This window comes from Eleginops maclovinus, chromosome 11 (genome assembly GCF_036324505.1).
Source record: "Eleginops maclovinus isolate JMC-PN-2008 ecotype Puerto Natales chromosome 11, JC_Emac_rtc_rv5, whole genome shotgun sequence".
Taxonomy (NCBI): Eukaryota; Metazoa; Chordata; class Actinopteri; order Perciformes; family Eleginopidae; genus Eleginops; species Eleginops maclovinus.
In genome coordinates this window covers 21,958,243-22,027,170 of record NC_086359.1, presented here as the reverse complement: position 1 = coordinate 22,027,170, position 68,928 = coordinate 21,958,243, and the positions used below count along the sequence as shown (strand labels likewise).

Here is a 68,928-nt window from a genome sequence, read left to right as displayed (position 1 = left end):
ACTCCCTCCTCCCTTCATGACCTCAGCTGTCCAGAGTGGAAGAGGTGGTGTGCAAGTGCACGCTTCTTTTTTCTTATTTTTTTCTTTTTAGTGTATAGGTGATAAGGTCCAGCATCATCTTGGGCACATGTGGCGTCACCGTCTCTCACAGCGTCTCTTGTTCGGCAGGGGAGTGGTGGGAGTGGGGGTGCTGGTGGAGGGGAGGGAGCAGGGACTGCAGGGGAGACTGGGGGGTGGTAGGCGGAGACTGCTGCAGAGGGCTGAAATGTGCAGCGTTGTGGGGCGGAGACGAACGGTAACAGGAGTAGGCAGAGCTGAGGGTGGTGGTGGGGGAGGCGGGGAGACCCGCGAGGCCTGTGGGGGAGTCGAGGAGGGGCTGGTTGTAGAAGAAGAATGCACACTGGTGGATGAAGATCTCGATGATTGTCTGGTAGGTGCGCGTGGCCGTCAGGGCGTCCATAGTGGTGAAGTCCGGCCGCATGAGGGTGGGCCAGAAGCAGATGGACAAGTTCTCACTGGTCATCAGGTTCAGCCGGTGCAGCTGGCTCACCCTGAGGAGAAAACAAACACACCACAAGTGACTCATCATATACTGAAAAAAACAAGACAACACATCCATCAGTGATTTAAACAGTGGTCTTACTTGTGCAAGTGGCTCACTACATATTTGAAGACATCATAATTCTCCCTGGGGAACCTCCTCAGGACATCCTTCATGGTGTAGAGCCTCTGCTCCCGGTCATTGATTTCTGCACACAGAGGGAAGCTGCCATTAATACTCCTTGTTGCCCACAGCCATTTGAATGTCTCTGTACTACCATGAATATTATTTTGTGAACACTAAGCAAAACAGATCCTCCAAAACTTTCCCAGCACCCCCCACCCTCCCTCCTAAAGAAATAATCTTTTTTTTATGTTCTTGTGAAGACCCTCCCTGCTCAGCAGTGTTTGCTTACTGAAAGCATCCAGTAGGTCCTGCTGCAGAGGACAAGGCACCAGGGGGTCCGGCAGCTCAGAGAAGAAGCTTTTGAGGCCTCCAGCCACAGTGTTTATGGCATAGTCTTTCTCCACCAGGTCCAATCCGTGGTCTGTACGAGGAGAAAGAGAGCGTTAGAGGGAGCATAGAAAACATACAGCCATCAGGAGCAACATTCAGCTGCATGTCACTTCCCTTTAGCAACTCTCTCTTTATGTTTTGAGGAGGCAGACACATAATTACACGTCAAACAAGTCTGATGATGGGCTCACCCTGCTCAAACTGCCTCTGCATGCCTTCCATCTCTGACTTGTTGCCGCTTACTCGGTACAACCCCTCAGTATTCAGCCCTGAGGAAAAGAGAGTGCATCATAGAGAAAATAGGGATGACATGGGGTGGGGGGCCCAGTGGGAAGCAAGCAAAGCACAAACACTCTGAAATAGAGTGCTAGCAGCGTCTCCGGGATAACTTCACTGAATAAATCCACGTATTACTTTCACATAAGATATGGTCACACACAGGTAATCATAATGTATCATCAATAACATTAGAATTATTAAGCTGCAGTTAGGAAATAAAACTCACGAATTTCCTTTCCTAAATCAGATTTTGCTCACATGCAGAGCAGCAAAATGTGTAAAAGACAACGTACCTGTGGTCTCAATGTAGCGGACACACTTCTCGATGAAGAGCGGGATGGGTCTGTCTGGGGAAACCACATTCACTAGAGGGACCCCGAAGTAAGTGCTCTCCGGGGGCTTGGGAATTGCTGGACGAGGCTTTGTTCTTGTTTTCTGCAGAAAAAAGGAAGAGAGGACTCCATTGGTGTCTCCAACACGGATAATTAGGATGTTTCTAAGTGGCACTTGTTGAATTTAGTCAGAAGCTTTATGTGGATCCTCCCCAACACATTATAAACTGATTAAACAGTGCCCCCCCCCGCAAATATTATACCATCTGTAAACCTGCTATCATAATACCTATAGGAATGACTGCAGTTAATCATTCCGACAACATTTAAGAAAACAGTTGACAATTAGCTACTTTTCTAAAGGATTGAAGGAGCTGAATACACACCTTGGCTGTTCGTCGCAGGCTCTTCAGAATGTTCCTCTTTTTGGGGTCCTCGCTCTCCTCGTTCAGACTTTCGTTTTTCAGGGTCCCGAAGTCATCCTCCTTGGTCTTTGGAAGAGCTCCCATCTCATCGTCGCTACCTATGAAGCTTGTGCGGAAGCTGCTGAACTTGCCGAGCCGCTTGGAGCGGTCGCGGTAAAGACGAGGCTTCACCCCCGCTGCTGAGAACTTCCTCCTTCGCTCCAGGGAGCTGCTGTCTGCCTCGCTGTCAGAGCCGTTTCCGTTAGAGTGCATCCTGTTGGAGTTGCGGATAGTGATGATTTTGCCTTGCGTGCTGTCGTGTGGGACCGAGTAGATTATCTCTTCATTACTGGGGCGGGGTTTTGAAACGGCGTCGATGGGTTCGGCGTAGTCGGAGGGATCGTAACCCACATCCCCACCAGGAACCCAGGTAACCGCAGAGGGGAGGGAGCGACGGTGACCCATCGTATCCATATACGGGTTACGGCTCACCTTCCGGAAGTCAAAAGTGACGCCTGGTTTAACTCTTGCTTGTGGGGGTATTTTGTTGTTGAGTTTGTTCTCAAAGTCTCTGATTTCAGAGATGACAGAGATGTCACTTGAATCTAAGTCAGGTAGGTTGAAGCCCCCACCATGAGAAGTGAGTGTGCCATCATAGTACGGCGGAGAAGGCTCTACATCGTCCTCTGAATCCAGAAACATGGTGACGGGACTGGGAGAACTGCAGCGTGGGGAGTATACGTTTTCATTGGTGCATGCTTCAGCCACATTATCGTACATGTGCGTTGCCTCCACGATGTTGCGTTTCTCTACCACCTCCATCAGAAAAGAATGGAACATTTCTATCCTGTGCAGACCTCCCACAACCCCCCCAGATCCACAAACCACACTATTGAAGCGACCCTCGATCTCATGGGCTAGCTCCTCGCCCTGGATCTGCTGCTCACAGGCGTAGTCGCTGTCAGTGAGCTCGGCCTGGCTATCTCCCACCGCTAGCAGCTGAACCGGGATGATGTCCTGAACCTCACACAGGAATGCACAAAGCGTCTCCAGGGAGGCTTTTCGGGAGACCGAGTACACAGCAATATAGCCGTGCACTAACCTGCTCTTGCGCAAAGTGAAAGAGGCGTGGTATGAGAGCAGAGAGAGCTCTATCGCCAGCTTGTGTCCGCCAACGGTCTGCTCCAACAGCACAGAGGTGCCACAATTAGACATGGGCCTGCAGTGCTGATTCATCAGAAAAGGGGATAGGAGCTGCTCGACGTCATAGGAGTCCCCACACATTAGGCACATGACAATTCGAAGGTCTGCCTCTTGCGCTGGCTGATGAGGGGAGTCTCTGAGCCCTGGAGGCTCAGGGAGGAGGGGCGGGGAGCTGCTACTAAAGGATGTGCTCCTCCTAATATCCAGGAGGCCCCTCAGCACCTGGTTGATTTGGGACTCATTGACGTTATGGCCATAGCCCACACCAGGGGAGGCAGGGTCTAAAAAGCTACACTGCAACCTCCTTGCCACCTGCTGTCCCTGTGTGATTAGGTGTAAGGCAGTTTCTCCACCAATATCCACATATGATCCTACACCTCTTTTAGTGACTAGGAGCAGTGAGGTTGGCAGCTGCGCTAGCTGGCTGTCTCTTCGTCCTAGAGTTGATTCCCTTAGTCTCTCAAGGCTTTCAATCACATAGGAGAGGGACTCTTTTGAGTTGTACAGACACAGACATCCATGAGGGGTGAAAGTGGGGGTGTTGAAGGAATTTACTGGAAGACGTACATTTCCCTCAATCGGCCGCAGCGTCAATTCATACATCTTCCCATCCAACACGTACCAGTCATCATTTGTGCAGAGAGCTCTAATCTCATTGGCAAATTCTCTGGCCAGTCCATCCTTCCCTAGTATGACAAGGTTGATTCTGTCAGCTTTGGTGTCCCCAAAATGAGCTTTCACATCGAAAAAGGGGTAACATGTGGGGAAACGTGAAACTAAAAGTTGTTCAATCTTAAAGTCTCCGCAGTGAGGACTGCTAGGGCAGGTCTCCTTTGTAGGATGATAGACAAAGTGGATATGCTTCAACACCAGAGCATCTCTTTCAGCTGGAAGCTTTTGTAGCGCCTTGAACCTCTGTTCCTCGCCCAAAACCTCCTGAATTGCCCCCATCTTCTCTTTGCTTGGCTTGGCATCCACCTCAAGCTCATAAAAAAGCTCAGAGTACTCCAGTAGTAGCTCTTGGAAGTCTTCTTTAGCACGGTCAATGATTTCCTTTTGATGGCGGTTGTACAGGTCCAAGTACTCCGTCTCTTCGAGCCACTGGTAGAACTCTTCATTCATGATAAAGCTGCGGGACTCCTCCCATGGCCTACCAGGTGTGACAAAAGGAGATGAAGACAACTTGTGTTTGAACTCCAGCCTCATCTCTGCCCGCCTGCACTCATTACGCAGATGTTCAAGGTGGCCATTAAATATGTCCTCTGCTTCACCTGTCTCCAGTAGGTCTGAAGGGATTCGCTCATCTTCCATGTTGTCGATGTGAGATGTATCCTCCCATGGTGAGTCCTCCAGAACAACAAACCAATGGGCAAAGTGCTGCTTGGACTCGAGGACCTTCTGTACCCCAGACCAGCTCAGCTGATCTATCTCATCAAGGTCAGGCACTAAAGAACTAAGTGCTAAAGGAAGAGTGCTTAAGTATATTTTGCGACGCCTCTCAATGTGCTCCTGTTTCAGACGGTAGACATGCTGTTGGAAAAGCTTCTTGCACTTAGCTGTTCCCTCCAAGAAGACATATTCTTTGTACTCTGGAGAGGTGTTCATGCGTCGACTGGTATTTACCCAGGTTTCGTTATGATTCTTGACTATGCGGTTGATAAGCCACTCATAGCGATCCTTGGCAGAAGCTATCTGCTGACTCTGGAGCTTTAGGGCTTCAAAGTAAGGTATGATCTTGGGCTTACCCCTGCCCTTATCAATAAGCTGAACCAACGTGAGGAAGGCAAGGTCCACATTTATATTAGAACGTGCAGATGTCTCAACTACTGGTAGACTCTTTTTTGTAATGCCAAAGGTATGCGCATCTTTGATGTAACGTTCAACTCCTTCATCACATTTGGTGAGGACCAGCACAATGGGCTTCTTAGTCTTGCTAATATGGCCGTACAAATTTGTGACAAATTTCAGCTGGTCATCAAAGTTGCGGTTCATGCCCCGGCTGACATCAACACAAAGCAGGAAGCCATCCACCTGCAGCTTGCCCTCTGGCATTTGTTTTTGCTCGAAGTCTTGCTCCAGGCCCAGCTGATCTGTACAGAAGTACATGAGCTTCTCTGCGGAAGCCAGCTTGGTTCCGGCCGCCCGTTTGATATAGGGCTGCATAGCAGTGCTACGATGAGGCTGAAATGTCTGGTCATCAATGAATTCAGTTTGCTCAACGACATGCATCCTGCACTCAGGCCCCTCTTCGAAAACCCGGGATACCTCGCCCCAAAACAAAAAGTGATCATTATTAACCACTCGACCCCCAAAGTCACTGGTGCTCAACACTGATGTGTGGTCCAGGTAGAAGTCATCAGCACTTGGCCGCACATACCTATTACACAGGCAGGATTTGCCAACCCCACATTGCCCCTTTTCTTTCTCAGTTCCTGACAAACCCACCACAATGAGATTGTAAATGGGTGCCCGTGCATCTTGCTTTTTTGCCATCATAGCCTGCTGACGCTCATCCTGCCACAAACAGGCACTGTTTAAAGGAGTTCACTTCTACAGAGGAGATCAGATTTCACTTTCTTCTGCTGGTCTTCGACTTTAATAAATGGCCATGCAGTGATATGAGCAGATGGTTCTTTTATTCAGTCCTTCTGTGATATCAGATCCTGTGAAAAAACAGAAAATAAAAATAAAAATCAGACCAACTGGGTTATGAACAGAACAACATTTTTGAATTAAAATGGGTAAAAAGGTCAGACCCTAAACCCTAGGACAACTATGGTCAAATAAAAACATAATGTTAAAACGTGCTTTATTCACACGATAATGGTCTTTGTTATTTTTTGTTATGTTACTTAGAGTATTTTTATACCATGATACATTCCACATAATCATTGCAAATGTCAACTTGCATAAGGCCTTTTCCCTTCACAGTAATTAAGTTTGACTAATTGGAGAATGAAAATGATGACAGGGCCATTTTATTGTGTTTTGTGCCCATTTCCTTTGTATACCAAAAGATATTAAAGAAGTGGACCTTGTCAGTGATAAATGTAAGGCAGAATGTTTCGAGGGGAACTAAGGCAGGTTCAACTTACTACTGGGCTCTGAGAATTGTCCATGATCGTAAATATTATTATTACTATAATGTCAATTAAACTTCATTTCAAATGGGAAAAACCCACAGATTTTTGCAAATGTCATTACATTTTAAAACTGATTTATTTTCCAATTGTGTAACAACTTTTATTATCAATAAATAATTAATCTGTGTAATTAATTATTTATTCAAATAACTGTGTTTATATCATGTCAAATCACATCGTATTTCCTCTGAGATGAAGATGAGAAAAAACCTATTCTGTCTCCACAACAGTCCAAATTCTAAAGTTAAAGTAATTAAAGTATTTTATTTAATATCAAATAAAACTAAAAGAAATCTGTCTTTACACCCAAGTCAGACATAGCCTTATATCAAGGTGAATCCATGATATAAAAAAGGTATCACTAATTAATCCTACCAGAAAACATATTGGGAGTAGTGCTTTTTAAATGACAATGTCAGCTGATCAGTGAGTGGTGTGACAGCATGAAAATTAATATGATGTAGAGTTCTTCGACCTAACTGAAACAGCAGCTATCAGCCCAATCTCCACAGACAAATCAGTGACTGAATAAAGAACTTATTAACAGGGAGACAGAACAATCACTGCAAAGACACTGAACTTGCTCATTGGGAGACTTAATGCCAATAGGCCAACTTCTATTATCATAGCATTGATAAATGCATCCAGTATAATAACATTGATGCATTTCTGATGTGCTCATAATTTCAATAGCAGGCAAAAAATAATTAGCACTGAATTTCAATTGTGTCTGATTGACTGGAGTGAAACATCATGACAAATGAAATAATGATGAAATGAACAACATGTAACACGAAGTGTCCACACATTAGAAACAAACAGCTCTGGCAGGGTCAAAAGCAACCATGGGCAGTCCACACCGCTCAGCTGAGCTAGGCCTGATACCAAAATGCAGACAAGTTCTTTACGAATAAAAACAACCACACTGCCCGGTCTATCGGAAATAAAAACAGTTTACTAAAGCACACACTAAATCAATTCCATTTATATAACCAACATGGCTAAGATATGATCTAGTAACGGTATATGTTTAGCAAAGGATTAACAGTTAACATGGGCTTTAGGGTGCACACAGAGGGGCTGACCACGCCAGGCCTGTCTACATAATGAAATTGCAGAGCCGAAATTTGGGATAGTCTACCTTCTCCACACCGACAATGTTTAAAGGGAATTTATTTACCCAGCTGGCTGTAGGGTGCAGCCCTCCGCAGCTTCAGGAGGAAATAACCCATAAAGAATAGCATAGTGTAGGGTACATACCATCGCATTTTCTCCCTTTCTCCTCCTGCATCTGTCAGGCCAGCCCTTGCCGCAGCCCTCGCCTCCTGATGTGCATAAGCATAAAGCCGCAGAATGCACTATGGGTCCTCTCAATTCACATATAATACTAATAAAACAAAAACTTGTGCGATGGCGTACTTAGATTTAAATATCCATTACCCATGCCTGGATTCTCTTGTCCAGCATCACCCTTAACGTTGCAATTAAACACGGGGAATGAAAAATAAATATCCCAAATGCTAGAACAATCCGATTTGTTCTTGCAATGGGGTTTCCTGTTGAGAAATCCAGGCGTATAAAAATCTGCTTAGCCGTCTTCCTCTCGGTTCACCACGTTGCTTTTTCAATAATTATTCTGTCCATTGTTGTTCCCACATAATGCTGGGCCGGCCGCGCACACGAGAGAGACAACGGTGAGTTTGTTGCAATCGCCGTGGTGTATTGTCTGAAATAATGTTTCTACTGGAACCGAAACTGTTCATGCCCTGGTCAATTCATGAGCAGATTGCGTGTGTGAAAGTACTATTTCTGCCAGCTTTCCGATAATGGCGGCGGCCCTCCTCCCCGGACCTAGTTCTCCTATTCTTTTCTCTGGGAAAAGGGAGCTGTGGAGAGAGGAGCAGCGGAGAGACTCACCCAGCGGCGCCCTCACACAACTGCAGCAGGTCGCTGCTCTATGCGGGGCTCGTTACTCCAAAGTAATCTATTTCTCACCATTCAGACTCTATTTATAAGACTTACCACACTTAATGTTCCATAATTGTTACTGACATGTCTACCTATGGAAAGTACGTGTTACAGGGCTGCGTTAACTGTTTTGTTGGGTTAAACGAACCAAAATAAAGTGGGGATTTATGTGATTTATAACGTGGCGTTACTCATGTAATGATAGCTTACGGAGATAACGTACGGCTATTTTTTTCCGTAACTAAGTTACAACTTCTATGGTTTTATCGTAAACTAATGCTACTTTAACATTACAAACTAAATTAAATATGTATTTTAATTTTTAATAAAAAAAAAAAGACTGCATTGCTCTGAAAAAAAACAAAAACGGTTAGCGTTCATTTAAAACGGTGAGACACGTTAGCCTCTTTAATGCTAACCAGCAAGCATACCATTACAACAAAGTAAAGTTGGCTGATGCAGCAAACAAACAAAAAATAATATTCACGGGTTTAACATATTTAACACCAAACAGAAACACTTTTCCGCTTTAGGCTTTGGAGCAACACTTTTTAAATACTGAATATCTTCTTCACAACAAAGATAAGGAGTAAAAGGGTTATATAAGAGAATGGGTTAACGGTGTATGTTAAACTGCAGCATTAGCATTAGCTTAGATGTAGGTTAACAATACGAATCATTATTTTTTAGAAGTGAAAATGCTTAAAACACAACACTGTGTTCAATGGCAGGTGTCATTACATGATATCATATAGGACGTAAACAAATACATTCCGTAGAACAAATATTAAGTAAACAGACAAACTGTTTAGGGGGAAATGTATAAATAGGCCTAAATAATAATAAAGAAATAGAAATGAGAGAGAAGCACACACAGGGACCATGACAGTCCAGGCATTACATACAGCAAAACAATATAATACAATATGATAGAAGTGATGTGCAAAACCCCCAGATAGACTGATGTAATAAGTGCAACCATGTGTAGTCTAATTATACTCATAAGTTTGCCTATGTAATATCACAGTACACTGCCATCGAGCCCCTCCACCTTTAACAGAGGCTGTCATCAGCATCATATCTGATTACTTTTTGATTAAATTTAGCGTTACTGCCTCCTAGCGGATGTAGGGGCTATAAACTGTATGACATGTTTTATCACCCTTTGCAGTGGAGGCTTTATGCGGTCTCATTTACTTTCTTTGAAGTTGTCGTCATTTTTTGTGCGTTTGTTGTGTTGTTATTCTATCGATCTGGACTCAGCGGTTCCGTGTGGGTGTGCATTTGGTTTAGGCTGCTGGGAGAAGAAAAACAGCCAGGCAATGGAGTGTGTGTCCACTAGCACCAGACTGCTACTGGAGAAGGATATGGGAGAAAGTGTTTGCTGGTGAACTGACAATTAAGGAGCACCAGGTAGGTTTATTTGCATGTGTTTATGGTTTATTACAGATATGCATGTGCATTATACTATTATGTATGTGTCTATGCATGTGTGAATATTTTTGGGATGTGCAAGATGCATACTTTAGGAGAAAAAGTATTGAGATGATAGGCTTTAATGAAACAAGAAGTGATATACTTTGATAAAAATAAATACTACAACGGGAAAAACTTGCATACAGATTGGAGTTCTGTAATTGTTTTTCAGAAAAGTCAGTGTGAAATTTCATCTGTTTGTGAGACAGGTTGAAAAGTTTAGCAGTCATCAAACTCATTAGGAATTCATTCTGGCTCCAAATGTAATGGCAATCCACCCCTTTCACAAAATATAGAGGCATAGTAGGATTAATTTCAGTGTCATTAATATTACTACCACTAGGCTGAGCCCTAAGCCTTTCTATAAATAAGAACAACATGATAAGTTCATGCTTTCTATTATCCCAGTGATCATGCATCGGAAGTGACACTATTGCCCTTAAACATCTTCGTCATTTTGAATGTGTTTATTATTATTGTTAAAAGAAAGCACACAAGATAAAATCCACAAGTAGATATGTGTTCCTTATTTTTGCTTGTTTCTTAATTCCTGTAAACATATACAAAAGTTTTTCCACAGCTTGTAGATTCAACGGGTTTTGTTTTACATCTTGATCAGTTTAGTAGCCCTTGTGGTGTAACAGGGATCTGGGGGATGAGAGGCTGCAGAGGTGAGAACGGGGTCAGCAGATGGGTGCTGAGGGAGCGCAGTGCAGATGGACGATAGGTGACACGAAAAAGCGTCTCTTCCAAGGACATACTAAAAAGTAAGAAAAGCTAGGTTAGGTTACCCAAACAATGTTTGAATATGCTCTTTATTTTTAAGTTATCTTCAAAATAGCTCTACACTGAATCATAAATAATGCAGCATATCAAGTCAACGAAAAGAGATACTTTCTATGATGTAAATGCAAGCATAAAGAGATTCAGATGAACTTTATACATGTCCCTTTTTATCTGATATCCACTATCTCATTTATTCCATGAGTTTAGAAGATAGAATCGGAGGATGAAACCCTCTTTATTGTCACATACATGCACACAGCAGAGCACACACAGTGAAATTAGTCCTCTGCATTTAACCCATCCTAGTACTAGGAGCAGTGGGCAGCTATCGTGCAGCGCCCGGGGAGCAATGGAGCAATGCACCACAGCAGGGCCTAGGAGGTGAACTGGGACCTCTCCAAGTAGCAGTCCACTTTCCATATTTCAAGTCTGTTGGGGACTTGAACCGGCGACCCTACGGTTCCCAGTCCAAGCCCATACTGACTGAGCCACTGCTGGACTGTAGTTTGTGAGAGACATAGGGAGAGAGAGAATTTGCAAAAAGTGAAGGGTGAAAAAACTATTTTCCAAACTGCCCAACCGTCATTTCTCAGTTACTCAGTGTTATATTGAATCGGAATACCTTTCCAATTTAAATACAAAATGAGGGAAATGATAGCTGATCCTCAAACTCAAACAATGTCACAGGCAGTCAATTTATGAGGGCGGAGAGTTATGCTAGGATTCTTTGGATTGGTTCCATATTATATCAGATGTTCAGAATTAGTTTTGAGGTGTAATGTAATTATCTGTAATTGAAGTCAGGCTCCGAGTTGCATCTTTAAAAAAATAACAATATATATTTCTGTTTACTTTTTTGGTACTGAGTTTGACAGAAGTGATTGTAATTACTAGTAGGCAGGTAGATGTACTTCTGAGAGGAAGACGTTTTTTTAGCAGACTATAGATTGTAGTGAAGCATAACACATTAGATTTCTGGAAAGCATTAGAAAGGTATAGTTCACTTGAGAACTTAGCTAATGGTCATGGAGGAAGGCCCTGAACATCAGGAAACAGCTAGGAAGGAAATCATTCTTACAGGAACTGCTAAACAAAGATAGGAACACTTATCGAAAAAAAATTCAGCTGGAAAATAATGCAGGAGGATGCATTAAAAACATAGGTGGTTAAAGTGCTGTCTACCGTGGAACTGTAGTTTGTCACGGGTTGTATGAAGTGATCTTTTTTATTTCATTAGCAGAAAGGTTGGGCCAGATGCAGAGTAGACACGCCAGATGTGTTAGGTGAACCCTCATGTGTTCCACATGCATGTGGTCACATATGCTATTTCTTGGACGCCCTTCAAAAGTAAGTCAAAAAAAGCTGCCAGCGATCTATCTGCCGTATATTCTGTCTGAGACGTCTTTGCACAGTTCTGCCCTCAAAATCTTCAAGTTCACTTTTCTGATGACTCTTTAACAGTTTGAGCAATAACCACATATGCTCAAACATTGCATTCTCAACATATCTGAGAAATAGATGCATAGTGTATTTCAAATGGCACTAGCTGTATAAATAATGGCTGCCTCCAGTAATCTTCACCTTAGAGGATAAAGAAGAAATTTGAATTTATTTTATTTTATTTATGCATATACAAAATTATGTACCCTCGATTTAATAGAACTGGTAGAGTTAGTAGACATGCAGGTTTCTGGGAGTTTGTTCTAGACAGATGGAGCATAAACAATGATCGCTTCTTCTACATGTTTCATTCTGCCTTGGGACCGAAAAGCAGACCTGCCCAGATGACCTGAGAGGTCTAGATGGTTTCATAATGTAGCCAAATATCCCCTCCACTGTCTGAGTGAGGACTCTAGTTGTGTTCAGGATCAGCTGCAGTTGTTTGATTGTTTTTTTTGTTTGCGACCTGTAAAGACATTGTTGGACAAGTCTACTGAAGATGGAATTCTTTTACAAGTCAGCAGTAGTTGCTAGAGAAGTCTTCCCTGCTATATGTGTTCAGAGAGAGGGTCCAGACTAAAGGACAGTCCTGTATGACATATGACACTCAGCTGAGGCAAACAGGGCCCTGAAGCTTAGCCTGAAAGAGGAGCTTGGGGAGGCCAGGCATTGATGCAGGGTGCTCCTGTTAACATAAACTCCTGTTTAACATACTGTTCTCGTATTTCAAAAAAACATTGGTCCCGACAATAGGCACACTAGTTCAGCATGTATTCTTTTTCACAGAAGGAGCATTTAAAAGCAAACATACAGCGCATCCAGAGCTACACAGACCATGTGTCTTAGCTCTGTTCAGCTTGGATAGAGGAACACAACATTAACCACCATTATGCTGTAGTCATTGTTTCTGTGACAATTAAATTGACAACTCATTCCTTTGATTGTTGGGATCTATTGACAGTTGTCCTGCGGATAATTTGAGGTGAGGACTGTGAGAATATAGCACATGCAGTTGTGGAGGAATGCAGTTACGCAAAGTAAACTTTCAATAAAGAAAGCTGTGAGGAAACGTGAGTGCAACAGTTCAAGTGAGGAAATAGGGTAAAGCCCCTTGGGGCAAATTTGTGATTTACGATATCTATAAAATTGACTTGACTAGGGCAGACCTGGCAGGAGTGTTCATAGTAAAAGAGGCAAGCCAACTTAATGAGGTTTGAGGTGACCCCATGTGGAACAAGATCTTTAAACAGTTTAATAAACGCGCCAGTGTCAATTCTCCCTTCGTTGTGTGAATGTTCGGGAGGTAGCAGCGTGAAGATTTTTTTCCATCTTTCTTTAGACAGCCTGAAAAGAGAGCGAGGCTTTCTCCATCTGGGTCACATTATTCAGATTCCTCAGCGTTGGATATTTGATGATGCTGGCAAAGGGAAGTGAGTGAGGCGTAGAAGCAGAGTGAGGGAAAATGGGGTGAGAGCACCAAGACGGGGAGAAAAACCAGAGGGGGGTGCTGTTCTCTCACAGAGACAATGTGGCCTTGACAGCACTCACCAGAAATGTCAAAAAAGTGAGGCACCTGACATACCCTACAAACATCACTATCACTGAATATTAGGTTGTATTCTGAAAGAGGCCTGGACAACATTACACACATTTGGGATTATGGAGGACCAGACTAATATCAGAAAAATAACACCCTTTAAATCTGCAGGGTGATGTTATGATGATGATGGTGGAAGTTATTTCCTCAGCGGTGAAGGACTGTCACTAGGAGACCGTCAGTGTTGCTGGTGAAACACTTCCATAACTCACATCCCATGTCTGTGTCTCAGCTTGTGGGAGAAAAGGGAGGGAGCCAACTGAACAGGGAGGGAATGAAAGAAAGAATGTAGTGAGATCTCATCATGTGATTTGTGTTTTTTTCCCCTTTTTATATAGCTGCACAGTGATTACATGTTTTTAGTTTGGGGCTCTTAGCAAATTTTTCCAAGCCCTCTCGGCTCTGGTTCTCTGGCTCCCACCAGCAGCTTACTTTCCCTTTACTTTTTTTTCATCTGTGTGACGTGTAAGTGGAGTTCCTGCCCTTGTTTCATGCGATGTGATTTAGAGGGAAGGAGAAGGACTTACGGAGAGGCAGGCATTTACTTGAGCTGTCAAAGGGAAGATGAAGTGAATGTATAAACAAGAGGAGCTGTTTGTGTTTTGGCCTAAGTGTGTATGCTCTGTCCTCACAGGGGAGCCAAGCAGAGAGGGGGAAAGACCTGGAGTCTAAAGCTGAGAGGGAGTGAGAAAGTGCCCGACGTGGGGGGAAAAAAGAGAAGATAAGTTGAAGTCTGTTGCCCATGGGCAAAGGTGGATGAGAAGTTACAGTTGAGGAGTCTGCCTGACACGGGAGGAAGAGCGCCAGCCTGGGGGGGACCACCAGATCAGAGGTCTTCCAACAACAACAGGACAGGATGAGGTACCAAGGCAGGGTAAGATCCTGACTACCATGATGCTCCTTGTTGTGTTTTTCATGTTTAGTGCTGCACACTGCATTTTATGTGTGTCCTTACACAGTGAAGCACCAGAACCGATCCACCAATTCCCTCTGTGTCTCATGGGGGGAAAAGAAAAACAGAACAATGAGTCACTTAGAGATTTATTTTCCTTTCCTTTTTTGTGCATGAGTCACTGCATATTTTGGTTTTTGTTTAAGATTCAACCCAAGCAACACAAAGAAGATAAACTTGGTATTTTTCCACCGTTTGCGTTACTGGCACACCAGTGCTAGAGAGCCAGCTGTGGTACCAGAGCAGCTCACCCTGGGACAGAGTGGAGGGGCAGGCCTTATAAGGAAGACAATCCAAATGTAGTCGGCCCAGCAGAGCTTAGTCATGGGGCCTGGAGCCAAGTCTCACTGCGGGGTGAGCCTCCCCTCTGGATGTCACTGCTGCAGCAGCCACAAACCTACACTGAAGCTCACCCCCACTCAGAGTCCAATTCCCTGTGAAGCTCCGTACAGTTAGACCCTCACTGCTGTGACAACAGGGCCTCAGGTCAGGTCTCTCACAACAGAGCTGCAAGAATGACTTTATATTCTGCTTATATCTCCATCCCAACCCTGTAGGTGATGTGTCTCCATTTCAGTTATTTCCACTTCCTTTAAGATTTCCTCTGCCCCAGTGGTAGAGCAAGACATAGTTTTGGACGAGGCTTTAAAAATGAATTTGTTCCACATGTGATGGTGATAAAATCGCAAATAAAAAATATAACCCATGACTGCTGAGGGAGAGATCTTTGAAAACAATGTTTGCTGTGTTTTTGAGTCCTTAAGGAAAACACTGTTTGGAAGGTCAGTTCATATTTAATTATTTAGAAATATAAGAGCTAAGATTATTACACACATGTGGATGTTTCAGACTTTAGAAGGCTGGGCGTGGCAGTGCCAGCACAGAAGCTACTGTACATCTTAATGATAATAATAATAATCACAGATGATCATAAAAGGAAGGAGATCTGAGGAGGATGGAATGAGAGTTTTATGCCAAAGCAATCTGTCTCAGTTCAGAGGCAGGCATTACTGCTCAGCGTCAAGCACTGTGAAAGGTTGATGTTTCTGCTGAACACATGGGGGACCTTCTTTATAAGATTCATAATAACATACAAGCCTACAGCGAGCTTTGTGACATTATATATGATAGGCAGCAACCACATGAATCAATAAAGGTTTAATTCGAGAAAGTTAGAACTCTCGTGCAAGCCAACATTTAATATTGATACATTTTACAACCAACAATAAAACCAAAAAGGGGAGAAGAGGGTACAGAAGACAACTTCTTAGATTGAAACAGATTTTAAAGGAAGATGACATTTTAAAATTTAAAATACATTTTTTTTTTCGATCAATCTATTAATTGTTTTGGTCTATAAAATGCCAACAGTTAGTGAAAAATGTCAATCCAAGTTTCTTAAAGTCCAAGTTGATGTCTTTTTTAAATGTCTCATTTTGTCAGTACAAAACCAGAAGATATTCTGTTTAATTTGATATGATAAAAACCTGAAAATCTTGAAGTCTGTATTTTTGGCATGGAAATACGACTTTAACAATAAACAAATATCAAAATAGTTGGTGATTATTTCTCTGTTGATGGAATAATCGTTTCCGCTCTAGTTGTAATTGGCTACAGCTTCATTTCATCCTCAACACCTAAAGCTGAGTAAGGACACATTCAAATGTCTTCCTGGCAGTGAATGCAAAAACCCAGTAGAGTTTCCTCAGTGTGTGTTCTCAAAGCATGCCCAGCCGCCGACACACAGCACAGAAACATTAAGTGGCATCCACTGAGCGCCTGCCCTCAACATGACCCGCACATTCCTTTACTTGTATCCTTTGGAAATTCTGACTGTGAACTTTAATTACTATCTGTAGGAAGCCCACCTGCAGGAGTGGGAGAACAATACTCCAAGGTGAAGCAGAGAGGGGGGGGGACAAGTCCAGTGACTTCCCTTTGCGCTCACACTTTGGCTGTGTTCCACTGTTGTCCTCTTGTTTGGAAAAGGATTTTGCTGCATCCAGTTCTCAGAGATAATGACCTTTACCGCCTTTAAGCTGCCAAATGAGACCCTTGAGAGGCTCGTGCATTCAAGAAAAACAGAAGTCCTGTGGAAGTCTAGCCCCTTTGTTCCACTTCTGCTTGGTTTTTTTTAAATGTGTAAAGGAAAACAGCAGGCTCCTCTCATAAATGTATCTTTGATAGTGGAGTAGAATGCAGCTGGTTTGCTGGGGTGCAGTGCATTGATTCCACACTGGATTGTTGGATATTTGTCACCAGTGAGTACTACCTGCTGACAGTTTTATGTCTTTGTATGAAATGGATGCGGTTAATATCTTACCTTAGGGCATATCTGAGAATTTCTCTCTGCTTAAAGGGGTATTATTTCCTGTCTGCTCTATCATCTTTGCAATCACGTTGTGGTTGACAAGTAAACATACTTTCCCTTAAATCCCCTCAGGTGATATAGAGCTGTGTGTACTGTACATACACCACTCTCTCACTATTGTGTCCTAGAGGAGTCTGTTTATCATCTGGATTCCCTAAATGTCTTCATTGTTTAATCTTGGCATGGATTAGTAGAGTTGTTCTTATTTTGAGTCTTGTTTGATGGTGAGGTCAGTAAGTCTGCAGACATTTTTCCTGATGTTTTCAAGATAAAAAAACAAAACGTGTCTCTCTTTATACATGGATTCTATCTTGTAATATAATCATGTGGTAATTATTGGTATATTGACTAGGCGCCAGATGTCAAATCTTTCAAAACTGGGTGAATGTATCATGCCTCAGAACAAATGGGATAAGGCCTGTTCTGCCCCCTGCTGCTCTATAGTGGTTATTGCATCCATTGGGAGAGTTCACAGCATGAAAAACAGTAGCAGGGGTGTCCAAATTGTGGCCTGGGGGCCAACTGTGGTCCGTTGTCCATTTTTAATTGACCCCTCAGTTAATTTCAAAAGTATAATGGAATATGACCCACACATGAAACTTGTGCTTGTCTTATATTGCACTTCTTAAATATATATGTAAAGATATATTACATAGTACTAATGTGTTAGAAAGTTTTCAAATACATTCAGTTAATTTACGTTAAAAACATTTTCTAACAAATCTTGATAACTAATTTAAATTGATTAAAAACAGCCCAATAAGTTATTTTCATAACACCCTTGAAATATACCCTTCCTATTTGACCCCCCAATCTCAGGCTTCAAGTTTTAAGAAATTAGTTGCAAATAAATTGTAACAAAATGAAGCTGTGATGTAGGGTGTTTTTCTTAAAGCATTTACAACCTACATTTTATTTAGCTAACTTATGACTTAACTTGATGCTATATACCTCACCTCTAGTGAGGGGCCCAGCCCTATAAACCAAATAAGAACCAAATCAAATATGAGGTAATGAGTTTACCAAACACTTCTCATTTCTGTGTAGCACTTTTGCCTTACTTGAAGCTAATTTACTTGCAAGATTTTCGCTGTACTTAATTTGAATCCTGATAAACATTATGTTTTGGGTCACTTCTGGGAAACAGATTTAAGAGAAATGTCAAATATCTTTGGCATCTCTTTAAACAAGAACCCATTAACCCTATTACTGGGGAAAACACCAGAGGCAATTGAAAAACAAGATACATACCTATTTCTCGTGATAAGGATAGCAATCATTAAACAAATAACAAGGAATTGACTAAAAGATAATAACTTAATTAACTCACAATGGATAATCTAGTAAATGAAATCTATGGTATGGAGAAAACGACTATGAGAATAAGAAACCAGATGCATGTCATTGAGGAAAGATGGGAAAAATGGGTAAAGTATAGAACACTATAATAATGGTTTATAGTATTAAAATTGTATCCATTCTTTTATTTGTGTTATTATTACTATTATTTTATCTCAGATTTGTCAACTGTTATGTAGTTAATTTATGTACGTACATGTGTTTATTTTGTTATGTATTGTTTGTGAATAATTTCATCAAATACGAAAAAATATGAATAATTGTATCCTGATGATTGAATGCACTTATTGTAAGTTGCTATGAACGGAAGTGTCAGCTAAATGAAATGGAATTGTATTGAATTTTATTTTACTTATTTAAGCCCTGCCTTAGGGGCTTAAGTGTTTCTCAAAAGCCAGTGTTTGAAAATGTTTTCCTGCTACCAGAAAGATCTTTAGGAGGTGGGAATCTTCTTTTCATCTGCTTTGTGAATAAGTTATCAGTGAGCCCCCATATAAAATACATGATCTGGAAAGCGTGACTAAGGTGCTTCATGTCTGTATGTCCCTCCTTGTGGTTCTTCCTGCAGGAGGTGGATATTGAAGGCAGAGTGCGCCTGGTGATGGAGAGTGCCCTGACGGCCCGGGACAGGGTGGGGGTGCAGGACTTTGTCTTGCTGGAAAACTACCACAGCGAGGCAGCCTTCATAGCGAACCTACGGAGACGCTTCGGGGAAAACCTCATCTACGTAATGAAGCCCATTTTCCCTCACATGTTTCCAAAACACATCAGCTGGTGTGGTGAAACATTGCTAAATGTGTTCTAATGATCTGCCGCAGACGTATATTGGCTCGGTGTTGGTGTCGGTGAACCCTTACAAAGAGCTGGAGATTTACTCCAAGCAGCAGATGGAGCGCTACAGAGGAGTCAGCTTCTACGAGATATCGCCGCACATGTGAGTCCCCTCATGGTCCTCACACATTTAGTCCTCTGCTGGAAACTGCCCTGCGAATATTCACACAGTATGCTGAAAAGAATAAATTGCTAAATGTATTCTCAAACTGGATTTATTGAGGCATCTATGAAATATATTTCTTTATTAAGGCAAGGCAAGACAAGTTTATTTATAAAGCACCTTTAACACAAGGCAATTCAAAGTGCTTTATGAAAATAAAAGACATTAAGAGAGTAGTAAGAGCAGTAATGAGACCTCCACATATAGCTCAATAGTTTTAGGGACATAACTTACAATTATATCCATATCATTTTATATACTGTCACCTAATTCATTAATTATTTTAACTCTAAATTCCTTAATATTATTAACAGAATAAATGTCCAAAGTAACAGAAAAAATTCTGAATGTAAAGAGCTTGTCTCTTCAAAAGTAAGAAAATGTTGTTTTACAAATATATGTTTAATAACAAGCATGTAAACTACTGACTTTACAATTTTAATCCGTCATTACAGACCTTTTGACTGAAATTCAACTTCAAATTCAGTTTAACATCAATTTCAGTTTGCTTACAGTACACGTTATCCACAATATTGCATACTAGGGTACACACGCTCTCACGTCACAATGTTAATGTGTCAACAAGGTTAAGATTAGTTGTTTTTTAAAACAGATATCATATAAGCTTTATAGGGATTGTTTGGCTTGTCAACAAGTCTGTGATTTGGGTGACCAAGCTGGTAAACATTGGAGCGATCAGATTAACCGGAAGAAAACGTATACATTTTCAGCGTTGATTTAAAATGATGAACCGAGCTTGCCTCCGAGATGGCAGTTAGAGGTTATTCCAGAGACGTGGAGCTCAGTGGGTGAAGGATCCAACACTGCAAATGTTCTTATCAAATCAAGAAATGGTGAAGTAACAGTGTTTGTGTGACTTTATTCCACAACGTTTCAACTCGTTGATCTGTTGTTGTTTCCCCCCTCAGCTATGCTCTTTCAGACAACACTTACCGGGCCATGCGGACGGAGAGGAAGGACCAGTGTATTCTGATATCTGGTGAGAGCGGAGCGGGGAAAACAGAGGCGTCCAAGAAGATCCTCCTCTACTACGCTGTCACCTGCCCCACCAACGATCAGATGGCTGCCCTCGGTGAGCGGCTGCTGCAGTCCAACCCCATCCTGGAGGTACTACTCCTGTAAACCCAATAAACAACACTTTAGACATATTGCTTTTTACAATATATGATATTATCCGTCCGATCTGAGAAATCTGAAGGACCTTTGCTTGTTTTTTATTTGTTAATATTGTTTAAGCTTTCTCCTGTTTGTTTGATTTGGTTCTATTGTGCTCTTAATTTCTCTTCCTCCCTCTAATTTCCTGGCTTGTTTGCTTTACTCAGGCATTTGGGAACGCCAAAACATTTAGGAACGACAACTCCAGCCGCTTCGGAAAATACATGGATGTCCAGTTTGACTTTAGGGTAAACACTCCCTGTTTTCAAAAAAGTTTTATAGTAATCATATGCGCTTAAATCAGGGGTGTCCATACTGTTTTCACTGAGGGCCACAAACAGAAAATATAGGGAGAGCTGGGTCACTTATAGAGGTGAATATTGTCTCAAAAGTTAAGTTAGCAAAACAAATCAAATGTAGGTGAATAATGCGCAATACTTGAAAACGCGTTCAGAAAACAACAGCCTACATCCCGTCTGTCTTTAGGGTTTCATTTATTGTGTTGGCAGCTCATTCCTTAAAACAGAAGCCTCAGATTGAAGAGTAAATATGAAGGTTACATCTCAAGCTTGTTATAGAAATAAGTTATTGGGTTTTTTTTTATCAACTAAGATTTGTTAGAAAATATTTTAAATGACTGAATTTATTTGAAATTATGCTCATTAATATATTTGAACATATATATTTGAGAAGTACAATATAAGATAAGCAAAAGTTTTATTTGTATGCCATATTGCATTATACTTTCAGAATTTGCAGAGGGCCGATTCAAAATGGCCTGCGGGCCGCATTTGGCCCCCGGTCCGTAGTTTGGACACCCCTGGCTTAAATCATACTGATAAACAGAGTTAATTTAGTTAAACCTGCTTTTAATAGTTGCTGTTTTTCTGTAACTTCTCCTATAGGGGGCACCAGTCGGCGGCCACATCCTGAACTACCTGCTGGAGAAATGCCGTGTGGTGCACCAGAACCAGGGCGAGAGGAACTTCCACATCTTCTACCAGCTGCTGGATGGAGGGGACGACGACATGCTCACCACACTGGGCCTGGAGAGAAACCCTCAGAGCTACCAATATCTGGTAAAGGTGTGTGTGGTGCAGGTGTTTGTTTCTAAACTGAGGTCAATGCAGTTGTTCTTCAGTTGTGCTGTAATCTTTTATGGTCCTGCTCAGGGAAACTGTCCCAGACTCAGCTCCGTCAGTGACAAGAATAATTGGAAAGTCGTGATGAAGGCGCTGTCCGTTATTGGCTTCACAGAGGAAGAGGTGCAGGTGAGTCACAGCCTGGAAGGATTTTGACTGGAATGCACGCTACAAAATAACATTTTGTTTTTAACTAATAGTCTCTGGTTCAACAAGTGGAAGACTTACACCCTCTGGAGTCTAAGAGTATTTTCTCGATTTTTAGATATCTCCTTAAATCACCTTTTAAATATACTTTTTATAACATGGCACCACATGTGTTACATATCAAAATGTTCAGGACAATCTCTGGTCTTGCTAGAAATGCAAGTCAGTCCCCTTTGAGCACTGTGGGATGAGATAATCAGCTATAAAGCCGAACATTTAACATCCGACTTTAGGAAATATTCAAAACTCGTGTGAAAACACCGATTTACTCATGACGTCTATTTTTTTGGTTTACCAAAGTCTTAGGTTTACAAAAGTAGTGTAATATATGAATAATACTGTATATAAATGTGCAATTCTTGTCTAAAATGAAACTTTTTGAATTATGATAACTTGCAGGGGTTTTTTCTCCACAAAATGTATATTTAACCTCACCTGGAAATGACAACATAAAGGCATTTATTTAGAGTGGAAGTATACATTTTTAAGCAATGCTTCTTTAAGTCATACATTAAAATGCAATGAAATTATGCAGAACACATTGATAAAATGGATTTAATACATTACATATTCTTCATGTTCTTAAAATGTGCATTATGATGTTTGCTGTTTATTATCCTTCATCTTTTTCTTTGCCCTCGACACATCACATTTCCCTTAATCATAAACACATTCAAAGCTGTTTAAACCACAGGACCCTGTGCAGTTAAGTTAAACATTTCTTTTGAGTGTAACATTTTGAATCCTTTTATTGTTCACGTTATTTGCTTACTCAAGCATTTGTGTTGACCATTTAGAAGAGATTGTTTTGAAAAATACCTTTTTTAGGTAAAGCACACTCTCTGTTTCTGAGTATGCATGGATGTTAATATTCTCAGTGACCTGTCAGACAGTGATTTGAGTTACAGTACAGATTGATCATCAGTGAGATTGTTGTTAACTGTCCTTCCTGTGTTTGAACTCAGAAATTGCTGAACATCATCGCAAGTGTTCTCCATCTGGGAAACACTCAGTTTGGGGAAGGAGAGGAGGGAGAAACTTACATCACCAGCGGGACTCAGATAACAAACCTCACAAAGGTCAGAACGGTCTCACTGGTATTATAAGTTGTTCAAATATGCAAAAACATTCGCATAGAGCCAGAGCTGAGAGCAGATGCGTTGTTTTCCAGCTGCTGGGTGTCGATGGCTCGGCCCTCGGGGAGGCACTCACTCACAAGAAACTCACTGCCAAAGGAGAGGAGGTGACGTGCATAGTGTCTTTGATCCTCACATTTCTCTGATTCAGAGTGTATCGTGTGATTTTATTAATGTGTGTTGTGCTTGCACCCATGCGTTACAGATGATCACCCCGCTCAGTTTTGAGCAGGCGGTGTCGGCTCGTGATGCCTTAGCCAAGGCCGTGTACGGTCGGACCTTCACTTGGTTGGTGGAGAAGATCAACCAGTCGCTGGCTCTGAAGGTGCAGTAACTCCTAAAATAAAACTGTTGAATACAAGGACATGACTTTCGCAAGATACAGGGATGAAATTGTTTAATCATAAATGGATGTTTATGGTTTATGGTATTTGGTTTGTTATTTTATCTTTTCTTGATTAACATTTACCTCTTTTATGTATTTGTTTGTTTGTTGTTTTAATGTTTTAGTTTTGTTTGTTTTTAAATAACAAATGTATTTTGGATGGTGGATGTAAAAAGAAAGTCTGTCATATTTGTCTTATCAAATATGACAGACAACGTAAAATAATAACATATACGTATATATTATTCTGTAGACATACATTTAGATGTACATTTTGTTAAAAGAGAAAAATAAATTAAAATGTAAATAATTTAGTTGTAGGGAGAAGGGGTGGGATTAAATAAGTGTTAACTTCTTCCCGGTCCTTTTCTGCTGTGTAATCAGGTAGATCATTTATTTATCATTTTGGAGTCAATAATATTTTTGTTTATCAATTTGATACTTTTAAAGTTTGTACAGTATCATAATTCTCTTGTTTCATTTCATTATTATTATTATTTATATTATTATTTATATTATTATTTATATTATTGTTTTACACGTTCGAAATAAATCAAATCAAATCTAAAAAACTCAAATGACTTCATCATGTTGTGAGGCTGTCGGTATGGAAGCCCTTAGGGGACTAGCAATTCTCCATACAGTACGTGCTATTTGATTTAAAATGAAAATAAAAATGCAATTATTAATTTATCATCACCACATGCACATACTCTAATGAGTGATAATGTTTAAAAGTTACTCCAGTCTTGACAATATTCAAATGTTTCTTCAAATCTGACTCTTGATGTGCAATACATAATGTTACCTGATTTTACAGTTTCACAAACGATATTTAAGTCCAAATAAAAAGGCAATTTTATACCTAATTGAAAGGGCGTTTGACTGTTAAGCCACACTGTACAGTGGGAAAATGAAATGATATGGTGAAGTTAAGGTTACATTATCATTTTCATGAAGTCAGTTATGGGCTACCGAACTGTTATTGTGTTTACCATTGCATGTTGGGTAATTAATGTACATTACACAGGAGGAAATCTACCACAGCGGTAAGGGCTGCTCCGTCATAGGGCTTCTAGATATCTATGGCTTTGAGGTTCTACAGCACAACAGGTATGAGCTTTATTCATTTCCATTCTCTGTTACACCTTAATGTGCATCACAGTCTCTTAGTATCTTCCTTGCATGCAGGTGGCCTCATTACCTTCCATTTCTCCCAACAGCTTTGAGCAGTTCTGCATCAACTATTGCAACGAGAAGCTCCAGCAGCTGTTCATCGAGCTAACCCTAAGATCTGAGCAGGAGGAGTACGAGACAGAGGGAATTGCAGTGAGTGGTCAGGACAAATAAATGTGATATATGTTGATATACATGCTTACGCAACGTTGTTCTACCTTCCATGTCAGTGGGAGACGGTGCAATACTTTGACAACAAGATAATTTGTGACCTGATAGAGGAGAAGCACAAAGGCATCATCTCCATTCTGGTACGCGTTACCCCCACTTTAAATGTTTGTCTGTATACGATGTAATCTCTGTCACTGTGGGTGAAGGTAATACCTTTGTTTTCAGGATGAGGAGTGTCTGAGACCTGGAGAGACCTGCGATGTCTCCTTCCTCGAGAAGTTGGAAGACACACTGGGTGGCCATCCCCATTTCGTCACGTGAGCATCATCTTGTATCAAATATCATTAAGACATACAGTTCAAATACTTTTTCTTCCACAGCTTCTTGTACCAGCAAGTCTGTGCATGTTAAAACCTCTCTGTGTGTGTCTGTCAGTCATAAGTTGGCAAACGGAAAAACTCGCCGGGTGATGAGTAGGGAGGAGTTCAGGCTGCTGCACTACGCCGGAGAGGTCAACTACAATGTCAATGGTAAGCTGGGATTCATTGATAATGAGTGTGATCATTTTGATTCATGCATTTATTCCAGTCTTATTAAACCCACTTATTCTTTATTGTTTGTGTGTCTTTCTTTATCTTGTAAAGGTTTCCTAGACAAGAACAATGATTTGCTGAACAGGAACCTGAAAGAGGTGAGACTGATAAAAGGTAGAGTCTCACCACACCCTTTAAAATCCTCTGTCTCCTGAGGGAAGAGGAAGAGGACGTGGGGGGCTGGCCATGTTGACATGTGGTTGTGTGGTTTGGTCTCTGTTTAGGTAATGTGCCAGTCAGACAACCAGATCCTGAGTCACTGCTTCCGCAGGGAGGAAGCGATAGACCAGAAACGCCCAGAGATGGTGAGAGTCTCTCTCTCTCTCTCTCTCTCTCTCTCTCTCTCTCTCGATTGTAAATGAAGACGCCTGTGAACCCTCTCACTCCTTGGAAAAAGCCAAACAGATGCCCAAAAATACAGAAAATTTCCTATAGTTTCATGTTGTTGTTCTGTCTTTTTTTTGTCCCTCAGGCCGCCACTCAGTTTAAAAACAGCCTGACGAAACTTATGGAGATCCTCATGTCTAAAGAGCCATCCTATGTGCGCTGTATCAAACCTAATGATGCCAAGCAGCCAGGTAGATATTTACATCCTGAAAAACTCTATGCTATAATGGCTTACCTGGTTAATTTCCACAGAGTTATCACTACTGCATAGTCAACACACTCCTATCTTCTCTTGCTATTTAGGGTTTCATGTTGCTTTTATTAAAACCTAACAATTACTGCAGATTTCACAATAAAAGCCTGGCTGAGGGGAACAAATGATACCTTCTGAGGCATTATAAATTAAAAGAGATTGAGGAGGTGTTGTGATTAAGACAGGAAATACAATCAGAAAACAAGACGGTTCATCCCTGAAATGTAAAAAAGACCAAAAATATGAAAAACAAGGCAGATCATTCAAAACACATGAGACAAGGCAAGGTACGTTTATTGATATAGCACCTTTCAACACACGGCAATTCAAAGTGCTTTACAAAATAAAATAAAGGTCATTAAGAAAAAAAAATGCAGCAGAAACACATTAAAAGATGGCATTTAAAAACAGGCATTAAAAAGCAAAGATAATGAAATAAACATAACAGGTATAATATATAGGAATAAAACACGACACTGAAGTGTGACATATTCACAGCTCAATTAATATTTGAAGAAATAATAATATTTGAGGTAAATAAATTCTTGACTTACGACATAATATCTCCACAACTGTTTTTACTTAGGGATGAGCCCAATAAAGTAATTATTTTGAGAACTTGCCCTATGTAATCATTAGTATAGTGTATAAGAAAGTATATAATGAGTACTGTCAGGTTTGCCTGTGTTGTCTGAGTCAGTAGGTAGTAATATCCCCCCCTGCAGGAAGGTTTGATGAAGTTCTGGTCCGACACCAGGTGAAGTATCTGGGTCTGATGGAGAACCTGAGGGTCAGGAGAGCTGGCTTTGCCTATCGCCGTCGCTTTGAAGCCTTCCTGCAGAGGTGACTGACCTTTCTCAGTGCCTGTTCGTTCTGTCTGTGCTCTATGTTCAGCCTGCTGTCAGTAAAATGTGTTTAAACGACCTTAGGTATAAGCCCCTGTGTCCTGAGACGTGGCCCAATTGGCATGGCAGACTCTCTGACGGTGTCTCGACACTGGTCAGCCACCTGGGCTATAAAGCAGAGGAGTACAAACTGGGCAGGTAATGTGTTGCCACAGGGAAGCTCAGTGGATGCAACCCACACATAACACATGCAAACCATTTGTATTGTAGCGTTCATAATGAATGTCTTTGTCTATGGTCTGCAGGTCAAAGATCTTCATCCGCTTCCCAAAAACTCTCTTCAACACTGAGGATGCACTGGAAGCAAAAAAGCCAGAGATTGGTGAGTGAGCGTTTTAAGAATAGAATGATGGATAGAATTAAAAAGATAGAAAAATGCCTCAAATATTATCTTTGTAATGTATATCTTCAATGTGTTTATGGTGTCAGAGGTGAGGATTCAATTGTGTTCACAGCTATTAAACAGTATTACCTCTCCTCACAGCTATCCTCATTTCGCATAGATAATGAATAACCAACCTGGCCTGATAATGCAACTTTTTCATGTCTGATACCGATACTCCAACCACAATGAGTATCTGCCAGCACCAATCCACACTCATTCCTCAACAACTGAGCTGTTAACTATACATTCTTATCATTATATCCGACCTTACTCTCTTACATTTGTTCTCTCCCAGCTTTGACCCTGCAGACGTCATGGAGAGGCTACAGGGAGAGAGCCAAGTACCAACGCATCAGACGAGCAGGTCAGAGCGCTACTGCTGACCCCTCTCCTTTACAGAACAGTGTCACTATGTTGCTAATTTTAAAGAAATAGAATTACTCTAATAATTTAGAATGTTTTTTTTTAATTTCGCCTCCCAAACCAACTTTAGGTTGATGGGGTTTAAATGTGTACTTCTTTATACGTTTGCTTTGTGCTTTGTTAAATGTATGTACACAAACATATTAATACCTTTAAGTGGCCATCAACATTTGTTCTAGATTCTAGCTTGTGTAATTAGATGTATAAGCTTGTTTTTTTGTGTAGGTTTAACTTGTTGTTGTTGTTGTTGTTGTTGTTGTTGTTTCTTTGACTGAGAATAAAAGGTGTCCCGGTGTTAATATATGCGTATATGTGTGCTTATAGTGATTGTGATCCAGTCAGGGTGGCGGGGGATGAAAGCACGCAGGAGGGCTAAGAGGCGTCGGCAGGCTGCTGAGTTAATACGCAGGTACCTCTCACTTTGTTTCTCTATGTTTTTTTGACACATTTTGCACAGCTCAATTCCTTCATTTATCTGTCTTTATTTCAGGCTAATAAAGGGCTTCATCTACCGCCACGAGGAATACTGCCCTGAGAATGAGTATTTCCATGATCACGTGCGCTACTCCTTCCTCAAGAACCTACGACAAAACCTGCCCAAGAGCGTTTTGGACAAAAGCTGGCCGACGCCTCCTCCATCGCTCATTGAGGTAGACCAACTATTTTATACTACTTATATCAATAATAGTAGTATAAAATAGAAAAATAACTAAGAGTAGTCTAAGATAATAATTCTATATTGTGATTCCCATGGTTCTGTACAGGCGTCTGATCACCTGCGGAGGCTTCACATGAGGAACATGGTGGTGAAGTATTGCCACAGAGTCCAGCCTGAGTGGAAGAAGCAGGTACGCTCTCTGCAGAAAGCATGGCCTAACTTGTTTTGAACAAAAAGAACAGATCTGCAAAAGTTCTTTCTCTTTCTAGGTTTCAAGGTTTCAAGGTTTCAAGGTTTTTATTTGTCATATGCACAGCAGATACAGCGTATATGTTGGCAATGAAAATCTTATTCTTGATTATTCTTTCGTTTCTCAAGATGATGCAGAAGGTTGTCGCCAGTGAGATCTTTAAGGATCAGAAAGACAGCTACCCTCAGGGTGTTGGGAGGCTGTTTTTGGACTCCAGGCTGGGTATGTGTTGCTACAGTACACGCATCATTTAGCCCTGTACGCTCTAGCTATGGCAGCTTATTAGATCCATTGTAGGTTAAAAAAACATTACAGAGTCTGGGAAGAAGAGTACATTTGCAAGAAAAATCTCTGAATTTCCTTTACAAAAAAAACAAGAATCTTCTGAGTTTTAGTCTCATTCAAATGTGACATTAATTAAAAAAAACATTATTGTAACTTCTTTCTTAGTTTACTACGCCCCATTGTTGCTCTGTAGTACTTTTTCAACCTACATTGGCTCTAATAAGGCTAAATTAACACCATAAAGAAGATGTTAAAATAGCCTTTCTAAAAGAGACTTTCCCATTGCTTTAGAACGTGAGCAAATCAATCTGAAAGTGGTCCAGACCCTCGGCAGTGACAAAGTGCAGGTGGGATGGACCTTTATTTATCCTACGCGATGATAATAAAAGTGCTGAATAACTTTTTCTGAAGGCTCATACAAATGCATCTCTCTTGTGCTTCTCAGTACGGCGTTACGGTTGTAAAGTACGACAGGAGGGGTTTCAAGCCCCGCCCTCGCCAGCTGCTCCTCACTAACACCTTCGCTGTGCTGGTGGACAGGACCAAGAACAAACAGAGGATTGACTACACTGCTCTGAGAGGTAAAGAGGGGGGGCACTTTGATAAATGAAATATGGTAAGATATAGAGCAATGTCCATTAATCCATGATCACTACAGCTCCTCTGAATTCCTCTTGCATTGTTATTGCTTAGCGGGAGTTAGAGATTGTATGAGGCACTGATCCATAGACGTTGTACAGGAAATGGATGTTGTAACGCACACAGTTTAGAGAAGCAGACAGGTGGACCAGTCGTAAAGCTGCAGTGGTTAGTTTAGTTTCGCCACAGTCACACAATTACACATGCAAAGTACGGAGGCCGCGGTAGACCAGCGTCCTGTGTTCTGCAATGCAAAACTACGGATTTTCTCAAAGGATCCTGGTGGTTTTGATTAGAGCAACGATGGATAAAGCAAATTCAGTTCCCTGTTTGAAAGATCTGCCTCAGAGCAAGATCCAGCAGTGAAAATATATGAGTTTAACCCTTATGTTGAGTTTTGGTCTCCCCTGACCCGTTTCAAGTTAAAATGATATAATAACTACCCTCTAGTTTTTCAGAATAAGGCTTCATGATATCCTCCACAACAGCTATATAAACACTACAAAACTCATTTTGACAATTTTAGCCAGGTCTGAAGGTCGCCACCAAAAAAAGTGTACAATTTGGTGTTCTGGTCCCAGCAGTGCATTGTTGTGGGTGACTGTGGGTCAAATTTGGCCCAAACAAGATTAATCTTTGATTCTAGACACCCCACCCCCGCCCCCTTCCTCCACTGTAACAATAATTTATTTGCACCATGCACCTGGTCTCCCAATCCCAATGACTCTATCAGAGTCGGATAACATAATGATCCTCTGTCTTCACTATAGGGAATTTAATGCAATATGTTTTGAGGCCATAAAATAAAATAACAACAGGACTGTATGGTTATGAATGCATAATAAGTTAGTTATGATGTAGTAAAAACAATATTTGATGATAGTCATTATTTTTGAATGTTTTGGACTGAGTTAAATCATGGGTCAAACTGACCCGCGAACACCATGAACGGAAACAGCTTTCGAACACAACACACTTTATAAAAGAAGCCTTTTATTGTGTTCTCTCCCTCAATAAGTCTAAGCCAGCTTTTCTCTTAATCAGGTATCTCTGTGAGCTCTCTCAGTGACGGGATGTTTGTGCTGCACATGCCCAATGAGGACAAAAAGCAGAAGGTACAGTAAGACCCTCAGAAGTGAATGTTTCAGCGGGGAAAAACGACTCTAAATCCAGCGGTGTGTTCCTCAGGGCGATGTGGTGCTGCACTGCCACCATGTGATCGAGGTGGTGACAAAACTGTCCATGATGGCCAGCAAAGTCAACTACGTCAACATCAGCCCGGGCAGGTGAGCTTTCCCTGACCACTTCTCTATGGTGGATGTTGCAAACCCATTGTAACTCCATCCTGTGTTTGATCTGTCACCTGCAGCATAAGGTTTGTCGTGGCCCGAGGCAAAGAGGGAATCATTGATTTCGTCAGGGGGACGGAACTGAAGGTGGCCAAAGGCAAGAGAGGACATCTGCTGGTGGTGAGTCAGCAACTGATCATGTGTTTTTAGAAGGGGCTTTTTATTTAAAACACATTTTGGCAAGCTAACTGTTGAATCTGATTTCCCTCTACAGACTGCCCCTCGGATCAACACTGCATGAAGAAACTTAAAACAGCCTCCAGTCAAACGGTAATCCTTTTAGCTAACGGGAGGATTGCCGCTTTAGAAGTCGTCACTGTTAGTTTGTATAAAACAAAATGCAGCACAAGCACAGGCTCAAACCGAAGGAAGTTCCCTTATTAATTACTGCTCATCATCTTTATTATAAATGTTGGAAAAATGACTGACCTTTTTTTTTATAAGAAAATCATAACATGAAGTCATCACTTTTTGAAATGCTTTTTATTGCAGTCATACATAAATATACTTCCATTCTGTCAATATAATAATGTTTCAACACTGTATCTCTATATTGTAAGAGAAATAAAAATACTTTGAATAAATAACATGTTAATAAATATGTCAATAAATAAGTAAATATTTTTGGAAAGTCCAGTGAGGGGGAAGAACAGGATGTTGGGAGGTGATGCCTGTTCTGGGAGCTTATTGCTAACTTACAGTTAGAGAGGAGACAGAAACTATGGGAAATACCCAAGAAAACCATTAAATATACAGTCAAACATCATGTCAAAAAAATTTGACAAGCTAAAATAAGATCTTCTAAAGCACTAACTCAATAAGTGCTCAGTCAGTTCAGCCTTCTCTTTGACTGTTTTCCTGTCGTCACGGTTTCAGCACTGACTCACTGAATCTGTTTTCGAAGCCAGAAAAAGGAAGTCTCTTGCCAACCTGGTGAGGTAAAGGTCTAGATCTCGCAGAATGATGTAACCCTCCACCCTGCTGTCCCAATCCGTTTGGGATCTGTTTTGAGGGTTTAACGGTGTAGGAAAGGTCGGCTTCGTCCAAGAACTCCTCATGTAGCTCATCTGGATAACAAAACAGAAGTATTATTTATTAAAACCATGGTGTCATTCCTCTGATCTCTTAATATGAGAGTGTGTTTCAGTAAGAAGCCTATGGATACCTGGCTGCTGACTTGGCTCATCAGGTCCCTCAGGTCCAGCTGAATGTGCCTGATGCTCTGAGGTATGGTGGTGCCGACCGCCCGAGACAACATCTGCTCTCTCTCCTCCCTCTCCAGCTGTTTTCTCTTCCGATCCAGCATATTCCAATAGGCCTGCATGTCGACAAACGCACTGTGCAGTCGTTCCCAGTCCTGAACACGAGAAGGCCACATTATTAGATAACAAAACGTTGCACCACCGCCCCCATGCCGCTCTTAAAGTGTTAAAAGGGGAATTCCACTCAAATGTTTACAAGTTTTATATTCCGCAAGACCAGACTCGACAATGTCTCATGATTGCGGGGGAGAAATGATCAAAACAGTTGATGAATGCATTTCCCAAAAACTTGAGAATGACAATAACATCACAGTGATTCTCTATTTTTTTTAAATAAATACCAACCGTGAGCTTTAGCCAGCTGGAGAAGTCTGTAGAGAGCAATGGCAGGTCATTTAACTGCCGACTTCTGTCCTCGAAATGGTTGTACCCCAACTGCTGCGCCTTCTATTAAAGTAATAACACATGTTTAGTAAGAGAACAGCTAGTGCTGTCTAAAGGCCTTTAGAGAGGAGAGCAGGGAGTAGTTTGCAGTACTCACGTATTTCTTCTGAAGCTGCTGGACACGGGTTCGGGTTGACCTCGTGAGGCAAAAGGAGTCGTTGTATTTGTTCCTCTGGACGACTGGAGTTGGAGAAAGGGACTCCACACAGTTTAGGACACAGCAAAAGAAGATGAGAGCCTGCCAGCAAAGAGTCATCTGAAACAGAGGGATTGGTTATAGATCATCTCTAGTTCTCACCTCATTGTCTTCAGAGGAAACAACCGGCATGTCTCTAGCTCAAACTGCTGAGAAGTTATGATGCTTTGAAGACGACGTGATATTTGGGTCTAAGTACCATCACATTCAGGCATCAAGTAGCTAAGATTTAACAACACAAAAAAAAAGAGGGTGACTCGCAGTATCACTTCCAACAACAAATGACTGTTCTGGTTATGAACACTGGTTCTGTTTATTGAAACTAAACTTTCGATTTTCATATTAAGCATTGGCAGCAAGTCACTATAAAAACGGCACGTTTATGGAAACATTAATGTCATGATTCCTTAAAAATAGTTTCATTGTGGAAGTCCTTGCTCAGCATTGTCACAGACATGCTTCCTGCTCCAGCGTCTCTCTCCTTCACGGAAGTTATGGCAGTGTTCCCTCATGATCTTACTGACAACAAAAGCTAACACAAGTCCACTCAAATAAACAGCAGAAGAGTTATTAGATGTTATCATGCATACGGAAACACTGCTGCAGTCTGACAGACTTTGTCCAAGAAATAAAAGCTACATTTTGCCTACCAATGTTTCCCTATATTTGCATTGCCATAAACAAACTGTGCATCTTTTTCAAAAATTGCCTGCTGTCATTTACTTTAAATGCTTACATGATACACTAACCAATTCCAAATGTGAGTGAGAAATTTGAGTATTTGTCTATAGACAAACAATCAAAATCCTTTCTAAAATATCTATCTTAGTGAAATGGTCTTACCTTGGAGAAGCAGTGAGCAGTAGTAAGGTACCTTCATGTTAAAGCAAGGCGAGTGTACTGTTTATATATCTGTCATGTCTTTGTTTCAGTTTCTCACAGAGCTGGAGTTTTTTCTGTCTCTGTCTCTCTCTTACTCCCTTTCGCTGTTTCAGCATCCTGCGGCCTGTTTCATTCAGAAGTAAGGTTGGTGAGTTGAGGAAGTGAGCCATACTGATACTACAACAAACAAGCAAGGAATTAATGTTCAAACGTTTCTACACATGGAGAAAATAAGGTGTACTTTGGGTGGCTCCACTTGTAAATTTTATAGGACGTGGCAACCATTTTTAATGTACATGAAAAGTTTGAAACTGTGTACTCTTCCCTAACCGATACATCATTTTTCATTTATAAAGAAAACAAAAACTGAATTAGAATATAGATTAACTACAGTCAATCATGACTAACATTTATCTCAAGCTTTTCATATTTTTGTTTGTTTTGTTTTTATTTGTTGTGCTGTGATTTCAACCATTTGTTTGTCTATCATTTTAAATGTTCTTGTACTATTAATGTTGTATTATTCTATAAGGGGGAGGGGGGTTAAAAAAATTGAGAACCTGCACACCTGTTTTTCTTGTCTTTGACACTGTATATGTTGTTTAAGAAAAAGGAGAATGAAGTTTAAATAAAATATATAAATATATACATCCGCAGAAAGAAATAAAGAGACCACTTCAGCATTATCATTTTCTCGTGTTTTATTATTTATAGGTATGTCTTTGTTTAGTTTAATTATTGTATTCTATAAACTACTGACAACATTTCTCTGTGTTGGAATTCATCAGACACTGGAATGGCTGCCATACATGTAGAGATAAAGATTTAAGAAACATTTGGAGTGGTCTCTTATATTTTTCTGGAGCTGTATGTCACACTGACGATCCGATTAGGAGAAACATAAATTGGTGCCAAACTTCACTTGATCTAATTGGAACATTTGTATTCCTGTGAGGGTTCTGTCCTGTTTTAATTCTCTTTAAGGCACACATTTTCATGGCTACTACAGCGACTAGTATTAGTGCACACTGGTCAACATACATAAATAAATTGCCTTCCTGTGGAGTGTCATCACATGGTCATGCTGGTGAAAGTGGCGTGCCTGAAATCTGAAACTTTTTTTTAACAGGGAAGTGTTCAGCCTGACTGAGCATCTTCAGGGAATATTTGAGGAGTCTCATGGTGGAAATGAGTAATGACTGGCACTGTTTCACTGAATCTCCCTAAACAAAACAGAGAAAAAGACTGAGTTTCATCGCAGCTGTTGTCATCCCTGAGTGTCATTATTGGCAATAGGTGGTTTGTCAGAGTTCCTGACACGAGGGCAATTCGTATTTCCCTGTATTTTATATATGCATCTATTTATTTCACCACAGTCCACAAGTTCTTTTTTTTTTTTTTTTTTTTTTTTTTTTTAAGTTATTTTTTGGGGGCTTTTTGCCCTTTAATTGGATAGGACAGTGGAGAGTGGCAGGAAAGTTGGAGGAAGAGTCAGGGTGGGATCCGGAAAGGACCACGGGTCGGGAATCGAACCCGGGTCGCCGGCGTACAGTGCAGGTGCCCCAGCCAGTTGAGCCACTGCCGGGGCCAGTCCACAAGTTCTAACATATTTTTACTCTTGATTTCCAATGAATTATATGATCTTAAAATCAGATGCGAGAGAGCATCTCAATAGAAGTTTTAAAAGTAGCTCCTATGCTGCTGTTGTCTGTATTTTATTTGTTTCCTGTATTTTAATTAGCTGGCACTTTGTCTTTATTTACCAAATTATTTTGATTTTATTGCTGTTTTTTTTATTTTGCTGTCCTATATGTGGAGCACTTTGTAGCTTGTTTGTTCAAAAAAGATGATGATTATATAATTAGTGACATACAGCTCCGGAAAAAATGGAGACCCCTCCAAATGTTTCTTAAATCTTTATCTCTACATGTATGGCAGCCATTCCAGTGTCTGTTGAATTCCAACACAAAGAAAAATTGACAGTAGCTTAGAGAATACAATAAAAAAAAACATTTAACTGAAAGATAGACCTATAAATAATAAAACAAGAGAAAATTATAATGCTGCAGTTGTCAATTTTTTCTGCGGCTGTATGTACAGAGTTGGAAATAAGTATTTGATCCCTTTGCAACCAACAAGAATTCTGGCTCCCACAGACCGGTTAAATAAGTCCTCTCGCTAATATCAACTCTTTACCTGGATAAAGACACCTCCACAGTCAATAAATCGATTACAACCTCTCCACTGAGGGTAAGACCATAGACAGGTCTTGTGATCATGGTGGAACTAATGTCTAAGGACATCAGGGACCAGATTGTAGACCATCACAAGGCTGGCATAGAAGACATGACCACCAACAAGCAGCTTGGTGAGAAAGAGACAACTGGTTTGATTATTGGGAGATGGAAGAAGCACAAAATGACCATCAATGTCCCTCAATCTGGGGCTCCACCATCCAAGATCTCACCTCTTGGGGCATCAATGATCATGAGAAAGGTGAGGGGTCAGCCAAGAACTACACAGGAGGGACCTGTTAATGATCTGAAGGCAGCTGGGACCACAGTCACCAAGAAAGCTGTTGGTAACATACTGTGGCTTAATGGATTAGAATCCTGCAGCGGCCGCAAGGTCCCCTGCTCAAGAAGGCACATGTGCAGGCCGTCTGAAGTCTGCCAGAGATCCTCTGAAGGATTCAGAGAAGGCTAATGATAAGGTGATGTGGTCAGATGAGACCAAAATCAAGATCGTGTTTGGAGGAACAGAAATGCTGACTCTGACCCCAATAACACCATCCCCAGCGTCAAGCATGGAGGTGGAAACATGATGCTTTGACGGGGTTTCTCTGCTAAGGGGACAGGGCCATTCAACGCATCGAGGGGATGATGGAGGGGGCCATGTATCGTAAAATATTGGCTGATAACCTCCTTCCCTCAGCCCGGCACGGCAATGACCCAAAACATACAGCCAAGCAACTAAGGAGTGGCTACAGTAGAAGCCCATTAAGGTGATGGAGGGGCTTAGCCAGTCTCTGGACCTCCATCACATAGAAAATATGTGGAGGGAGCTGAAGCTTCCAGTTGCCAAGCATCAGCCTCCAAAAATTAAGGATTTTGAGAGAATCTGCAGAGGAGAGGACCAAAATCCCTCCTGAGATGTGAGCAAACCTGGTGACCAACTACAAGACACATCTGCCCTCTGTGCTGTCCAACAAGGCTTTCTCCACCAGGAACTGAGTCATGTTTTGCAAGGGGATCAAATACTTATTTCCCACATTTAAACACAAATCAATTTATATCATTTTTTAATCTACATTTCTGGATTTTCATTTTGATATTCTGTCTCTCACTATTCAAATAAACCTACCAGTATAGACTGTTCAGTTCTTTGAAAGTGGGCAAACTAACAGAATCGGCAGTGTTTTCTGGATCTGGGGCAAACAAAAATAATCCTTCTACTGAAATCCCCGACTCATCACTCATGCTATGAGTCATAATTCATGAGGAAAATAATAAGAATTTGATTGATCTGTTCTGTTCTTTTGCAATATTCCCACCAAACAAGCTTGAACATGTATTGCTTTAATATATTGTTTTTGTGTGGACTACAGGAAGAATAGTTGGCATAACTGAATAAAGATTAGTACATTTTCTTTCCTCATCAGCCATTTTGATATCCCAGGACCTTTTTGGTTAGTTTGCATGAAGTGTTTTTAGTTTTAGTTTTGCATGACCTGCCTCAGATATTTTCATAGTCTTCTGGTTTTGATCCTTTTGGTTCTTGTATTAAGTGAAACTGAATTCTTCTGTTTCATTCATTTTTTCTTTCTCGTGATTTGAGCTTAGTCTGCCCCTCGTAAATCATCACTTAATTTGTAAACCCAACATTTACTGTACTTTTCTTTATTGTAGTTGAATGGAAAGTGTTATTGAAAGTAAGCTGCATCTTTGGTTTCTTCATGGCTAAGGAAACTTTGACTTTATTTTTTGTCTTCCAGAAAATTGTGCAACCACAAGGAGGTTAATGATTCTTTGGAGGGGAATTCCCAACCAGAGATAAAGCTGAAGCATACTACATGGGAAGTCACCCAACATTCAAAATGATTACAACCCTGGGGGGATATCCTGTCATCATTATGAAAATTGAATTGTGCTTATTAAAATGATTCTTCATTGATCAAGAAGTATAGCTGAAAATGTGTATAATTTGTGCTTTTATTTATCTGGTGTAAGTTTAATCACTGTTCACAATACATTTCCTCTTTACCTTAGCTGTGTTCTTGATAATAACCTTTGAATGCTCTTGCTGTTATTTACATTCCAGCATGGTGATTGCATATATCTGAGTGATTTATCCCTCTGATGGTCTGATCGTCACTGGGGCCTTCTCTTTAGGCTGCACTCGTGCATATACCTGTTTTATTCTACCCTGATTATATGCAAGAAAAAGTTATTGTCCTTAAGTTTAATGAATCTTATAGCCACACTTACTCCAGTTCACACTTTAAAAATGACACCAAACATGAGAACAAAGCTGGTTGTAAGAGCTTACATTCGAATCAAGTGACAAATAAAGAAGACTGCTTCTCTTCATCTAACAGATATTACATAATAAGCATATCTTGTCGTGTTGAGAAAAGTTACAGTGTGACTGAAACAAACAAGATGAAAGCTTTTGTCAAATTTCCTCTGAGATAAGCCATGCAATCCGTTTCATGATATCAAAAAATCTGAATAAATTCCTCTCCACCAGAAAGCTGGTGGTTTGCACCTACCTCTTTGTGGTGTGGGAGATAGTTTCACTTTGCCACATCAGTGGGCAGCGGGGAAGTGTTGACGGTTGTTTGTACTTTTGCACAGCCGAGGCCAGAGGTTGTCAGTTTTACAGTAGGGAAAGCAGAGTTCAAAGCTCACACTGTCAAGCAAGACTATAAAATGTTTCTTTCATACACTGTCTGACTGCACACAACTTATATCCCCCTGGATATTTGCCACCCAATCTGTTTAAATAAACCTCAGTTACCTTTAACTTACAGTTTTATCAATGATACAGTATTCAAAAGTTATTAGCGAATAACACTGAATTGCACCAAAATGTCATGCATAGTTGAAGTGAAAAGCTTCTTTTCAACATAGCAACTGCATGTGATTTATGTACCTGTATTTTAATATTAAATAAATGTTCATTAAACATGCTGAGTTTTTGCTGGAAACATAAGAAAAGTTCATAAAGGTGTCCAACAGGCCTCAAGTCTCCCTCTCGGAAAGAGAAAATGCTTCTAGAACTGTCAAATATGGTCAGGAAATGACGAAGAGGTGTATGAGGGGAAGGGCTTCCCTCATTTACTCAACCCCCTCCTCCTCATGTATTTCCCTCATACAGTAATTTTAAATTTCCATTGTGGCGTGTATGGTTTACTCTATTTTCAGTCTCATTCACTGTGGTTTCAGGCGTCTTCTTAGTTTTGTAATGTTAGTCCTTCCTATTTTGAGAAGCTTGGTTCCCTTATTAGGCTTGTGGGAAATTATATATATATTTATTATAAGTTACATGTCATCGAGTTTCCTGTTAAGTTCAGTAAAAATGTCTTCTGTAATAAAATAAATAATAAAAAAGGCTTTGAAAATATTAATTATGGCATAAAATGTTTAGCAAACATTTAAGAAATAATTAAAACAGTTATTGTCTTTCCACTTCGGGTGTGCCAACGTGTTCATAGAAGTCAAATCAATTTGTCTAAAAATTCTACACCAAATTTCTAAATTATTAGAAATGTGCTTCTAATAAATGGATGAAACTTTTGTCAAAAATGAATGATTGAAACTATTCAAACAACATGTATTTGCAACTTCCCTGGTTAAACCCAGCTGTTCCATGTATATAAGATTCCAGCTAGGGACCATTACTTTATTTTTCTAATCACTCTGCTTTTTTGAAGAAACTAGTGCTACAAGCATTTAAGCAACTGCTATTTCCTTTAATAACAAGACAACAGCATGGAATTCCATTTTGCATTCTCATATTAATATATATTGTCCAAATGCAGAGGCAGTTCTATTGCACTATTGTCAACCTCTCCTTTTTTTTTACAAGTTGCAACATTAACTGTGCCTTTTAGAAAATAAATGAAGAAGCTGAGAAATATTTTAAAAATCAAAGAAAACAAAATGCACATGTATTTTTTTCTGTTCTAATAGATTAAATCTGAGAAAGCGGTATCATCGGAGGTCATGTCAGGCCAATTGAGTTGCAGCACACACGAAGGGAATACAAGACAGGGACATGTGGCTGTGAAGAAGAACAAAAGACAGCTGCACAAAGTTTGGTTATGACAACAACACATTTTGGTCTGGATTGTGAGGTTGACCTGGTATAAACTCCCCATGATTTCTATTTAGTTTGGATCTCATTTAAGAAACGGTGAGGGTGCTTCAGGAGAATGATCCAGTTCACTGCTGGCTGTGACTCTTTTGTAGGGCTTCGATGTGTTTGTTCACTTGTATATTAGAAGACATCATGCATCCAGTAACAAGGGTTTTAAACAGTTGCAAAATGACACAGGTATTTAGGTTTTAAACAGATTTATTGAATAAACACATCAAATCAAGTTTGATGGGATTTGATTCCACTCCTAAAAATAAGTGTCATCTGACTGGAAAGAAATCTACGTGTAATAGTATACAATTATTAAATGAAGACCCAGAAATAAGACATTTGAAAAAATGTAAAGTAGGGTTTGATTTGTGTTATTGTTTGTTCTTTTTTGACACTAGACAAAATAATCCGCTGCTCAGAAAGTGCTTGCCTCAAATTCAGGTTGAAGAAATATACATAGAAGATTTTGTGACATCACATTTACTTGAATTACAAAACTGTGCACCAGGAGCTTCATGGCATGGGCTGAGCAGCTGCATGCAAGCCTTACATCACCAAGCACATGCCAAGCGTTGGATGGAGTGGTGTAGAGTAGGCTGCCACTGGACTCTGGAGCGACCAATCACACTTCTCTATCTGGCAGTCTGATGGACCAGCCTGGGTTTGGCGAATCCCAGGAGAACGTTACCTGCCTGACTGCATTGTGCCAACTGTAAAGTGTGGTAAAGGAGGGATGACGCTATGAGGGTTGTTTTTCTGGGGTTGGCTTGGCCCCTTAATGCTTCATCTTACCAAGTCATTTTGGACAATTTTATGCTTTCAACTTTGTGGAAACAGTTTGGGGAATGCCCTTTTCTGTTCCAGCATGACAGTACCCCAGTGCATAAAAGCAAGGTCCATAAAGGCATGGTTGGATGAGTTTTGGTGTGGAAGAACTTGACCGGCCTACACAGAGCCCTGACCTCAACCCCTAGGTTGAGGGACACTGATCTGTCCCCCCCATTTATAATAAAAATTATACAGTATATTCAATTTTTTTTTTATATACATATAAAAAAAATTTCAATATATATATTTGTTCACATGATCGTTGTAATTAAATCATCTTGGATCATTCCAATGTGCACACCCAGGGGCTACGTCTCCAAGGTTAGGGGTTACATAGTAAAACAAATAGTAAGTAATAGTCTCTCAGTTTCATCCCCCCCATTTCAAAAACCTCACCTGCGCCCCTGGGATGAACTAGAATGGAGATGGTGAGCCAGGCTCTCTCGTCCACATCAGTGTCTGACCTCACAAATGCTCTTCTGGATGAATGGGCAAAAATTCCCACAGACACACTCCAACATTTTAATGCTTAAGAATTTGGAATGGAATGTCATAAAAGCTCCTGTAGGTGTCCCAATACTTTTGTCTATATGGTGTGGTTGGACCTAAGGTGACATGAAACACGGAGTCACCACCCAGACTCAACTTTGAAAGGAAGGTTTCAGTTTCTTAAAGACAATGACAGACACAGCTTTTTTAAGTAATAGGTCTTTAATATATTACCCTTCCATATATATTAATATATAACCATCAACTCATTGTAAATAAGAAGCCGGTAATGCTAATCATACAGGTATATAAAGCTAAAAAGACATTATTTATATACTACGCAAGAGCCTTGACCAACCTCTATAATTGTCCCCATTTGATCCCCATGCAGAAAAACGTCTGTGCAGGACAGCTGCACAATCAAAAAGGAAAAGATAGCTTAAGATATTTTTTTTGGGGTCACCACCAGCTGGGTCTTATTTGTTTAGACAGCTTGATGTTTGAAGTCTTGGGTGCTTTTTGCGCAAGACTTATTGCCTGCATCGGATTGTATTCCTATAAAAGACGCAGTCATTTCAGTGAAAGGTAGATGCGCTTAGGGTCGAGTTCTGCCATCTCCAACTTGATTTTGTGAGTCCCTCTCTAAACCGATAAAATGTATGCAGCTATCACGCTCTTCGTCTTCATGTGCTTGTCTGCCACCACCAAAGCGGATCACCACCATCATCCTTGTCGTAAGATTTTGCAGTTTCATCTTTTTGGTTATTTTTCCTCTGCATTTTTTAGTTGTTTGTGTGTTATGTAGCTTTCAAGATCACCACATTTCCGATGTGCCTTAAGAGTAGAAAAGGCCATGGTTTTTTAAACTTAAAATGTATGTTATCTAGTGTTGCTGACACTGTTTTCTTTCAGATGCACCCAATATGACAGGATTCATGTCCGTGGTGAGTTCTTAAAATTGTCCTTAAAGACCAGTTTTTCTTGTTACATTTTATTTTAAAGCATTTTAAAGACATTGCATTAAACCCTCTCTCTCTGACTGTCTATTGTTGAATGGCACCAGCTTGCCCTAAAGGGTGATATAAAGGGGTACGGTGCCTTCACCTATGATTCAATGGGCAAGAAACTACGGTTCAGGTCAAATGAGAGCCACCCCATGAACACATCAGTAGGTCTGGATCTGCTGATGTTTTTTGACGAGGTAACTAGTTTCTTCGTTTAAAGAAAGGCTTACTTTATCTTGTTGTGTGCCTTTCATGTCTGAATCTGTATCAAAATCCATCAGGGGATATTCTACGAGATTGACAGCAAAAACAAGAGCTGTGAGAAGAAGACACTGCACTGCACCATGAACCCTCTGGACGTCCCGGATGATGCTACGTTCATGTCTACGGCAAACGGTGGAAGTCCATCCATTGAAGGCGAGGGATTGAAAGTCACTACCTGGACTGGTTCAACGACTGACATGAAAGGTGAAAGACGCTATAAAATCATTTGCGTAGAATAATCCGTTTTTTATGTGAAAGAGCTGATAAAGACATTAATGTTTTCTCTGTTTTTCAGGCCACTACTCCATGTCTGTAACCATGGGCTGTTTGCCTGTGTGGAGCTTCTTCTTCCATGAGTCCTCATCATTCTTTGTCAGGTTGGTGAAACCTTTAAGGGAAATTAAAACCCTCTGGTATCTGTTACCTGCACTGGCTTTTAATGAATGACCTTATAAAAAAGCTCAAAGTCATTTTTCATTACTTTCCAACAGCCTCACAGAGGTTGAAAACGAGATCAAGGATCCTGATCAGTTCGTGGTGCCATCCTTTTGTCTGGCCCAGCCTTTGGAGGAGACACCTGAAGGGACGGTCAATAGTTTCCTCAACGAGTTCATGTAGATGAAGCCTCGCCAGCAGAACAACAACCCCCTATCCAAGTGTGAACCAGCCAGAGCTTTAGACCTTTTCTCTGCTTTTCATGTGTGACTCTACTTTTGCGTGTTCAACATGCCCTACATCAAGTCTGTTTCCGTCACATCTTCCACTCCCCTGTATGGCTCTTAATGGATCATCCTGTAAACATACACTTTGATGTAAAAGAAAAAGAATATGTCATGGATTATAGAAAATAAGTCGTAATTACTAACAGTTTGGTCGCTTTTCAAGTTGCTACTCCTTACAAAACCTGTAAGATATGATTAATGGAACAATAAAATGTTAAAGCTGTCAAAGGTGTGAAGAGACATGATTCTTTTCTCCATTATTATTTCCTTTTGAAGTGCTTTTTACTTGTCTTTGTGCTACTTTTTAACAAGCAGGTTTCATATTAAAAAAAAAACAGCAAACAAAGAGCTGTCTCCTGTATCCACTAGGGGGCTCTGGGTAAAAAACATAGACTTAAACCTCAATTGACTTCCTGTTTCTTTAAATCACTACCCTTACCAGAAACATCCATCAAGGAAAGTGTACTGCACATTATTAATTACATTATTTCCAGACTTTTAGTAGCAGTAAACACATTTTTGTTTATCAATATGCATCTTGTGCCAGAACTTTGAACTATAGTAAGAACTGACTGTCTCCAATAGAGTCTAACAAACAGCCTTTAAATAAATAGAAAATATTAATGTTATCAGTATGGTCGCAATATTAAGAGTTTTCTAGTCGGGAGGCCAGTCTGAATTGTTCATGCATGTGTATATTTTCATACTGTTTCAAGATGGTCATAACAGCATGTCCACTGCCTACTAACAAATTATACATATTTATATAATTATTTTCTTTAAAGGGATTCAAATAATAACTTTATTAGAGCTATTTTAAATAACCTAACTATAAATACCATGTTCATCCACGACAGCACCCATGAATAATATCTATAGAAGTTGTGTCTACCCTTTGTAGAGGAAAGAATATCAGAAAGTATTCTGAAAACTTTATATTTTTTCTAATCAGAAGCAGTTGCTAGGCAAAAATGGTTCCTCAAAACGACCCAAAAAATGTAGATAAAACAAGTAAATATTCATTTCCTGCAATGGTTTGCTTTGTTTGTTAATGTAGCCCAACCATTGTTTAAAATATATATATTTGGTGTCATTAACTGTAAAGTATAGAAAACAATTGTTCCCCAGTTGTCCCCAAGGGATATCTGTAGATGAAACAGTGTCACTTCCTGTCTCTGGCAGAGGGAATGCTTTTATGTGTAAAAGTTGAAAAGGGAATGAGTTTTTATTTTTTCATGAGAGATCTATTTTTTTACACTTAATCACGTAATCAGGGGGTCACAGTTCAGTGCCATTGTCTTCCTGCTGGATATCAGACCTGCTTGAATCAATGCAGTTGTTCTGCATTAAGTGCTGAAACTCCCAGATGAAATGTGCAATATAAATAAAATTGACATTGCCTGTCAAACCACTCATGGTTATCCATCTTAAAACAGTAGAACGTTTTTTTTAAATGATGTATTACAGCAATAATGGCATGAATTATATGTTTAGTTGTGTTTTATGCATTCAGTCTATAAACTAAATAAGAGCTCACCGAGGCAACTTAGCACACACCTTGCAAATGTATGTCTGTCAAACTATCAGTTTATCAGCCCAGCATTTCTACATGTCACTCCACTTTACGATGTCTATTTATCAATAAATCTATTTAAATGACATGTGTAATTAAGATTTGTATATACATGCAACATTTATTGCAGCGTGTCCCCTCTAATATTGATTGATTTCTGACTTGGATGGTTTTGTTTTAAGTTGATATGTTCCTACACATTGAGACACTAAGCTTTACAAACTTGAGAAAAGTTAAGAGGCTATGTTAAGAGCAGCGACACAGGTCTTCTCTCACCTGCACCTCGCGGACTCACCGACAGGTGGTGTGCGTGCGCTACATGCATAACAACGAAAATACAAACTGTACCTTGCTAGGTTAGCCACCGAGGAGCTTCTCAACATTAGCTAGCAAATACAACTCTTATTCTGGAGTTTTGGGAAATGACAGTCCGTGCAAGAAATTAAGGAAAGCATTCTCTTTGCAAAGTCCGAAGCGTTTGGATTATTTGGTTTGAATCCGTCTTTGATTTAAACGAGGTAAGTAAGTTGTAAAATGGCGGATAGCTAGCTAACGTTAGCATTATAGAGTTTCATTGATTCTGCTGTAATGGCTACCTGGCCAGGCACTTAACACCTGCATTTAAATGTGTCATTAACACAACTTAATCATACATTCTCCAAATAAATTAAAATTAACGTGATTAATGAAGTCGAGGTAGCATTCCAGCGAGTGTTTGCTAAGTAGTGGCCCCGTTAGCCAGCTAGCTACAGCTAATGCTAGGCAAGTTAGCAACTAATCTGAACATGTTCCACAATCCCAGTCAAGTCAAGCCTAAAACTTGTGTTTTTCGGTGCAAATAGTAAATAAGGGGGTTTTGAGGTTGCTAACTAGATAGTGTATTCGCCAACATCACATAACAGTGAGGTTGGCTCGTATTAGCCAGCGAGCTGCTCGGCCGTCGTACAGAGACGGTTCGTAAGGAAGAGATGAGGGGACCACAGACTAGCTCTGGATGAAACATCTGTAGGTGCGTTTGTAGTTCGGAAGTAATTACAGCAGTTGTCAGAGATGTGTCAGGAACAACTTGCTTTTTATTCGAAGTAACATTTTTGCAATGACCTGGACTGAATGGCCATGAGGATATCGCATTACTTGTCCAAAAAAGTAACGACCGTTATTGAGAGACTCGATCCCAGCAGCCATTCCTATTTATGGTCATGAGATCCAGAGTCATGCCCGGTCTCTTCAAAACAAAGACATTCATGATGTGTTTACATGGGCATTTTGGGATTGCCCGTCACAGTTTTAATGTGCCAGTGTTGTGTAAACACGCCCCCACAGGTTTCCCTTCTTTCACAGTATTGCTGTCACATGTGGTGTAATTTTCCTGAGTACATTTACTCCAGTACTGTCATTTTTTGTATTTCCTTTCCATTTATTAAAGAAAATACATCAAACATTATTACACAAAAAACGTTGACACAGGTGATAACATGTAATAAATAAATATATATATATATATATATATATATATATATATGTTACATATTATCACCTGTGTCATATATATATATATATATATATATATACACACATTTGGTTTTGATTACCTCCTTATTTAATTTAGATTTTTTTTGAGGTTCTTGTACTTTATCCGAGTATTCAATTCATGCGTAAGGGAAAATATTGTACTTATTCTCAACTTTATTCCGTTACAGCTTTACTTACCTTTTAGATTTACTACATGTATGATGTATTATAATACATTAAGCTACCCAACATTTTTAAAATGAATAACCAACTGCTTCATTAAAGTGACGGACACATTTGTACACCTATAGTAATAATAATAATAATCCAGTTATATTGTAAAAACATAAACAAGTGGTCCATTCTGCTCAATGAATACTATTTCTTTGGGTACTATATATTTATGCTGACACTTGCGTAAAGATCTAAAGACATCTTCCACCAGTGGATTTAATGTTAAATTACCAAATTGGGATTTTTTTAACCAGACCCTAGGATAAACAATAAACAACAACACAATGTTATCTTCATGAAAACATTTAACAGTGAATCGTATGCATGGAGGAAAACAGTCACTTACAAAGGGATTTCTTCCTGAGTAGCTACACTGCTGCTTCCTGTCACTGCCTGACTGGTGCATCACAGGTCAATTGGTCAACAAACATGTTCTCTTCATCCCTGGTCTTCAGTATTACACATGGTCTTAAATGCGAGACCTGTATCAGATATCTGGGAATTGTTTGTGAGGCACTGCAGCCAGGGTCGGTGTCATCATTCAACAACAAACTCCTCTCAACGATCTTGTTTTCCAGGTGCAGAATCCTTCTTGCTTGGTGTACAGAGAAGCAGAAGCACTCAGTCCAGCAGATCCAGAAAATGTTAAAGAAATGATAGCAGCGCAGGATTTGCACACAGACTTTCAATTTTCTCAGTAAGCCGTGCATCATTGGATATATATTCCTGAATCAAAAATGTCTTTTAATGTTTCTTATGCGTTTGTTTGTTTGTATGCGCTGTCATATAAAGCTACAAAAACTATCATTTGAAAGAGTTTAGTGATTGTAATGACTTTGTCTGTTGTTCCCAGAGAGGCAGAATCTCAGTGGTCCTCAGATACTGACTTTGAGGATCCTGATGGCAAAGATGCAAAGACAGGAAAGGGCATGGTACGTTTCTTCTTGTTTCTACGGTTCTTGATCTTCACCTATTTCTTTTACAGATCTATCTAATCTAATAAGGGTCACATGGAGGCTTGAGCCAACCACAGCATGCATTCGGTAAAAGACAATGAAAAACCCTGGCCCAGATCAAAAGACTAACACAGTATATAAATATATAAGGATATAGTGCCGCAGCTGTGTTATAGAGAATATTATAAGTAATCCTTCATAACTGTCTGTATTGGGATGTACACTATTCCCAGTAAACTGATGACCTTTTCAGTCTACACCAACATATTATGAACTGAGAGTTATGATAACACAATAACAACTTTCATGTCTCATTAACATCTTTATCCTTAACAGGCAGCCAAGAAGGGGAAGAAGGTGCCCGGAGAAAAGACCAAAGGTGGGGGGGCAAGGAAGGCCCCCAGTGCTGGCAAGGTGAACGGCCATCATCAGGAGAATGGGACGGAGAATATGACCCTGTTCGAGGTTGTGAAAATGGGGAAGAGTGCAACACAGGTGCGTAAACAGTGTGTGGCGGATAGATTATGTCTTGTGTTGTTGTTTCTTATCTTCTTATGTTGTGAAAATATTTTTTCAATTGGGGTGGAAGCTATAGGTCCCCCTTTTTAGATTGAATTGTATGAGGGCTAGTAATGGAAAAACACTGGCAGTAATAGATCAATGTTAATTTACATTATTGGGATAATCAGAAAACAACTGTCTGGTTTATTTTCCAGTCTGTTGTTGATGACTGGATTGAGGCATACAAGCAGGACAGGGACGTAGCTCTCTTGGACTTAATCAACTTTTTCATTCAGTGCTCTGGATGTAAAGGTAAGAATCTGACAGGATGAGTCTAAATGTGTAGCGGGTTGGGGGCCTGAACGAATATACTGAACTTTTTTTTGTGTGATTCCGTCCAAAGGGGCCGTGAGTGGAGAGATGTTCAGAAATATGCAGAACTCTGAAATCATCCGGAAAATGACAGAGGAGTTTGATGAGGTGAAGCACGCTTTGAGTTAATATTAATTTTCTCTATTACAGCTGTCAGATTCCAGCATATGGAAGACATGAAGTGAAATTAACCTAATCATCTCCCTGCTATCGTCCAACAGGACAGCGGTGACTACCCGCTAACGATGTCAGGGCCACAGTGGAAGAAGTTCAGGATAAGCTTCTGTGACTTCATTGCGGTTTTGGTGCGTCAGTGCCAGTACAGCATTATTTACGATGAGTATATGATGGACACCATCATTTCACTGCTCACCGGACTATCTGACTCTCAGGTCAGGGCATTCAGACACACAAGCACACTCGCAGGTTGGTCTCATGTTCCAATCCAATTAAGTGTCCTGGTTTTGGGTTGCACGCTGTTATTGCGTAGAAGGTTGTTTTCCTTACTGAATTTTGTGGTGTTCTGCAGCGATGAAGTTGATGACGGCTTTGGTGAACGTCGCTCTAAATCTGAGCATCAATATGGACAACACGCAGAGACAGTATGAGGCGGAGAGGAACAAGGTCATTGCAAAAAGAGCCAACGACAGGTTGGAGCTCCTGTTACAGAAGCGTAAAGAGGTGAGAAGAAATACAAGCATGTAAATATTTCACAAAAAATAATGCTTTGCACTTCACATAGCTAAAATAAATCTTCTAATAGAGCTTTTAGGCATACCTTTTAATATTTTGTCATTGAGGGTTGAACAAACCACTATTCTATTTTGTTTGTTAATTTTAATGCAATTTATCTAAAAAGTATCCGTTTGTGTTTTTCTTTCAGCTTCAAGAAAATCAAGATGAAATTGAAAACATGATGAATGCAATTTTCAAAGGAGTGTTTGTTCACAGATATCGGTATGTGAATATTGATCGACCTACACACTGACTGTGATTTCACTGAGGAGCTTCTAATGTCACTGAAGTCCAACAGGAACCTTGCAATGTTCACTGCTGGCCTTTGGCGCCTTCTAGTGGGAAATGAATGTTAACAACATTATAAGCCCATAGGATTTGAATCAAACCGCCTACAGCTCTGAACAGTTATCTTTAAATAATGGGATTCTATAATATATTTATGACTAATTAAATAAAATCTGTTTTGCCAGTGATTCTATTGCTGAGATCCGAGCTATCTGTATTGAGGAGATTGGAATGTGGATGAAGCTGTACAGTGACGCCTTCCTCAATGACAGCTACCTGAAGTATGTTGGCTGGACAATGCATGACAAGGTGAGCTTACCTCTGTTTTTGTAAAAAAAAACAAATAATAATCTTAACTGAAGGGAAAGCTGATTAAGTGACTAAAAGCTATCGTTTAAATCATCCAAATTTAGACCAACTTCAAATCTCAGTTTAAATCAAACTAACCAATCCTGTTTTTCAATACTTGCAGTCACGTTAGAGTACAAGCTAAAGATTTTTAGTGTGAAAAGCAGATAATGATTGGATTATATGTTCATGTAACAGCATAGTAACATTAGAAATGTTTCCTCTCTCTTGTCTCTTTGTTCTACACTAGTGGCACTTGATGTGTTTGCAGTTGTTTTAGGATAAGACTATGATCTGATCAACTGTTTTGACTTTAAGCAGGGATAAAACATATTTATATCATTATCATTTTTAATTAGTAAAAGTTTAGTTGGCACAATGCCACAGTAACATTTGAGTTTTTGGGTATTTAAATATGGTAAATATTTATGTATTTCTCCTGTCAAACCAGCAAGGTGAGGTGCGCCTGAAGTGCGTGAATGCCCTACAGGGCCTGTTCTACAGCCGAGAGCTCGGCGCCCGTCTGGAGCTCTTCACAAGTCGCTTCAAGGTGAGCCAGCAGGAGCATCGCCTCAGTGCCAGTTCGTCAATAACACCTTTGAAATGTGGGGATCTTCAGGCTTTACTTGTTGCATCTGTATATGCAGATAACTTCAGGTTACCCTTGCATGATATGATAACTTATGTTATGGTTAAGATTTTGTAACAAAAGTGACTCTCATTGACAGGATCGCATCGTGTCTATGACTCTGGACAAGGAATATGATGTTGCAGTGCAAGCCATTAAACTTCTGACTCTGGTCTTGCAGTGAGTAACCTCCTTTCCTCTTGAAAGGAATTGTGCATGTTATCTTGGTTTGTGAATAAGAATAATGTTGTTCCCAAAACACACATTAAAGTAAACATGGACATTTTCACTACAGATGGGATATAACATATGTGGCTCAAGGAAGGGGATAATATTTGGAATTTTTGATACAGTAATGGTGTGTAAAAATGGGAGAATATTAGCCTTTTTTATTAGATTTAATATTCATGTTGTTTCCCTTATCACAAAAGCTTTATTTACACATTTACCAAGACTAAGCTCTGATGCCTGGCCTTCCTGAGTAATAAAGTATGCCTTTGTTCTAACAGGAGTAGTGATGAGGTTCTGACAGCGGAGGACTGTGAGAGCGTTTATCATCTGGTTTACTCCGCACATCGACCCATCGCTGTTTCAGCAGGAGAATTCCTCTTTAAGAAGTAAGTGTTTTTTGAAACAATTGAACTGTTACTTGGTGGTTTACATAAGACATTTATTTTATATTACATCATTTAAGTGTTAAAGGTGTTGCAGAAGTGTGGTTTATAAACCTCTTCAATTGAAATGAGCTCACATTGGATTCCAAAGTTTCTCTTGTTTCACAGCAAAAATACAAGTGTAACAAATAGTTGTGCCTGCTAAGTTGACTTCGTAAGATAACCTTAAATATATTAAGTAGAAAATATTTATTAGGAATTATGTTGGATCCATCAAACAACCCCTTCAACAGAGCATCCTATTTGTATACATGTGGAATATCTATATAACCTCTATCTTTACAACCAAGTAGCAGTCATACAGCGGTAAGCTACTTTGTTATTGTTTTTATATGAAAACTAATTGGAAAAAACCTGTGAAAACAAAAAGCCTAGTGATGTGTGAGACTTTGTATTCATGTGTGTGACACCCCATGTTTGTCTCTCCTCAAAGCTTTACCAAAGTGACTGAAGGCAGAGCAGATGTTAATTCCACCTTCATAATACATTTGCAATAAGCCCTATTTTTGTTATTAAAGGCTCTTCAGCCACCGTGGCCCTGAGGAAGAGGGATTACCCAGGAGGGGCAGGCAGAGCCTCAATGGAGGCCTTATCAAAACTACTGTCTTCTTCTTCTTGGAGAGCGAGGTGCCAGCTTCTGTCCATCTAAAAAACACATTTATTCTACTGTTAAGATGTTATTCTTATTCAGTTTTCTGAGAGATAAGATAATTACAATTGCATGAAACAAATGGTATTGCGAAAACAATGATCTACTTGCTATGTTTTTATTTGATCGAATAGCATTTAACCATTTGATGTTTCACAGCTCCATGAGCATGGGGCCTACCTGGTGGATAGCTTGTGGGAGTGTGGCTCCGAGCTGCTGAAGGACTGGGAGACGATGATCAGCCTGCTGCTGGACGAGCCTATGGCAGGAGAGGAGGGTAAACATCCCCTTTTTTGATGAGTGGCTCAGATATTTCTTTGGTTGTTATCTACAACTACGGAAAAAATTAAGAGAACACTGCAGCATTATCAGTTTCTCTGGTTTTACTATTTATAGATATGTCTTTTAATTAAATTATTTATTTTTTATTGTATTCTCTAAATTACTGACAACATTTCTCTGTGTTGGAATTCAACAAACACTGGAATGGCTGCCATACAAGTAGAGATAAAGATTTAAGAAACATTTGGAGTGGTCTCTTTGAATGACATTAACTTTCTTCCATCTTTAGCCCTGACCGATCGCCAGGAGACGGCTCTGGTGGAGATCATGCTCTGTGCCATTCGGCAGGCTTGTGAGTGCCACCCTCCTGTCGGCAGAAGCACAGGGAAGAGGGTCAGTGTCTGGTGATCAGGCTCCACATCAAGAGTGCTGTTTCTTGTAATGATTTCTTGTTATTAACTTTTGGGATTTTTGTGCGTTGAAAAGGTCCTGACTGCGAAGGAGAAGAAAACCCAGCTGGATGATCGGACCCGGATCACAGAGATGTTTGCAGTCGCACTGCCTCTGTTATTGGCAAAGGTGAGTACATTTGTCCTTCACTCAATCCAACAGAGAGCAAAGGCTGGGTTGATTCTTAACCATTTTACCTTTTGTCTTTTTTAGTACTGTGTTGATATCGATAAGGTGACCAATCTACTACAAATACCAAAGTTCTTTGATCTTGACATCTACACAACTGGCCGTCTGGAAAAGGTTTGTCAGTCTCTACATTTGATTAAGCATATGTAAACAGCACGGGTGTCAGGTAAACATGTGTTTTCATATTCTCATGAAGCATTTGGATGCCTTGCTGCGGCAAATCTGGGAGGTCCAGGATAAGCACACAGACACTGAGGTCCTGGAAGCCTGCTCTACCACCTACCACTATCTCGCCAACGAAGAGTTCACCATCTTCAACCGCGTGGACATCGCCCGCTCCCAGCTACTCGACGAGCTGGTAGACAAGTTTAACAGACTCCTGGAGGACTTCCTGCAGGAGGTGGGGCCTGTTAGGGTTTTCTTTCGTGTGGATAGCATGAAAGCATGTTCACAGGTGCCTTGGCTACAATGAATGTCAGGGTTTGACCAGGTTGATCTCTTGATTGTCAGGGTGAAGAACCAGATGAGGATGATGCCTACCAGGTTTTATCTACACTCAAGAAGATCAGCGCTTTCCACAAGTAAAGAAATGTTAACATTAGCATTTTGAGATACACTATCCACAATTTGAGTTCAATTGGGCTTTCATTTTAAGGCGGAAGATGTAGATAATGGCATTTGTGTGAACAATGAGCTACATATTAACTGTGTATCATTTGTTGTCTTTTGCTTCCAGTGCACACGACCTCTCTAAGTGGGATCTCTTCACCAGCAACTACAGGCTGCTGAACACCGGCCTGCAGAACGGGGATATGCCTGAGCAGGTATCGGCACAGACTTCTCTCACTTTGTCCCAAACTTCTCCCAAAAATGTTAACCAACATTTTCAGTCAATTGGTGCAAATTCTGTTCATGTACTTACAGTATATAAGTATTAGGGTTACAGTGGGTTTCCTCCAGTAAGCTCATTTCATACACTTGGATTCTGTTAGCAGAGGATCATGGGAATAAGGGCCATGAATACAGGTTCCATGGCTTCTGACAAAAAGAACATACAGGAAAAGTAATAAATAATCAAATAAGTAGAAAGTATTTGAGTTAAAGTGAGAACATAGTGATGTTTGGGTAGGGGTAGGAATAAGAAGACATCAGCATCACTGATTAATATTGAGGTTACTACACTGTTTAAATTACTGTATCTGAGTAACCTGGTTATATAACTTAAATGAATGGCATCTCAGCTGATGTGCTGTCCTCCTTTCCCCACAGATTGTGATTCACTCACTGCAGTGCACACATTACATCATCCTGTGGCATCTAGCAAAGGTTTCAGACGGCGGCTCAATAAAGGTATTTACATATTGGTCATGAAGTATTTTTTATTTATTTTGTCTATTGTCATGAAAATATATAAATATATATTTATATTTATATATATATTTATATATATATAAATACCATTTACCATAGATTGTTTCATTTCATTCTAATATAGGATAACTGTCTCTAAACTATATGAATGATGGATACACTTTTCTTATTGATCCTGATTTTAAAAAGGTTGAATTATTGATTTGAGTGTACATAAAGTATTCTTGCAGAACAGGGAGATTTAGAGTACCTTTTATACATCTTGTCAAACTCACAAAATGTGCTAAGAAAGCTTTGGCGCTCATTGGCAGCTAACTAACAAACAGGAGTTTATATGAAATCCAGCTGGTAAAACTAGGATACTGATTAACTGTGTTTTATCTTGTGTTTTAGACTGCTAAAAAGAATCACGAATAACCAATACTAACTGAATATTTTCTCCTTTTAGGGTGATATGGTGACCTTGAGAAAGCAAATGAGAGCGTTCTGCTTAATGTGTCAGCGTTACCTAAATGGCATCAACAACGCAGTTAAAGAGCAGGTGGGTTATGCTGAAAGGACGGCTCTTTTATTCATGATTCTTCTGCATTGCCACTCTACCATACCGCTGAACATGTTCATCAATGCTGAAGTGTTGTGTTTATTTCAGGCCTTCACCATTCTATGTGATCTCCTACTGATCTTCAGTCACCAAATTATGTCTTCAGGCCGGGAACAACTGGAGCCTCTGGTCTTCATGCCAGACTCCTCTTTGCAGGCAGATCTGCTCAACTTCATCCTAGATCAAGTGTTCATTGATCAGGATGATGACAACAACAGCACAGGTCAGAGCCGCTCAGTAAGGCCAGCCACACACAAGCGTGAAAAGTGACAAAGCATGGACTACTTATTACTTTTTTTAATGATAATTTTATATTTTCCAGATGGACAGCAAGATGATGAAGCCAGTAAAATTGAGGCTCTGCACAAGAGAAGAAACCTTCTAGCTGCCTACTGTAAATTAATCACTTTCAATGTGGTGGAAATGAACACCGGAGCAGATATATTTAAACAGTACATGAGGGTAGGTTTAATCTCACATTTTAATCAACAGTTGTAAGGATTCCTCCTACCCTGCTCTCCTTGCTAACAGTATTCCTTTTCTCTTTCCTCAGTATTACAATGACTACGGAGATATCATCAAGGAGACGATGAGTAAAACGAGACAAATCGACAAGATACAATGTGCAAAGACACTTGTGTTGAGCCTGCAAATGGTAAGAGTGGAGACTCTAACACAACTTATATTGTGTTCCTTACTTATTTTTATTTAAGAAACACACCAGCAGATGCCAGCATGTCTTCAAACGAAAACCAAAGATAAAATATTGACTGACTTTCATGTTAATTTAAAAGGCATCACTTATACACAATCTTGCTCCAGTGTGCCACGTGAACACAGGAAGATGATGGTCTTTGGAGAAGTTTGAAAGAAGTGTATTTCTGTTGTCGTCTATTGTAGTTATTCAATGAGATGTTGTCTGAACTTGGCTTCAATGTCGACCGCTCAACATCAGCCTTCTGTGGCATCAAAGAGCTCGCCCGACGCTTCTCGTTGACTTTTGGCTTGGACCAGTTGAAGACCAGAGAAGCTATTGCCATGTTGCATAAGTAAGTAACGATCCTGAGACATGGTTCACAGCTTTATCGTTCAGTTCTAGCTAAGACATCTGTGATTGAATGAGCAAGGCAAATCATTATTTCCCTCTGGTGTTTTAGGGATGGAATTGAGTTTGCTTTTAAGGAACCGAGTCCCCAAGGACCAGGGAGTCCACCTCTCAATCTCGCTTTTTTGGATGTACTGAGTGAGTTCTCCAGCAAACTACTTCGGCAGGATAAGAGAACAGTGTAAGTTTGAGCCACAAGGCGTGTGTCTGTGTGTTTAGCATGAAACTGAGGAGTATTATGAAACGTTCCTGAGTGTGACTGTGTCATTTTGTCACATCTACAGTCACACGTACCTGGAGCGATTCATGACGGTTCAGATGGCCCTGCAGCGAGAGGACTGCTGGCTTCCCCTCATCTCGTACAGGAACTCCCTGCAGGCGAGAGGGGACGATGACACCATGTCTGTCCTCAGTGGGATCAGCAGTCGGGGGTCCACCAGGAGCAAGAAGCCCAAGCCAGCCACTGCTAACAAACGGAAGTATCCTGAAGGTGGGTAACTTTTGGAATCATTATACTTGGAGTCATATTAGTTACTTCCTTTTTGGATTTGATGTGATCTGATTATTAGAGATACATCTGCCAGCTGATTGGCTATGCAAGTTAGACACAGAAAGGAATGTTCGAACCACCCACACACAAATAAGATGTGTTGAAGACGTAAAGCCCAAAACCTGTAGAACCTAAAGTCCAAAGTGTAGGAACAACCTTAAAAACAAGATGTTTACAACCCTGAATGTCCAAGTTTTAAAACAATCATAAATTGAATCCAACAAGAGAAATGAAAACGGTGCATCTCTTTGTAAAAAACACAGTACCCCCTTCGCAAAAACACTATTAGTTTCTCAATACCGTTGCTACATGGCAAAAAGATAGATGCAAAGCTGTAAATGCTTGGGTGTTTTTTTCCTCTTTAAATTGAAACGCTTGCTAATTTCTTTTTTCTGTAGCAGAAGAGAGCAGCTGCAGCAGCAGCGATGCAGTCTGGATGAACCGTGAGCAGAACGTGCAGACGCCAGTAATGATGCATTCGCCCCACCTCACCTCCACCGTGCTGAGGGATCCAAAGAAGATGCGGCCAGAAGACAGCTACACCGGTGCATACACCATGCCAACAGAGCAGCATCCTCATCAGCCTGTGCCTCTCCAGCAGCAGCAGCCACACCATCATCATCAGGCTGCCATTGATTACAAGTATGAAAACATTCATTTCACTTAATTTACCCTCACGTGAATATTGCAAATGTTGCTTTTGTTAAGCTATGGACATTATGAAGTCACAAAGTCATACTGAACACTGTACCCACTGTACCCACAGTACACAGGTTACTTGGATGTTGACACAAAGACAACAAGCTGAGGCCCGTCAGCAGCAAGAGCGGGTCAGCATGCAATACGCCAAGATGAGGAACCACATGCAGCAAGCGATGTAAGATGGCAGTGCTCTTTAGTGTATATCAAATAAGTTTCAATTGGGGGTGGGGGGACAGTAACAGGTTTTCTTTGTATTACATAAATAGTAAAGCAAAATCTCCTAACAAGTATCTGTTTGGACTCGTCAGTCGCCGAGGCTCAGGGCTCATGGAGGACGATGAGGAGCCAATAGTGGAGGATGTGATGATGTCATCAGAGGACCGCTTGGAGGACATGAATGAGGGCATGGACTTTGACACAATGGACATTGATTTGGTAATTTAAAGCTGCAATGTGTTGGCTAATTAAACAACTGTTGCTTATTAACACATCCAGCAGTTACAGAGCAATACAATACTTTATTTGAACTAATTAAACATCTAGTGTTCACTCATGTTATGGTCTGAGGGAAATATATGGCTCCATTTGATGAATTCTCCACTATCAGTAACTGTCTGCTGTTTGGTGCTGAGCAGCAATGAACAGTGGGGTTTTAGGACTTTTTCATTTGAAACAGCTGCCGGCCTTGACAGTTTTCATGACTTCACGCTTTACTGGTTGCCAAGTTTCCGAGAAGGTTTCCTCTGAATAAAAACATGTTGATGCTTATACAAAGTAACAAGATTTGCACAATACTTTTCAGCGTTTGACAGTTGATGTAGCACATTTGTTTCTATCCGTTTTGTCTAACTATGAATTTCTGACTCACCTGTTATTTTTCAGCCGGCATCAAAGAATCGCAGAGAGAGAACTGAACTAAAACCGGACTACTTTGATCCGTCTTCAATCATGGATGACTCTGTTAGTATTTTTTACTTTTTATTATACCCTTTACGTATTTGCTTCTTTAAAAAATATATCATAATCTTATTGTGGGTGGCCATGGTTACTCACAATGGTAGGCCTGTTACCTAGAGCAATGCAGGATGGCAGCAATAGATATGCATTAACAATGGATTCCTATGGCAACCCTGCTAGAAAAAACCCATTAAAAACTCCAGCGTAATGTCTATAAAACCACTGTGCTAGTTCTGTTAACCATTTTTTAACCCCAATCTGTTAAGGCTTTAAATGTTTATGCATTTCTTTTCTTTTTTTTTAGGTTCTCAATGTTTCAATGTTCTAAAACAAATGGATGCATCAAAGAGAATGTGTTATCAAATCCTTGGAAGATAAGATGGAGGACTGTTCTCTGTGAAAATCAGAATGGAGCGAATTGGACTGCTATAAATGGTTTGTGAGACACCAACGTTTGCCTCTTTAACACTTTGTTAAAAAATGTAGAACGAAAGCTTGAATTTGAATTTTATTCTGATATTTTCACACACAGGACTCATGTCACATTGCAGCTGCAATGTTGCAATGTTTCTGCTTTTGTTCAGTTAACCTTAAAACAACTTGATGTTAGTCTAGCAGTACATACAATATGTGGCAGGTGCATGGTGACGGGATAATAACAGATTGAAATTCAAATTAGTTATATATATACCTTTAATCTTTTTCATTCAGTAGACAGGAGTTGTCTGATGTAAATACATAGTGGCCAATATACAGGAGGGGTGGACATAATTTCATGAACACCAGTTGATAAAAATACAATAACCCTGCAAAATAATACTTCAGCATTCAGTTGTTGTCAAACACTATAATGACACTGCACTTTGTCACAGAGGTATTAATTCATGTCTATGGTCATTTAACAGCCATATTTTTAGAAATGATCATAGGCTCCAATCAATTCTTCTCTGATGCAGTCTTAACAGAAATTGAACATCATAAGACTTGTCAAATCTACATTATTACAGGGCTATTGAATTGGACTGCATTATATTGTAAAGGTGTCGGTGATATTGTGTTTACCTGCCATACTTTAAACTGTAGAATTTGGCATGGCATGTAGCCATATATCGAAACATGTATACAGTAAAGTATAATGTGAACTGGCGTCTCATAATGCTCAAAGGCCTTGCCAGAAATTATATACGACATTCTCAGATTTCTTTGTGATGGTATTTTTTAGAAATGTCTTTGTTCTGCTTTTATACCTTATAGATGACTTTCATTTATAGATATTTTGTAATGACAATCAAATGTAAATGAATGGTTTCTAATCATGTTATTTCACATAGATGCTGAAATAATCCTTTTTAATGAAAATGATTATGTTACTAAAGATATGGCCAGTTGTTTGTATTTTATTTGAATCTCTTTAATATGGATGGGGCAGAAGTAAAGCAGTGCTCAAATGAAGTAATTTGACAAATTGATGGCTGCAGCTAAAATTATTTTTTATTATTGGGAGCATTCACAGTATCATACATACAATTTTGACTCAACCTTAAACATGTCATTTCTCCTGTATCTTAACCCTTTTTTCCACAGTAAATTATCTAATAAAAATGATATGCCATAGATTAAATCTTTAATTGAAAGGATTTTTTTAAATGGGTGAGAAAGCTGTGTGTTTTTTTTTTCCAGTTTGAAAGTGTGCAGAGGATTTTTTCAAAAGCCAATTTATTTGATGAGCCACTGTTGTGTGTGTGTGTATAAGAGTAATAGAATTATTCTAAATAACAGTTTTAGAATGCTTTAGTCATCTATCATAGTATCAGAATTGTATATTATACAATTATAGATGTGTAATATATTGTGAATCGGTGCTCATTTTATCCTCGTTTCTGTTTGCTTGACATTTTAGGGAAAGTTTAAATAGAATGTAACTATTTGAAGTTCACCTACTACCTTGCAAGTATACATACAGTACATTGTTTTTTGTCTGTTAATGGATTGTTGCGATATTTCTTTACCTCTGTGTATAGATCTGGTGGGCAGATTAAGATTTAATGGGAAATGGTGTATTCATATTGTAGTAAGAAACAAAACCCTAATTTTCCTCAGAAGCTGGACAAAACAGATCACATTGTTTTTAACATTGCCATATACAGTACATACTGACTATTCATGAGGCAGATGAGAGAAAAACATCTTAGAATTGACTGTATATTTACATTAATCCTTCATTTTGAATCTTTGTTTGCATTGAACTGCTGAAAATGTGCATACATCTGTGTTTACACATATTTAAATATTTGTGTATATTAAATTTGTGTTTTTATTCTATTTGTGTCCTATTGTATCCTTTACAATTTGTTTTTATTTCTTATCTAACATGAACTTCATCTGTGATATTCTAGTTCATACCTCCAAATTGCAGTTCATAAGAATGAAAGGTTGAAAGATAAAAACAAATACTCTTCCTTATACTTCGTCTGTCCCAAAAAATTTGAATTAACAACATTTAGCCATGTTTAACACATGTCTATCATCTATAACAACTATATTAATAAATTAAACATTGATTGGCTTTTTAGATGAAATAAGTGTGTCGAACATTTTGGAAACCATGGGTGCACTATGATTTGTTAATCGTAGTGCACCCCCCCCCCCCCCACCTAGTTTCCTGTTCCGTTATTAAAGTTTAGTCTAATGATTTATCCCGTTAAAATGACCGTTTGAAAGAATTTCGTCTAAACGGAGCCCTACACTCATGGAACACAGAGTTCAGTACTAACAAAGCCCTCAGACAAACCTCAGTGTCCCACCATGCAACACTGAGCTAGCAGCTAACCACCACATTTGACCCTGTGTGTGCCATGAGATGAATTAGACATCCGGGCTGTGTGTATGGAAGATGGCGACACTTATCCTCCCTGGTGAATGGATCAAAAACTGGGAAAAATCAGGAAAACACGAGTTGTGAGTATAGCTCAACTTCAACACAGTGCCAGGGGTTACGGTGGGTTAGTAGCAGCTGACTGATATAAACCAACTAATAAAAATGCGTAGTTAGCATTGCAGTTTGAGGCCAATCGTCTAAGTGTGGTCGCTAGGGCTAACAGAAGCGGTAACGTTAGCAAGCTAAAAAACATTTCAAGTGGCTTGCTAAAGTATATCAACGTCGCTATTTGAAAAATAATCGAATATTCGGAATAGTCGCTATTAGACAGTGTATACCATTATCTTGCAATTTAACTAGCTAAAGTTAACTGAATGCTAGCAATTTTGCTAGCTTACGCTCTAGATTTGTAAACACTGGCTACCAAAGCTAAGCTAGTTAGCATCAATGTAGCACGCTCCCCAACTGCATCGATAGATTCCATATTTGTAATTGCATTGGATTTGATGCCAACGGTCATGTAGTTAATTGGCGTTATTTCCCGACATACAGCGTAGAATAGGTGGCGGATAAACACTTTATAGCCAGCGTTGTGAACAGTAACAGTAAATGTAATAGCAGTCAAGTGGAGGGAAACAACTGTGCTTGGCATAACCGCTATAGCAGATTGCTAGCGTTAACTAAAACATTAGCAACGGCGTTTGATGTCCTGTTGGATATTGCAATTGCCTATGCATGGCAGCATGACAAATACATTGGCCATTTCATGTTTTCTTTGAAAGACTTCTGTTGAGAAGGACTTACATATTTTCTTACACTTAACCATGTCAGCTAACGTTGACTTGAATCTAGATACTTGTGTACCCCATCAGTTAGCTCACTAATTGACCATGGTATGACTTGAGCTAACTCAAATTTCGATATAAAGTTATGCACCTTGTGCTAACCATCAGCCAACCTTAACTTTATGGGCACAGCGGGTAAACCATCCTAAGGCAGCATCATGGATGCTCGCCCCGACAACATCAGGCAATCAAAACTTGTGAGAAAATGGTCGTGTCGCTATATTATTCTGTTATAAAGGAAATTCTCACCCGAAAGACTTTCTCTAATTTTCTTGAGCTTACCCATAATGTAAAGGCGCTATGCACAGTGCACCCTACTATAAGTCGTAGGCCTTGCACGTTAAAGTAGGGCCTGCAGTGGGATGCACCAACTCAAATTGCTCAATGTGTAATCGTGTATCTAACAGTTTTGTATGTTGCAATTCATTTTGACACTTTATTCAGATGGTTGCAAAAAAGAATCTATTTGTGAGGAAAAACCAAAACAAGTATTCAGACAATGTATAATATTCTCCCTGGCACAAATTCTCAGCTGCTGGGCAGAGCTGAGATGAACCTGTAAAGTAATCAAGTAGCCACAAAACGTGCGCAATATATGTTATGCAACTAAATCATTTGTCTAAGTGTGTGTCTGTTTGAGCACCACTGTTTTAAATCTTCAAGCTGGAGGTTCATGTTCAAAGGTCCCTTGTCCGCAAAGGGTCCTACAGACTTCCTATCACTTTGCTGTACCACCACTATTGCGGGAGGTCAGTGAAAGGCCAATGTCCATGTGCTGATAAAAGATATAGTATAGTGATATTAATCGTTAGCGCTAGTGAATCAATGGGATTACTAGAGTCAATGTCTACTGTACCTTTTTACCTAAAGAGGGGAAAATGACTTCACATTGCATATGAACCACAATATGTTTGACCTCAGGATCCTGACACACATCTGTCAGTTTCTGATGGGGCATAACATATATAATAGTTCTCTAGCAGCATTTGTTTTTTCATGGAAGCCATTGAGGCGGCACATCATATCTGATTAGTTGCCTTCTTTGCTAGTTCTTTGAGGCTATTAGAGCTGACAACAACGAGAGCCCCGAGTTAGGTATGGGTTTATATCTTACACAAATGAAGTACAATTTATTTTGCTATGGATTGTCATGTTTCTGTTATCTAACTGATCAGAATTTTGTCTTTCTTATTTCCTAGTGTACAACTCTGCAAAGACCTAACAGAGAAAACAGATCATGGACGTGAGATTAAAAGTAAGTTGAGTATGACCTCAATTCTGTTACACACTTGATTTTAGTTAGCCTTTCAATGTATCTCAACTTCCCTGTTGTAAAGACACAAACACATTCATGGAAACAGTGGTACTCTGATTCGGAAAACCAATAAATTCAACAAATGTACTAAAGGTAAACGTCAAATATGTATCACAAAAGTTGAAATATAACCTTTGTAATTGTAAGGTTGGAATGTATATGATGGGAAAGGCTGTGATAAAAGTAGATATGTATGGATCTAATGATGCAAAAAGATCTGTAATCTATAAATGAACACAACTCATTATATTATGTAACTACAGTCAAGCTGTGCCTTGTAGATTTGTCATTTTTGAATGACAACACATCTTTGTTGTTGCACAACTATACACTGAAGTGTTAATGCAAACTGGGATGCTTTGAATAAGTGTTCGTAATGCCCTAACCCTTTTACAAAGCAGTTGTTATGAAACCTATTCCTTGCAATGCAAATCTGTTCCCTAGTGGCTTTCTGATAAAGGACAATACTTCAGTGACATTCAACATGTTTGGCTTGACTTGAAAAGATGGATGGAGAAACTTTGATTTGATATCAAAGAGCGTTTTCCTGTCAGTTCTGTCAATTCAGTTTAAGATGAACTGTCTGGTGTGTTTCCCCCGCAGGCATGCAGGCCGCCTTATACGAGCTCTGCTGGCAGGTTGTACAGGGGAACCTGAAGTTGGATCTTGTCACCAGTGTCCTTGGGGAGATGATGGTACATGTGCTTTTTTGTTTCAGGGTTAAAACAATGTCATACACAGAAGTATCTACGCTGTTTATCTGAGGAGACACAGCTTTTCTTCCGTGTTCATAACTTGCTTTTATTCCATCTTGATTATTCCCTGTACAGAAGTTGTATTCCCTTTTTTATCTGGCATAGGTTCAGTATTTCTACATCCTTGTGTGTGTGTGTGTGTGTAAAATTGTATTTAATTGTTTGTTTTTTTTCCAGGAACTCCGAGATGACATGCCATCAATTTTAGCAGATGTGTTCAGCATACTCGGTAAATCCAGGTTTAAAAAAGAAAAAATGGCATTATTCTGAAGAACTGCATTACACTGAAGTGTAATATAGTATGAATAGTTACATTGCTTTGAATGTTTGGCAAACTTGTCAGACTCGTCTTAGTGTTTTTCTTACTTATATTCTTCACAGATTTAGAGACTAGTGCACTGGAAGAAAAAATCAAACGTGAACATTACACGTCACTTGTGGGAGCATGTGTGGTAAGAATAACATCAAATGTTTTCATATAAATGACACTGGACTAGAATACTAGACTGCCTGAAAAAATATTTGTATGATCAAAATACGAGGGCTTGTATTATTATGCATTTCTCTTAATTGTTACACTTAATGGGTGATGGTGTAATTGGTATTGAGAATGAAGATCATAACACTGTCTGTATGGATTGCGATCAGATTTACCCAGGCATGTTTTGAGACTGCCTGATGAAATGACAACTAAAACAAATAAATAAACAACTTGATATCTTTTTATTTCAGTTTTTTGTTCCGGAGGTCATCTTGAAAGAGAGGCTGGATCCGGACACCCTTGAAACTCTGGGACTTATAAAGCAGGCTCATCAATTCAACCAGAAGATTGTTAAAATCAAGACTAAACTTTTGTAAGTACAGTGCATCGTTGAGTACAGATGCAGACATACGTAAATCCAAAATGTGCTTTTCCTTGTTTTTATTAAACATGTATTTATTCTCTCATCAGTTACAAGCAACAGAAGTTTAACTTGCTACGGGAGGAGAACGAGGGCTATGCTAAACTAATCACCGAGCTCGGCCAAGACCTCTCGGGCAGCATCACTAGCCACCTTGTCCTGGAGAGCATCAAGTCCCTCATAGGTATCTGTCTCTTTCAGGTCGACTTTATTAAATGTGATTCTACTTTGTCTTTACCCATCTTGTTTAATGTGCTTTCGGGGTTTTGGGAAATTGACAACAACAGATAAGATAAATTGTGATACATTAATATTCACGATTTTCCCGGATTTCACCTACGGAAAAGATGCAATTGTGCCACGGAAGGGAAGTCTCTCTCTCTCTCTCTCTCTCACTCACTCACTCACTCACTCACACTCACACACACATTACATATACATTTTACATTTTGGAGGCAACACCTGAGAAAAAAATGGTTCACTTTTCATTTTCCCGATGTGAACCGTAAAATAACTGCCCCTATTTTTCTCTCTGCTAGTTTTGTAATGCAGATTAAACATTGTTTATTGAAATATTAAGTCTCATTGTAATTAAAGGAAAATGTTTACGTACTGTAACATGCTCAAGCACTGCTTTCAGACATCCACTCAGCTCATATGCCTCACTGGTCAAGGCGCTTTACTAACTTTATGGTCACATTGGTGCCTTCTGTGCTAAAACAATTCAAACCCAATATTCACTCTCACTTCTTCTCTAAGATACTTTGAAGGTCTTAAGCGCATGTGTATATCGTAAAAGATTTCAATACAGAAACATTGAACATATTTCAATCTGTATTTATAAAATTAGACTGTAGATTAGATTGATATGTTCAAATTATGATCGATAGTCTAATAATTGCAATATTAAATGAAGAGTACATGATGACTTGTTCAGGACTTGAAAAAGATCGGGACTTGGACTTGGCTTTGATGTGACTCGGACTTGGACTCCACTTGCCCGTTTCTGTCTTTACTTGGGACTTGACTGCTAAGACTTGGGACTGACTTGTGACTTGCCAAACAGTGACTTGGTTAACGGGAAGATATTAAAATCACGGTTGATAGCAGAAATGGGACCAAGTTACTGTTTGGCAAGTCACAAGTCAGTCCCAAGTCTTAGCAGTCAAGTCCAAGTCAAGTCCCAAGTTCTCCCATTTAAAAAGATGAGAGGCCTGTCATTTTTATCATAGGTATACCTCAACTAGGAGAGACAAAATGAGAAAAAGAAATCCAGAAATCACATTGTCTGATTTTTAAAGAATTTATTTCAAATGATTGTGGAAAATAAGTATTTGGTCAATAACAAAAGTTCATCTCAATACTTTGTTATATACCCTTTGTTGGCAATGACAGAGGTCAAAGGTTTTCTGTAAGTCTTCACAAGGTTTCACACACTGTTGCTGGTATTTTGGCCCATTCCTCCATGCAGATCTCCTCTAAAGCAGTGATGTTTTGGGGCTGTCGCTGGGCAACACGGACTTTCAACTCCCTCCAAAGATTTTCTATGGGGTTGAGATCTGGAGACTGGCTAGGCCACTCCAGGACCTTGAAATGCTTCTTACGAAGCCACTCCTTCGTTGCCCTGGCGGTGTGTTTGGGATCATGGTCATGCTGAAAGACCCAGCCACGCTTCATCTTCAGTGCCCTTGCTGATGGAAGGAGGTTTTCACTCAAAATCTCACGATACATGGCCCCATTCATTCTTTCCTTTACACGGATCAGTCGTCCTGGTCCCTTTGCAGAAAAACAGCCCCAAAGCATGATGTTTCCACCCCCATGCTTCACAGTAGGTATGGTGTTCTTTGGATGCAACTCTGCATTCTTTCTCCTCCAAACACGACGAGTTGAGTTTTAACCAAAAAGTTCTATTTTGGTTTCATCTGACCATATGACATTCTCCCAATCCTCTTCTGGATCATCCAAATGCCCTCTAGCAAACTTCAGACGGGCCTGGACATGTACTGGCTTAAGCAGGGGGACACGTCTGGAACTGCAGGATTTAAGTCCCTGGCGGCGTAGTGTGTTACTGATGGTAGCCTCTGTTACTTTGGTCCCAGCTCTCTGCAGGTCATTCACTAGGTCCCCCCGTGTGGTTCTGGCATTTTTGCTCACCGTTCTTGTGATCATTTTGACCCCACGGGGTGAGATCTTGCGTGGAGCCCCAGATGGAGGGAGATTAGCAGTGGTCTTGTATGTCTTCTATTCTCTAATAATTGCTCCCACAGTTGATTTCTTCACACCAAGCTGCTTACCTATTGCAGATTCAGTTTTCCCAGCCTGGTGCAGGTCTACACTTTTGTCTCTGGTCTCCTTTGACAGCTCTTTGGTCTTGGCCATAGTGGAGTTTGGAGTATGACTGTTTGAGGTTGTGGACAGGTGTCTTTTATACTGATAACGAGTTCAAAAAGGTGCCATTAATACAGGTAACGAGTGGAGGACAGAGCAGCCTCTTAAAGAAGAAGTTACAGGTCTGTGAGAGCCAGAAATCTTGCTTGTTTGTAGGTGACCAAATACTTATTTTACCGAGGAATTTACCAATTAATTCATTAAAAATCAGACAATGTGATTTCCTGGATTGTTTCCCCCATTCTGTCTCTCATAGTTGAGGTATACCTATGATGAAAATTACAGGCCTCTCATCTTTTTAAATGGGAGAACTTGCACAATTGGTGGCTGACTAAATACTTTTTTGCCCCACTGTATATATATGCGGGCAAAAGAATAACCTGTTGTTGTTGAAGGCTCATCTGACTCAATCTTAAGAAGTGTTTCCTTTCTTATGCAAATACTGTTTTCTGATGGATCTGTTTTTTTTCTGCAGGATGTTTCAACTTGGACCCTAATCGTGTCCTGGACATAATCCTAGAGGTGTACGAGAGTCGATCTGACCAAGATGAGTTCTTCCTGTCTCTCATCAAGTCCTACATGTGTGAGCCACTCACCCTTTGCCACATCCTGGGCTTCAAGTTCAAATTTTACCAGGTAAGAATTACAAGAATGAGTAAATAAATGTACTGGGAGCCAGAATGTTGTCAGTAGCATAACATTCCTCATAGTTATTTTGTCGTCTGTTTTTGGCTTTCCAAACAATGCCAAACTATAATAATCATTGCATAATTCCATTCCTTTTTCAACTTCTATTAGCTTTCTGAAGGTAATAATGATCTTTTTTGTGTCTTTCTTCAGGAGCCCAATGAGGAAACCCCAAAGTCACTTTATCACATTGCTGCTGCTCTGCTTCACCATAACCTGATAGAGCTGGAAGATATCTATGTACATGTAAGAAAGAGGAGCAGATACTTTTCACATAAATTAAATATAAAAACCAAGTTTAGATGTAGAACTGAAGAATCATTTGTTCTTTTAGTGAAATATTGGCTCTTTCGTTGCCTCACTTGTCATTCCAGCTTATGCCAGTAGATGCCACCATCGTAGAAGAACACAAACGGGATATCACTGAGGCAAAACAGATTGCCCGCAAGCTGGTCATGGTGGTGTTGCCCTCGGAGAAAAGTGAAGACAAAGACAAGGAGAAGGAAAAGGAGGAGGAGAAGAATGACAAGGTATCAAAGCATGTGTAAAAATACAAGCTTGTTCTGGAGGAATGGATGGATGTTTAGAGCTCTGCTGTGACTGCATAATCCTTGACATTAGAAACTAGGCACTCAGTTGCTGCTCTTTTCTGTGCTCACAGCCTCCTGATAACCAGAAGCTTGGTCTGCTTGAGGCGCTACTCAGGATTGGAGACTGGCACCACGCCCAGAGTATTATGGACCAGATGCCGCCCTTCTACGCTACATCTCACAAAGCCATCGCGCTGGCACTCTGCCAGCTTGTGCACCTGACTGTGGACCCTCTTTACAGGAGGTACTGACTTTTCTTTTCATATTTCATCTTCTGTGTAGTCTGACCAGAAAGCATGCACACTTACCTCTTGTCACTAGCTGGAGCTGTCATCTTAAACTTGTACCAAGCCACTATATGAATGCAAATAAGAAAGCTACCAAAAAGAAATGCAGGCTCTGACAAACCGGTGTGTTCTTCGTAGGGCGGGCCTCCCTAAAGGAGCAAGGGGCCGTGTAATTCAGCCACTGAGGAACAAGCGGGCCCCTCGGCCTGCAGAAAGCTTTGAGGACCTGCGCAGGGACATATTCAGCATGATGTGCTACC

General features: G+C 40.0%; 6 protein-coding genes across 13 annotated transcripts in view; 4 read left to right on the top strand and 2 right to left on the bottom strand.

Annotated features, from left to right (window-relative positions):
* arhgap35b (Rho GTPase activating protein 35b) overlaps positions 1 to 8,345 on the bottom strand; it is a 10,253-nt gene extending 1,908 nt beyond the window's left edge. The window contains exons 1-7 of the mRNA XM_063894605.1: positions 7,679 to 8,345; positions 2,055 to 5,938; positions 1,630 to 1,771; positions 1,249 to 1,326; positions 957 to 1,088; positions 644 to 749; positions 1 to 551 (exon numbers count right to left, since the gene is read on the bottom strand). The exon at positions 1 to 551 is cut by the window's left edge and continues 1,908 nt beyond it. Of these exons, the coding sequence (XP_063750675.1) occupies positions 146 to 551; positions 644 to 749; positions 957 to 1,088; positions 1,249 to 1,326; positions 1,630 to 1,771; positions 2,055 to 5,771 (4,581 nt within the window). The 5' untranslated portion in view covers positions 5,772 to 5,938; positions 7,679 to 8,345 and the 3' untranslated portion in view covers positions 1 to 145. The remainder of the gene's footprint in view (positions 552 to 643; positions 750 to 956; positions 1,089 to 1,248; positions 1,327 to 1,629; positions 1,772 to 2,054; positions 5,939 to 7,678) is intronic.
* A 1,365-nt stretch (positions 8,346 to 9,710) lies between these two features.
* Positions 9,711 to 34,351, top strand: myo1ca (myosin Ic, paralog a). 4 transcript variants are annotated; one of them, XM_063894608.1, is made up of 33 exons: positions 9,711 to 9,799; positions 14,320 to 14,559; positions 18,936 to 19,094; positions 19,186 to 19,301; positions 20,291 to 20,489; positions 20,705 to 20,785; positions 21,443 to 21,622; positions 21,710 to 21,808; positions 22,852 to 22,965; positions 23,058 to 23,129; positions 23,228 to 23,347; positions 24,438 to 24,520; positions 24,631 to 24,736; positions 24,814 to 24,894; positions 24,980 to 25,071; positions 25,190 to 25,284; positions 25,399 to 25,445; positions 25,572 to 25,652; positions 25,820 to 25,925; positions 26,713 to 26,830; positions 26,917 to 27,030; positions 27,138 to 27,214; positions 27,573 to 27,641; positions 28,025 to 28,109; positions 28,191 to 28,350; positions 28,465 to 28,548; positions 28,737 to 28,830; positions 29,185 to 29,240; positions 29,339 to 29,474; positions 30,577 to 30,647; positions 30,721 to 30,818; positions 30,902 to 31,001; positions 31,096 to 34,351. In XM_063894608.1, the coding sequence occupies exons 2-33, from the start codon at positions 14,542 to 14,544 to the stop codon at positions 31,120 to 31,122; spliced, it is 3,138 nt and encodes a 1,045-aa protein (XP_063750678.1). In that variant the 5' UTR covers positions 9,711 to 9,799; positions 14,320 to 14,541; the 3' UTR covers positions 31,123 to 34,351. The 4 variants fall into 4 exon arrangements, with proteins under 4 accessions (XP_063750678.1, XP_063750676.1, XP_063750679.1 ...); XM_063894606.1 differs by lacking the exon at positions 9,711 to 9,799 and adding an exon at positions 14,032 to 14,150; XM_063894609.1 differs by lacking the exon at positions 9,711 to 9,799 and having other exon boundaries at positions 14,180 to 14,559; positions 21,443 to 21,616.
* On the bottom strand, positions 31,356 to 38,479 carry LOC134871751 (uncharacterized). 2 transcript variants are annotated; one of them, XM_063894612.1, is made up of 5 exons: positions 38,437 to 38,479; positions 32,685 to 32,843; positions 32,489 to 32,590; positions 32,047 to 32,238; positions 31,356 to 31,948 (listed from the first exon to the last, which is right to left on the bottom strand). In XM_063894612.1, the coding sequence occupies exons 2-5, from the start codon at positions 32,841 to 32,843 to the stop codon at positions 31,754 to 31,756; spliced, it is 648 nt and encodes a 215-aa protein (XP_063750682.1). In that variant the 5' UTR covers positions 38,437 to 38,479; the 3' UTR covers positions 31,356 to 31,753. The 2 variants fall into 2 exon arrangements, with proteins under 2 accessions (XP_063750682.1, XP_063750681.1); XM_063894611.1 differs by lacking the exon at positions 38,437 to 38,479 and adding an exon at positions 33,627 to 34,345.
* A 3,387-nt stretch (positions 38,480 to 41,866) lies between these two features.
* On the top strand, positions 41,867 to 43,572 carry epd (ependymin). Its single transcript, XM_063894410.1, has 6 exons — positions 41,867 to 42,088; positions 42,267 to 42,298; positions 42,418 to 42,555; positions 42,640 to 42,826; positions 42,918 to 42,999; positions 43,114 to 43,572. The coding sequence occupies exons 1-6, from the start codon at positions 42,010 to 42,012 to the stop codon at positions 43,238 to 43,240; spliced, it is 645 nt and encodes a 214-aa protein (XP_063750480.1). The 5' UTR covers positions 41,867 to 42,009; the 3' UTR covers positions 43,241 to 43,572.
* Positions 43,573 to 45,232: 1,660 nt separating this feature from the next.
* stag2a (STAG2 cohesin complex component a) lies at positions 45,233 to 60,343 on the top strand. Of its 2 annotated transcripts, none has more exons than XM_063895230.1 (34): positions 45,233 to 45,435; positions 47,242 to 47,360; positions 47,517 to 47,595; positions 47,956 to 48,114; positions 48,336 to 48,432; positions 48,524 to 48,600; positions 48,714 to 48,918; positions 49,022 to 49,173; positions 49,376 to 49,449; positions 49,701 to 49,824; positions 50,315 to 50,413; positions 50,592 to 50,671; positions 51,001 to 51,108; positions 51,684 to 51,792; positions 51,974 to 52,091; positions 52,386 to 52,489; positions 52,583 to 52,675; positions 52,760 to 52,849; positions 52,932 to 53,135; positions 53,246 to 53,316; positions 53,472 to 53,559; positions 54,005 to 54,085; positions 54,555 to 54,647; positions 54,756 to 54,930; positions 55,030 to 55,169; positions 55,261 to 55,362; positions 55,608 to 55,756; positions 55,865 to 55,993; positions 56,097 to 56,302; positions 56,764 to 57,004; positions 57,129 to 57,239; positions 57,373 to 57,499; positions 57,947 to 58,024; positions 58,326 to 60,343. In XM_063895230.1, exons 2-34 carry the CDS (start codon positions 47,317 to 47,319, stop codon positions 58,347 to 58,349), a joined length of 3,831 nt encoding a protein of 1,276 aa, XP_063751300.1. In that variant the 5' UTR covers positions 45,233 to 45,435; positions 47,242 to 47,316; the 3' UTR covers positions 58,350 to 60,343. The 2 variants fall into 2 exon arrangements, with proteins under 2 accessions (XP_063751300.1, XP_063751299.1); XM_063895229.1 differs by having other exon boundaries at positions 56,761 to 57,004.
* A 384-nt stretch (positions 60,344 to 60,727) lies between these two features.
* The window catches only part of thoc2 (THO complex 2), a 23,235-nt gene continuing 15,034 nt past the window's right edge, over positions 60,728 to 68,928 (top strand). For 2 of the 3 annotated variants that reach the window (XM_063895109.1, XM_063895110.1), the window contains exons 1-12: positions 60,728 to 60,979; positions 62,944 to 62,999; positions 63,663 to 63,754; positions 63,992 to 64,043; positions 64,196 to 64,266; positions 64,547 to 64,668; positions 64,767 to 64,900; positions 67,580 to 67,740; positions 67,945 to 68,037; positions 68,166 to 68,321; positions 68,453 to 68,625; positions 68,807 to 68,928. The exon at positions 68,807 to 68,928 is cut by the window's right edge and continues 74 nt beyond it. In XM_063895109.1, coding sequence (XP_063751179.1) covers positions 60,915 to 60,979; positions 62,944 to 62,999; positions 63,663 to 63,754; positions 63,992 to 64,043; positions 64,196 to 64,266; positions 64,547 to 64,668; positions 64,767 to 64,900; positions 67,580 to 67,740; positions 67,945 to 68,037; positions 68,166 to 68,321; positions 68,453 to 68,625; positions 68,807 to 68,928 — 1,297 coding nt within the window. In that variant the 5' untranslated portion in view covers positions 60,728 to 60,914. The remainder of the gene's footprint in view (positions 60,980 to 62,943; positions 63,000 to 63,662; positions 63,755 to 63,991; positions 64,044 to 64,195; positions 64,267 to 64,546; positions 64,669 to 64,766; positions 64,901 to 67,579; positions 67,741 to 67,944; positions 68,038 to 68,165; positions 68,322 to 68,452; positions 68,626 to 68,806) is intronic. The other variant, XM_063895111.1, reaches the window with a different exon arrangement.

What these genes read in the sequence shown, in the direction of transcription:
- stag2a (XM_063895229.1), top strand. Translation starts at nt 47,317, where the DNA reads ATGATAGCAGCGCAGGATTTGCACACAGACTTTCAATTTTCTCA. An exon ending in GTGTTTGTTCACAGATATCG is followed by an intron (nt 49,450 to 49,700) that starts GTATGTGAATAT and finishes CTGTTTTGCCAG; the next exon opens with TGATTCTATTGCTGAGATCC. An exon ending in TATTTAAACAGTACATGAGG is followed by an intron (nt 55,170 to 55,260) that starts GTAGGTTTAATC and finishes CTCTTTCCTCAG; the next exon opens with TATTACAATGACTACGGAGA.
- LOC134871751 (XM_063894612.1), bottom strand. Translation starts at nt 32,843, where the DNA reads ATGACTCTTTGCTGGCAGGCTCTCATCTTCTTTTGCTGTGTCCTAAAC. An exon ending in AGCAGCTTCAGAAGAAATAC is followed by an intron (nt 32,591 to 32,684) that starts GTGAGTACTGCA and finishes TTACTTTAATAG; the next exon opens with AAGGCGCAGCAGTTGGGGTA. An exon ending in TGAGCCAAGTCAGCAGCCAG is followed by an intron (nt 31,949 to 32,046) that starts GTATCCATAGGC and finishes TTTGTTATCCAG; the next exon opens with ATGAGCTACATGAGGAGTTC.
- epd (XM_063894410.1), top strand. Translation starts at nt 42,010, where the DNA reads ATGTATGCAGCTATCACGCTCTTCGTCTTCATGTGCTTGTCTGCCACC. An exon ending in TGACAGGATTCATGTCCGTG is followed by an intron (nt 42,299 to 42,417) that starts GTGAGTTCTTAA and finishes GAATGGCACCAG; the next exon opens with CTTGCCCTAAAGGGTGATAT. An exon ending in TCCTCATCATTCTTTGTCAG is followed by an intron (nt 43,000 to 43,113) that starts GTTGGTGAAACC and finishes ACTTTCCAACAG; the next exon opens with CCTCACAGAGGTTGAAAACG.
- myo1ca (XM_063894608.1), top strand. An exon ending in TAATGATGCCAAGCAGCCAG is followed by an intron (nt 25,926 to 26,712) that starts GTAGATATTTAC and finishes CCCCCCCTGCAG; the next exon opens with GAAGGTTTGATGAAGTTCTG. An exon ending in CTCCTCCATCGCTCATTGAG is followed by an intron (nt 28,351 to 28,464) that starts GTAGACCAACTA and finishes GGTTCTGTACAG; the next exon opens with GCGTCTGATCACCTGCGGAG.